This window comes from Lepidothrix coronata, unplaced genomic scaffold (genome assembly GCF_001604755.1).
Source record: "Lepidothrix coronata isolate B3197 unplaced genomic scaffold, Lepidothrix_coronata-1.0 Scaffold176, whole genome shotgun sequence".
NCBI lineage: Eukaryota > Metazoa > Chordata > Aves > Passeriformes > Pipridae > Lepidothrix > Lepidothrix coronata.
In genome coordinates, this window is record NW_016690356.1 from 1,953,932 (window position 1) to 2,023,286 (window position 69,355).

General features: G+C 46.2%; 4 protein-coding genes across 5 annotated transcripts in view; all 4 read left to right on the forward strand.

Moving 5' to 3' along the window:
* Positions 1-1,184, forward strand: part of PCSK6 (proprotein convertase subtilisin/kexin type 6) — a 52,420-nt gene extending 51,236 nt beyond the window's left edge. For both annotated transcript variants that reach the window (XM_017830260.1, XM_017830261.1), the window contains one exon: positions 1-1,184. This exon is cut by the window's left edge and continues 455 nt beyond it. The gene's annotated coding sequence lies outside the window, so the exon portion shown is untranslated.
* Positions 1,185-4,910: 3,726 nt separating this feature from the next.
* Positions 4,911-10,751, forward strand: SNRPA1 (small nuclear ribonucleoprotein polypeptide A'). The gene is made up of 9 exons (XM_017830339.1): positions 4,911-5,075; positions 5,707-5,854; positions 6,355-6,433; positions 6,765-6,811; positions 7,519-7,621; positions 8,136-8,215; positions 9,480-9,555; positions 9,921-10,014; positions 10,592-10,751. The coding sequence occupies exons 1-9, from the start codon at positions 4,994-4,996 to the stop codon at positions 10,648-10,650; spliced, it is 768 nt and encodes a 255-aa protein (XP_017685828.1). The 5' UTR covers positions 4,911-4,993; the 3' UTR covers positions 10,651-10,751.
* A 437-nt stretch (positions 10,752-11,188) lies between these two features.
* On the forward strand, positions 11,189-17,269 carry VIMP (VCP interacting membrane selenoprotein). Its single transcript, XM_017830227.1, has 6 exons — positions 11,189-11,294; positions 11,406-11,537; positions 13,057-13,163; positions 14,288-14,377; positions 14,468-14,543; positions 16,460-17,269. The coding sequence occupies exons 1-6, from the start codon at positions 11,189-11,191 to the stop codon at positions 16,537-16,539; spliced, it is 591 nt and encodes a 196-aa protein (XP_017685716.1). The 3' UTR covers positions 16,540-17,269.
* Positions 17,270-25,504: 8,235 nt separating this feature from the next.
* LOC108504846 (chondroitin sulfate synthase 1-like) lies at positions 25,505-59,727 on the forward strand. The gene is made up of 3 exons (XM_017830332.1): positions 25,505-25,598; positions 34,561-35,056; positions 59,704-59,727. Exons 1-3 carry the CDS (start codon positions 25,552-25,554, stop codon positions 59,710-59,712), a joined length of 552 nt encoding a protein of 183 aa, XP_017685821.1. The 5' UTR covers positions 25,505-25,551; the 3' UTR covers positions 59,713-59,727.
* The last annotated feature ends 9,628 nt before the right edge of the window (positions 59,728-69,355 follow it).

Consider the following 69,355-nt stretch of genomic DNA (forward strand, 5'->3'; position numbering starts at 1 on the left):
CTCGCCGCGAGGGATGCAGGACTCCACGCCTGCGAGGAAAGAGCCGTTTGTGGCTCACTTTTCGGTACCCTTCTCTGCTAGGTGAGAGCTGATACAGACCTGAATTGCCAACGGCTCTGTACATAGGTAAAACGATGAACCAGGCGGTTCCGGAGTGGTGCCCTACAGCCCACTCCGGAATTCCTGTTCGGATTCGGTCAGTCGCTGTTTCCCTCTGGCCGGGGCAAGAACTGGAGGTTTGAGGACCAAAGCGTGAGCTGACCCACGTGGCTCTGCAGGTGTGTCAGCCCAGCAGGGAACTGCAGGCAGGCAAAACCCCTGTGTCTACAGGGGGTCTTAGGGATTTGGTGGGGTTTGTCCGCATGGACTGGCCTTACCATGAAGTGTATTTCCCTACTGGAACTGCGAGTAAGTTGCTGATTAATTCAGTTCTGGAACGAGCTAGATCCTTCCTCTAAACGAGATGCTGTCCCAGTTAGTCTCTTCTGGCATTTTGTGTCATCATCCTTCCCCTGTTTTGCTGGGTATGCCCCTCTCTCTCACAAAATCCTCCTATCACGGCAGTGATTTTTCTTGGGCATCTATTTCCCAAATGAGACATTCCGGGGATCCAGACAGGAAACTTAATTTTACAAAACCCTCCCCCAAAACAAACTTTTTCATGCTCTCTCTTAATAGTAAGTCATGTGGTGTTTATATAATTGTGTTTAAAATATCCTTGGCTATGTTGTTTTACAGATTTTTAAAAAATAACTTATACAATCCTTGTTTTTTCTCTGTGGATTATTTTTTATATGGGAGTGGGGTACCTTTTTGTGTCTTATTCCTTCTCCTTTTCTCCTCTCTGACCCTGCAAAGCCAGTCTTTGCACCAGACGTATGTAAACACTCTTTCCTACGCTGCATGTTCTGATTTTCATTGTTAATAGTTTTTATGAGTTAAACCTTTTGCCAATGAAATCCTCAGTGTGAAATGTCACTAGTCCCTCACAGAGCTGGGATAATCCCTGCTTGGTTTCAGCTGCAGTGACACATGCCCTGCCTGGGCTTGCCCACTAGAGCTCACCTCAGCCAGGTGGAAGAGGGGAAAGCCACACTGCCACTGGTCCTCACCTGCCTGGGCCAAACCCAAGGAAAGATGGAGCTTTGGTGAACTGACCTTTTAAGTTAATAAACTATTGATCTCCCCTGACAAGTGAATCTGTGCTTTTTCCAAGTTCATGCAGCTGCCATCCCAGCCAGCAGCAGGGCAGGGATGCACTGTGAGTCTTTATCTTGCTGGACAAAGCAGCTCCTGATCAGCCCAGAGCACCTGTGGGAGAAACACTCAGGAACAGATGAGCTGCATCTGCTGAAACATCATTGTTGTTCTCATAAAGGTCTTTCACCTTTACCTGCCCCATGCCAGGCTGGGTTGGCATCCCTGGTGAGGTTTGGGGCTGTGCTTGGGCACGGCTGGGTGTGTTCTCTGGTGTGGGGGATCCTGTGTGAGCTGGCAGGAGGGCTTGCTCCCCTTTCCCACTCATACAAGGAACATCCTGAGCCCCCTAGTTCCCCACTGCAGTTCCCAGCAGCAGGGGAATTGTTCCCTGTTGGCTGTCTGGGGAAGGAGAGGAGCCGCTGGTGTGTTGGGGAACGGAGGGAGCTCTGGAGCCTTTTGTTTTTCATGTTGGTTTTGCAATGTTTAACCATGGGCCAAGTGCCCAGGGTAGTGTCTGGATATCTGAAACTGAGCTTTTTAAGTGTGAAAAAAAGAAAAGAATGGAGCCCTCCACAAGGGAAGATCCTTTCTCAGAGATGTGCTGCTATGGGCTCCTGCATCTTGTAGGTCTTCACATTTATCAGATGATAAATGTGAATTAATCACATGCAGGGATTCCTTCTCTTGCCTGAGGATTCCCCTTTCGGTCTTGGGCCAAACCAGAGGTCAGAACTGGGGTGAAATGCTCCTGTCTTCTGCCCCTGTGGTTGTAAAATACCAAACTTCATTTTTGTTGCTGTGTTAGTCAGAAAAAAGGAGCTGTGGCTCAGGATTACTGTGTCAGCCTTTCAGTTCTCTGGCTCACAGCAGCCTGCCTCTAAATACTGCTTCTTGGTATATTTAGATGTACTGAAATGCTAAAAAAAAAAACAAAAAAGGAAAATGTTTACTCTTATATCCCTGACATAACTTAAAATACACACTGGGGGAAGCAATGAAATTTAAGATGACCAGTCTACGGCAGCCTCAGTTTTATCCTACTTTCTGCTGCTTTCAAGCCTGCCAGGGAAAGAGAAACAAATTCTATGCATCAAGTTTATGCAACAACATCAGCTTCCAGCCTTTCCCTCAGAAATCATTCTTGTAAAGTAATAAAATTCAGATTATTTCTCCAAGCTGTTGCAATACTTGCTTGGAGCTATTTAAGTCTGGCTCTGGTGTGCTCAGAGGATCAAAGTGGCTGTGTCTTCAAGATAAATGCATATTTAGGCAATTTATTAAAGCTCATTTCTCTATTGTCTCCTGGCACCAAAGCTAAATCTATAATAGCTGTTTTCTGGAAAATCTTAGTGCAGCCTGACTCCTCGTTTGCTGCTTGGCTGTGAGGCTGCATCCACGGCCATCTGCCATTGTGCAGTTGGCAGGTGGGGAACACACATCTTAAAAAACATTGCTTTGACTTTCCATTGCAAAGGAAGGGCTGTCGAGAGCTCTTGTGAAGCATCTGAGCCCCAGAATCCGTCTGCTCTCAATTCCAATTCCACCAAGGCTGTAGGGCTGAGGCAAACAGCTGCATTGTGCCGAGGGAGAAAGGCCCGTGTTTTCTTTGGCCTTGTCAGAGGCAGGACCTGCTTTCCAGAAGGCTGAAAAGAGTCTCCTTTTAACAACTGCCTGAAATGACTAAAGACTGTTGTCTTTCCCACTGCATGATGCCTGAGTCACGTACAACAGTGCTGCTAATTCCTAGTTTTTTCTTGTGACAGCTCCCTCTTGTTCTTGTTCTCTAACTGCTTTTAAACAAATGCAGATGTTACCAAAGCCTGGCTCTACGTGCTTTCGCTTGGTGAGGGGGTTTTACAGGAGGGAGCACAGGAGCTGCCTGGCCCCAGCTGACCCCTCCGACACTGCAGTCCTGGGGAAGGAGCCAGGCTCATGCTCAGGGTGATGCTCCAAATGCTCCCAAAGGAAAAGTATGAGCCATCACTCTGCAGTGCCAAGTGTGGCTGCAGTGTTTAACCTATTATCACATCCTCTGGGTTCACAGAAATGTCATGGCTTGTGAAAAATGTCCTTCCCTCGATAGCAGTGGGTACAGGAATCCTTCTTCCTCATCTCGCTCAGGGAAACCTTGAGGGCTGGGGAAGGATTTCTCCAGAAGCAGTGGCTTGGTGACATTCAGCAGGTTTTGGGACTGGGGGATGGCTGGCTGCTTCTTTTCACATGTCACCTTCAGTCCAGTCATCCCTGTGGTTCACCCAACTCCAGAGCCCTCCTGCCACCAGCTGAACCTTCCCCATGGAACCAAGTCCCTCCGCCACAGGCAGAGCCATCTCAGCTCCCCTAGCACTACTCCCAGCTCTTTCTTGCTGTTCTACGCATTCCTAAAGCAGGTAAAGGGGATGCAGTGACATCTGAAAGCACATTTCATCTCACAGATAAAGGATGAGTGTCATGCCATAGCCTGTGTCATGTTCCCAGCCCATCACAGCATCTCTGAGACCAGGAATTCCTGTGGAAGTGACAGAGCAACTGCTCCAAACACTGCAGGAGGAAGGTGCTTATGGGCAACACGATGTCCAAGAGCAAAGGCTGAGCTGCTGCTTGGAGGGAGAGCACCCAGAGCTGTGGCTGTTGTGGACACCATCCTGGCTGTGTGGCAGGAGGGGAGCAGCAAGTGTTGGAACACAGAATTCCACTGGCTGAGCACACAGTAGCCAGCTGTGTCTGAAGGGAAGCAGCCCACCTGCTGCCAGTCATTGTGTGAAGCAGATTCCCAGCCCACTCCACCTGATTTCTGTGGATAAATCCATGCCTGGCAACACCAGAAGTTGGGAGGGAACTTCTGGTGGCACCCTTGTGCTGCTTTAGGCACTGTTGATGGCAAAGGCATGTCCTGACTGGGTTTGGTGATCCATGGCTCAGCTACCAGGGTGGGGGCTGGCCCTGGGAAGGAGAGGGATGCCCAAGATAGTATTTTGGGGGTTACTGGGGGGTCTGTGTCACCCCAGGGATGGTGCTTTGGGGAGTAGTGGTGGGGCCTGTGTCACCCCGTAGATGAAGGGGATGCCTGGGATGGGGCACTGTGCCAGCCCAGGGAAGGAGGAAGATACCTGGAATGGGGTTTTGAGGGGTTTGGAGGGGGTATGTGTCACCTCAGGAAGGAGGGGTATGCCTGGAATGGGGTACTGGGAGGGGGGTCTGTGTCAGCCAGGGAAGGAAGGGGAAACCCAGGATGGGGTTTTGGGGGGTACTAGAGGGCCTGTTCCAGGCCAGGTATGAGGGGGATGCCTGGGATGGGATTTTGAGGGGTTTTGGGGGGTCTGTGTCACCCCGGGGAGGAAGGGGATGCCCAGGATGGGGTTTTGAGGGGTACTGGGGGGGTCTGTGTCACCCCGGAGATGAGGAGGATGCCCGAGAGGGAGTTTTGGGGCGTTCTGTGTCAGTCCGGGTAGGAGAGGAATGCCGGGCATGAGGCACTGGGGGTCTGTGCCAGCCCGGGGATGAGGGGGATGCCCGGGATGGGGTTTGGGGGGTTTTCGGTGGGTTTGTTTCAGCCCGGCGATGAGGGGGATGCGTGGGATGTGGGGTTTTGGGGGGTTTTTTGGGGGGGTCTGTCTCATCCCGGGGCGGGGCCGGGGGCGGGGCCGGGGGCGGGGCGGTTCCCGCCGCTCGCTGTCTCGGCGCTCGGCCGCGCGGCCTGGGCGCGCTCGGCGCTCGGCGCGGTGTCCTGAGGCGGCGCGCGCGGCCTGTGGCGGCGTGAGGGGCCTGTCGGGGCTGTCGCGGGGCTGTCGCGATGGTGAAGCTCACGGCGGAGCTCATCGAGCAGGCGGCGCAGTACACCAACGCCGTCCGCGACAGGGAGCTCGACCTGCGCGGTGCGCGGGCCCCGGCGGGGGCTGTGCCGGGAAGGGGCCTGCGGGGGCGGGGGGCTGAGGGCTGGGGGGGTCCCTGGGGGGGGCCTGGGAGGGTCTGTGGTGGATCCTGTGGTGGGATCTGGGGCTTTCCGTGGGAGGAGGCGCCGCAGCAGGTTGGGGAGGGGCTGCAGTTGGGGACTGGGGGGGTTAAAGAGGCTCCTCTGTCGGGGAAACGTGGGGAGAGGTGAGGGGGGAATTCAGAATTATAGGGTCGTTTGGGTTGGGAGGGAATTTAATTATCTCGTTCCATCCCCCAGGGAGGGGATATTGGGGGAAATGTGGGAGGAGGGTGCGTTGGAGGGGGTGGGATTTGCCCCCAGCACGGGGGATGTGCTGCAAAGGTGAGGGGTCACATACAGGGAGGGGCTTGGGGTGTCTGCTGAGGGAGAGGGATTGAAAAAGCCACGGGGGCTGTTGTTTGAGAGGAAAAGTTTGGTCTGTGAGTGATGTGGAGTAGTCAATCCCGAGGTGTTTTGACTGAGACTTATCAGCATCCTCGGTCCATCCAGACGTGCCCCCCACACGCTCTGCTTTGCTCTGTTCTGCTCTGCTGTGGGCACCACCTGATCCCTGCCTTGGCCTCTCTCCCCAGGCTATAAAATCCCAGTGATCGAGAACTTGGGAGCCACTTTGGACCAGTTTGATGCCATTGATTTCTCTGACAACGAGATCCGAAAGCTGGATGGGTTCCCCCTGCTGAGGAGGCTGAAAACTCTGCTCATGAACAACAACAGGATTTGGTAAGGGGCTGTGTTTGGGCCAGGTGGGACCCGGGGGCAGATGAAGATGCTCTTGGGAGAGAAATGTATGTCACTGTCAGTGCTGGGTAGGTGCAGAAGTGTTTGTTTTATGGAAATAAAATAGAGGTGCTGTATAGGCTCTCTGATTTTCCTTCCTCTTCCGGTGCAAAAGTCAGTCTTTGTTTTTCATCCAGGAAAACGAGGTGCAGAGTTTGAAATTTGGCCAGAACTTTAGATTTCTTTAATCATCTCCATAAAGAGAAGAAAACAGGGACACCTGCAAGTGCACGAATTTAAATCCGATATTGCACCCAGTGCTCTGGTATTTATTGCCAGCTTTGTTATGAAAAGTGTTGTAGTGAGTGCTCACCCAAACTTCTGCCAGTGCCAGACTGGGTTGTTTCACAGGGCAGTCCTCTGTGTTGTCATGTTTCTGTGTGTATTTTCACCACTGCTAATCCCTGGCCTAAATTAAACCTTTGGTTTTTGTTGTTCTTTAGTCGGATCGGGGAGAACCTGGAGCAGGCTCTGCCCAGCCTCACAGAGCTCATTCTCACCAACAACAACATTGCTGAACTGGTAAGCTGTGGTGCAGGATAAAGCTAAACAACCTTAAATTTGTGAGTTTTATCTTTCTAATTAACCATTTTGCTGAGAGTAGTGCCATGTGCTTTAGGTAGTAGTTGGTTCTTTTTCTTTAGAGTAATATCACGTGGGTTTGGTAGTAATGGTGAACATACTTTAATGAACATGATTTGCAGCTTGCACAAAGCTTAGTAAGTTTCCTGTTAAAATTCTTGCAATACTTCTAATTAATCTCTAAAATAGATAAGAGTTCAGGAACTTTGTTTTCAAATATTTGCTTTTTCACTAAATGGACTTAAGATCTTGCTGTGCTCTCGTTACCCAGGGTGAACTGGATCCATTAGCAACTATTAAATCACTGACTTACCTGAGGTATGTAATCCTAAAAAGAAAAGCTGCTCTTCCTCTGGTGTTTGAACTCTGCTGCTGGCCTGGCTCTTTGCTTTGGTCTGGAATGTTCTGCTTTTTATGAGCTGTGACAGATCCTTTATGTCTAAAAATTGAATTAATAAACAACGTTTCCACTGCGCTTCATAAACATCTGGTATTTAATGTCTGAGGCTTTATGTCACTGAGAAGTTGCTGGACCAGTGAGATGTAACATCTCTATAAACCAGCAAGGGCTGAGGTAAACTTGACCTTTAAAAACCTAAAACCAAAAGGTTTAAACTTTTGGTTGTTCCAAAATACTTTAAAATATGTGTAAGCAATATTTTTTTGTAACCTTACATTTGATGTGAGGGACAAGAAGAAAAGTAGTTTGTCCTGTGATTTTTTCAGTTGATAAGTGTCCAGGTGGGAAATGCAGTGATTCAATTATTTATTTGGGTTTTTTATTCTTATTTTGAGGTTGTTCTTTATGTCCTTCTTCAGTAAAATCTACTTATTGATGAAGTGCAAGTTTATACTATCGTTTCCATTATACTGAAGAACTGTCACTAGGCTTTTTTAGTGGTGTTATTTGTTGTCTGTTACAGCAAAAGCTACATGAATGCATTTCAAGTAAATGAATGTATTTCAGTACAAATGTATTTTAAAATATATCAAGGACTTCTTTATAACCCTTATTTACTTTATAGCGTTTTAAGGAATCCTGTAACAAATAAGAAGCATTACAGATTGTACCTAATCCATAAAGTTCCCCAGGTCAGAGTGCTGGATTTTCAAAAAGTGAAACTCAAAGTAAGTCTGCCTTCTTTTGATTTACCACTTTTTTTTTTTGCATTCTTGAAAATTCCTCACTAACAGAAAGCTTTTTGGCATAGCTGTAAATTTTATTGAAACTCTTTAAGTGGCTCTAAAACACGCTCCTTGTTTTCTTTCATGGTTTCATTCTGTTAAGGATATAGTCTGTTTAATTATGTGTAATTAATTTTTAGTGCCTTTGTTCAGTGTTATTCTTTTCTGTCCCTCTGGTATTGGTAGAAGACAGACCTCTAGAGAAAGAAATGAGCAATCACACAGAGCCCTCAGCTCTCGGTGAAGTTGAATGTGGGAAAGAGTTTAATTTTAAGAGCATGAGGTTGATACATCTTTGAGCTTTTTGGGCAAGGTTTATCTGCTTGTTCTTACATCTGGTCCCCACGTACCAGTTTCAATGATGAAGATGAGCCAAAGTGTCTTTTCTTGGCAAAGGCAGGAGCTTTGCAAACTGTGATGTTCTCAAATTAACTCTGTGTGTGTGGTATCGCTGTAGGAGCGACAGGAGGCAGAGAAAATGTTCAAGGGCAAACGGGGTGCACAGCTTGCAAAGGATATTGCCAGGAGAGCAAAAACGTAAGATAAAATACACAAATTTACACTGGCATCCTCCTTCAGAAACACCACTTCCTTTGTGTGCAGTATCAGGCAGAAAACTGCTTGGCAGGATGCCTTAAAAGCTTTGGGAGCCAGAAGTGCCTTGTCCAAGCACCCCGAGTTTTGGATGGTGGTGAATACATCTCAGGAAAATCTTTGAAAGAGATCTTTGGTCAGGGTGGATTCATTAAAGTCAACAAGCAGGAAACATGCATTTTATTTTTTCTTTTTGTTATTTAAGTGTAGAGAGGTGGCCACTGTCTATTTTATGTTTTTTTTCCCCTAGATGATTAGTTACTAAAATTGTTTCTTTTACCTAGGAATATAAACTGTAAAATCTGCTGGAGTTATGAGGATAAATGCAGATGAAAATCTTCAGTTAAGCTATTACAAGTATACGTTTATTTAGTTTAATTCTTAAGTTGTACATCATATGTTTTGTTTAATCTTTGATCAGCCTATTTGGAAATAAGAATTCAGATCACGTATGTCAACAGCATTTCCAAATTCAGAGTTAAATAAAAAAAATGTCTTGAACTTATGTAGCATTTAAAGCTATAATAGATGGACTCCAGCTTTAGTTTGTGAGTGGAAAGGAATTCATATCTGTGATGGTTTTAGAACAAGCAGCTGATTGAACTAAGTAGCTCAATAAACATGAGGAAAACCTTTCTATAGCTGCAAGAGAGGTTGCAGCACTCTGGTGCTGGGTCAGCAGTTCAGGAATTTCTTTCCAGCTCTTTCTATTTTGACATAGTACAGATTTTTCTCTTTTTTTCCCTTAAAGCAGTAGCAAATAACCTTTTCCTTTGGAGTGTTAATATGACACCCAGTCTAGCATAGGCTTTAATATATTCTGTTGCAGTATGTCATTAGACACACAAGAATAGGAAACTCAGTTTGAGTTACTCTTTGTTTATCCACCCTGCTTTTGTAATGGCAGCAGACCCTCCTGAGTGTTCAACAACATCCAAATCGAAGAGCTTTTGTCAACTGCCTAATTAATAGCTAAGTTCTGCCTCTCTTTTTGAGCAGGTGAAAAGATGGGGGGGGGAATGGGACAGCAGGACAAGGTGCTGGTGTTTCTGAAGGAGGCAATTCTTCACTGTATCAGTTTGTTAACAAAGATAAGATACTACACCTGATTGAATGAAATGCTTCCAAACCCAGTTTGGAAACATTTCAAGTTAGAGAAGCACCCGCTCTTCAAAAAGTCTAAGTGGTCTTTATTTTTCCTTTGAAGCTTCAATCCAGGGGCTGGTCTGCCAACTGACAAAAAGAAAGCTGGGCCCTCCCCAGGGGACGTGGAGGCAATTAAGGTAAATGTGTCAGGAGAAAAGTGGAGGAGAAAAACTGTCTTGGATCCAAACTGAACAAATGTTTCCTTTGTTCAGATAGATAGATCAGTGTGTCCTGACTTTGGTTTAGGTGCTTTTTCTGTAATTTTTCTTCTGACTTACCTGTTTTTTGAGAACTTAAAATGAAAGTTAGTCTGAGCTTAGAGTTCTCCCAGGGGAGAGCAGTTTGTTTAATAAGGAGAGAAGCAAAATTGTACTTAGAATTTTCTAGAACTAGGATTTAGTAGAACTTTCATAGGAGCTTGGAAGAAAATCCTGTTTCTTATGTTAATTCTGAGCAGAGCGAGGTGCTGAGTGTGAAGATTCACTGTGTTCTGTGTTTTCAGGCTGCCATAGCAAATGCCACGACTCTGGCTGAGGTGGAGCGACTGAAAGGTTTGCTGCAGGCCGGGCAGATCCCTGGCAGAGAGCGAAAATCAGGTCACTTCACTTCTGTTACTCTTGTTTCCCAAACAGAATCCACCTTTCTGATGCTTTATGCAATCTCAGTAGGGACTTACTAGAAAAGGACACTTTGGGAGTTGAAAAGCTCGTTTTAGATGAGTGTAACTATCATCAGAAGGACTGTGAAGCACATCCTTTACTCTTAATTGGTGTAGGATCTGCCTGGCCTCGAGTGCAGCTCAGGGCTGTTACTGTACTCCCTCCAGAGCAGGTGCCAAACAAGGCACTTTGCTGTATTGGATAGCTCCAAAAATATTTTTTAAATACTTTAAAAATATTTTAAAAAATGAGATTAATTACAAAGTCCATCTGGACTCATGCTGAGTGTCGGTGCCTGGGGTGTGGGTGCAGCAGTGAGTCCCTGGAGCTCTCCAAGCACACACAGCCCATGGCAGGGTCCACATGTCACCTGTTTGCTGTGTGTCAGTGCTGCTTGGATTTTCCTTCCTAATGTTTTTAAGAACTCCCATTATTACTCCTCTTGTGCAGAGGGGCGGGCAAAGAACATCAACACCTGTGGCAGCTGCCCTGAAACTCTGTCATATCCTTTCAGGCCCCTCGGAGGATGGCGAGGAAGAAATGGAAGAGGACACGGTGCCCAACGGGTCGTAGCCGGCTCTGGTGCTGCCCCGGAGCCCTTTCCTGCCCCACTCGGGGCCCATCGCCCCCGTCCCTGCACATTTCGGTGTCCAATAAACCAACGGTCCCTTTTTTTCCCCGTGGTGCCGCGAACCCTTCCCGGGGCGGGCGCGGGGCGGGCGGGACCCTCTGCGCGCCCTCATTGGCCGCCGTGCGCTGCCCCTTTGCTCTCATTGGCCGGTGCAGCCGTCATGTTACCTCACCGCGCTGCCGCGGTGGCGCGTCGCTTCCTGGAGTTGGCTGCGGACGAGGCGGTGATTGGCGGAGCGGGGCGGCGCCCGGACGTGAGGCAGTGACGGACAGGGCGGTGATTGGCGCTGGGGCGGTGCATGGGGACGTGGTTGGCGCAGGCGGTGACAGACGGGGCGGTGATTGGGTCAGCCGGCGGCGGACGGGGCGATGATTGGTGCAGCGGGAAGCTCCTGAACGTGAAGCCTTGACGGACGGGGCGGTGATTGGCGCGGGGGGCGGGGCCCGGCTCAGGGGCGGTGCCGGACGTGAGGCGGCGGCGATGGCGGCAGTGCTGGAGCTCGGGGGCGACGGGGCCGCGGCGGGGCCCGGGCCGGGCCCGGGGCCATCGTTGGGCCGCGGGGGCCTGGAGGTGCTGCAGCACACGGGTGAGGCGAGGAGGGGCCGGGGGTGCGGGCGGGGTGCGGCGGGGCCGAGGGCGGGGCCGGGGGGCCGGTTACCGCGCGGGCCGCGCTCACTCCCGGCCTGTCCTCTCGCAGTGGCGTCGCTGCTGTCCAGCTATGGCTGGTACATCCTCCTGGCCGCCGTCGCCGTCTATCTGCTCGTGCAGAAGGTGTCCCGGAGCCTGGCGGCGCGGTCGAGCGGCCCCGGAGCGGCTGAGGCGGCGGAGGGTGAGTAAATACAGTAAAATAAGGCCCCGCGCCCTCCCCGGGGCGGTGTTTGTGCCCCTCCGGGTCCTGCCGGCGCTGCTCGGTCCGGGCGGGGTGTCTGACCCTGCTCGGACCCACACGCGGGTCTGGAGTCAGTAACTGCCCAGAAGAGGTTCGGTCCTGAGGGATGTCCATGGGGAGCGATGCTCGGGATAACAGCGTCAGCCCACTGTGAGGGAAGAGATCGCTGGGAAAAGCTGGACCAGGAGAAGTGTTTTTAGAAGGTTCTGAAGAAAGGGCTGTGTCCCCAAGGGACGTGTTTGGGAGTGAAGGAGCAGGGCGCTGCAGGGCCGGGGAACAGCTGCCCCTTGGTGGTGCAGGAGCTGAGGGAATGGTGGCTAAAAGCTGTTGTGGTCACTTACCAGATAACTTTCAAACTTACCAAACAAAACCAAAACGTCCAAATCTAAACCCAGGGGAAAATATTAACATTCATTTTTTATTAGTATTCATTATTTTTCTTCAAATTAGCCCTTCCCAGTTCCTGCTCTGGCAGCGCTGTGTACATTTGGGGTGTAGCAGCCTCCTGCCTGTGTTATCTCAGTGAGTGTGGCACAGGTTGCAGGGCTCACACAGTCAGGAGCCTGCTGTAAAGCACAGCCTGTGCCTGTGGATCTGCCAAGTTCACGAGTGCTTGGCACTCATCCCTTTGGAACCTTGAACGCGGGGCCCCAGAAAACCTCCCTTGCGTGCCCTTATCCCACTGCTGTTCTTTTGTGGTGCTAATTAAGTCGTGGTTTAACTGCCAAAACTGCCTGTAAAGTGAAATTACTGAAAGTGCTGACATTTGTTTTACATAGTCATCACTGGATGGTGCAAACATATAAGGAGGCCAACAAATGGGGAGATACTTCAGCTGCTGGGGAAAAAGGAGAGCAATATTTGCCTTTTTTGGGGTGTAATTTCAATTTTGATTTCTCATAAAGGCCAGTCATGAAGAGAAGTGGTGACTCAGTGTAGATTTTCCGAGACCTCCAGGTGTCTCTGGAGAGATGTGTCGTGTTTGGAAGTGATTTCTGTGCTGGTGGGGTGTGTTAAATCCACTGCAGCACTGACACAAGCAGGACCTTTTGTGAGAAGGAGTAGGAGTGAATGTGGGCTGGTTTGCCTCATCCTTCTGCGTAAAAGAAGTTCTCTGGGTAAAAATGGGATCCCTGTCAAGCCTGGGTGATATTTCTGAATTTATCTGTATCAAACAAATGCTTCAGAAATAGAAGCAAGTACCCCAGAAGTGTGAAGTTAATTTTTTATGGGTTAGTTACATCATTGTCCTTATTAATTAAAATCCTGCTTTAGAATGTGAAAGCATGATGAAATTTAAATCAGCATATAATTTACTGTAAAAGATTAGCTGGAAACTGGACTTAAGCTGTGATTTTCTGCAAAACAGATGCAGGGAGAGATGTGAGCCTTTCCTTGTTATAATTCTTTAAGGAGATCATCTAGAATTTACTTTGCAAACTCTTTCCCCATTTCCTAGAGCCTGATGTGGTGGTAAGAAGGCAGGAAGCTTTGGCAGCAGCTCGCCTCAGGATGCAGGAGGAGTTGAATGCACAAGCAGAAAGATACAAAGAAAAACAAAAACAGGTAACCAGAGAGTGCTTCTTTCTTTAACTCATAAATTTGTCATCAGGTACTTTGCTGCTGTTAAAGAAATTATTATTTCATGTTAGATGCAGACAAACAGGAGACTCGTTTTCTCTGGAATGTTGATGTAATTCATCTCTGTGAACTTGCTTCTCCACAAGTGATTGTGTGCCAGGGTCACTGTGGGCCTGATGTTGATTTTTCCCCGGGTAAATCTGTACCTGCAGGGACTTAGTTGTGTGTGCAGTGAATGGCTGCAGGGGATTTACTGGCATTTAGATTAATTGTACCACTGCATACGTGTGTTGTTTGTTCTTAATGGTAAATGTGGGTGTTTGTACCTCAGCATTGCTGCAATTTAAGGGTTTGAATTACAGCTTGAGGTAACAAAGAATACCAGATTGCTGTGTGGGGCAGGGCAGAGGAGTGGGTGTGATCAGCAAGTTAATCCCACCTCTTCTGTTTAGATTAGATGTTAGGAAGAAATTTCTCCCCGTAAGGGTGGGGAGGCCCTGGCACAGGTTGCCCAGAGAAGCTGTGGCTGCCCCTGGATCCCTGGAAGTGTCCAAGGCCAGGTTGGATGGGATTTGGAGCAACCTGGTCTAGTGGAAGGTGTCCTTGTGTGGAACAAGATGAGCTTTAAGTCCCTTCCAATCCAAACCATTCTGTGATTCTTAACCATTAATTTATTTGGTTTTGTGGATAAATTTCTCTAGAAGAGAGCTGGGAGAGTTGTTGGTAATGAATATTGGGATGTAAATATGTAGCTGACTCTCTTCTGAGGAGCCCCACGTTGAGCATTGAATTCCTGTCATAGGCAATATTCTTTACTTAGTACTTTTTATAGGCTCAGGATTTAAGCTTGCCACTTGGTTCTGTTTTACTTTCAAAATGTTTTAAAGCATCAAGTGGCCAAAAGAAGCTGCAGACACAGTCTGAGGAGGGGAACATCCAGACACATACTGAGGAGGGGAAGATGTGGGTGTGTATAAAAGTAAATGCTTCCATAAGCTCAGAGTTACTGCATCACGTAAAGGTGGATCCCTTGGGGTTTGATGAGTCTGTTGTAGATGTTTCTGAGGATTCTGTTTTGAAATCTTGTATGTCCTGGATTTTTTCTGTAGCTTGAAGAAGAGAAGCGGAGGCAGAAGATAGCGATGTGGGAAAGCATGCAAGAGGGGAAGAGCTACAAAGGAAACCTGAAACTGAATCAGGTAACAACCCTGTTAATCAGGTCACACTTGTATTTATGTGTTTAAATTAACTGAAATTCACACTCAGTAACTTTCTGCTTCTCTGAACAGCAAGAAGCAGAGTCTGGTGCCTCCACCTCAGCAGTCCCGAAATCTAAACCAAACAAAAAGCCTTTGCGAGGAGGTGGTAAGTGTGGGATCCTTGAGACACCCTGAGCTTGAAACAGAGCATTTATGCAGCTGTGTCCGTAGTCATTGCACAGACTTTTTGCCTTCTTCAGTGAGGAAACAAAACGTGCCTTACAAATGAGCTCTGTATCTCTGGTCAGTTGGTCTGCTCTGCACTTTGTGCAAAAACCTGTCAGGAAGTTTTTGTGGTGCTTTTCCCCGGGAAAACAGTGCTCCAGGTTTTTTGTTAATGCTTTTTCCATAATTTACTGAGATTTTTGTTACTCAAATTGCAGGTTTTTACAATATTTCTGGGATGCCTCCCCCATTATTGTAAAAGCCCAATAATTTAATACCTGCTCTGTCTTTCAAGCACCCATAGCATGAGCGAAATGCTGGAAATAAATCTGTAGATGTGTTACGTAGATTCAGGAAGATGAAAGACTTAATTATGCAAAATCTGACCTTATTTATCAGCTACCACAGTAATGACCTATTGAATGTGTAAATCCTGCAGAGTTTATCTTATCAACTGTCACAAAGCACCAGAAGGTCTCACCATTAAACTCACTGTCACCTGCTGAAATCGCCTTGATGGATGAAATGCTTTCTATGGCCTCACGTTGCCCTTGTCGGGCTCTTTGCCGTACACTGGCCATGCAGGCAGTCTCCTGTCTCTCCTCTCAGCCCAACAGCCTGTGCCTTACCTGCAAATGCTGCTTTGGGTATATTTTAATTACAGTTTTCCATAGTGGAGTGGATCATGTAGACAGCCTTAATCATAGCAGGCTGAAAAGGAAAACCCACTTAGCACTGTCACTTGATTAAATGTATAAAAGCTGCAGGTTCTTGGTGAAACATATTAAACCTCAATAATACTGGAGTGATGAAATTTCTGCTTTGAATATTTTTTCTGACATTTGAAGGAATCAAGAAGTGTGATGTCTGATTCTGTCAGATACCTTTGATAGCTCTCACATGGGATATTTACCTCCCTGGGGGTAAGCAAAGTGTGGGTAATAGCTGTGCTGAGAACCAGGATCAGGGCAGCTGGGCTGAGGCACTTTTCCAGCTTTTATCTGTCCTAGTTTAATCCTAAGCAAAATCTTTGCTTAAGTAACCAATTATAGAGTTAAAGGTCTTGGATCTTCTCATGAGGTGAAAGAACCATCTGCACTGTTCAGCTGCTGAATTAAGCTAGAAAGTGAAACTTGGCTACTCTGAGAAAACAAATTTCGAAGATGAAGGTGATGCTGGGAGTTTCAGTGGAACATGGAAACCTGCCTGGTTAACAGTGCTACTACAATGTGAGTTCTTTGCTTTGTGCAAAACAAACTGAGGACATTTGCCAGGTTGTATCTTTCTGAGTGTGTCCTGAAATGAGGTTACCCATGGTTGCAGCATTGGGATGTTCAACTAAAGTGTATTTGCCTTACTGCCTATGCTTGCCTTTTCAAATTCTCTAAAAAAATACCTTGCACTAGTAATGAGTGGATTTACCTTTTGACCTTCAGAGTATTCCATGCAGGTCTTATTTAAGTCCCTGACCATTAGGGCTCTTAGAAAACAGTTACACTCCCACAGTTTACTGTAAAAGCTGCTGTTACTTCTCTGTTTATCCTGCAGAGCAGCACTACAGCTTTAGTACAGACTTAGAGAAATCAAATGGTAATTAATTTCAATTTAATTTAATCCAAATTGATCAAATTAAAACACAAGTGTTTTGCAATGGCTTTTACTGTTAGCACTACAAAAATAAGCCCTCTCAAGTGTGGATATTTTCTCTGCTTTCATTTTCCATAAAATGCTGCCTATGTAGTAATTATGAACGAGGCGTAAATAATGGTGACATTTATTTTTGGTGTTCCTTGTGTGCTGGTGAAGGGCTGTGGAGGATGACTGTTAACACGATGGATTTCTCTTCTGTATTCCCAGGCTACAACCCACTGTCTGGAGAAGGAGGTGGAACGTGTTCCTGGAGACCAGGCCGGAGAGGCCCGTCAGCAGGTGGATGAGGTTAACCTCCCTAGTGCCCCATAGCACTAGCAGGCTTGATCTTACCCACTGTCTAACTGCGTAGAGGTTGCCTGTCACAGGAACTCCTTTGGGGCTGGTTTAGTGCTGGTGGTCACTTAAAACAACCTTTTCCAAACTGCATTGGATGGTCCTACACAAGAAAGATACCTGGTCCTCTTACAGAGGACAGAGAAACAATTCCAGCATAATCAGTTAATTTTCACTCTTCTATAGAGAGGGAGCTTAGTCTCCAGCCAAGGTGAATCACCTGGAATTGGTAGATCTGGGCTCTCTGGCTATTCAAAACACTGGCCTCAGGCAAATTTAATTATCTACACTCTGTTTACCTCTGTAAAATGAGGATATTAACATATGTTACCAGATCTACTGTGTTTGTCTGGAAGGTCCTTTAGAGATGAAGGATATTATCATTGGCAGACACTTTGAATTTAGGCAGAGGGACTTTCAGGAAAAACACAGGTGATCTGACAAGCACCACGGATTTGCACTGAAGGCCAGTTATTGCAGAAGAGTCTCTGTGACAAGTCAGCTTGAATGATGTTTTCCTCATAAATGGTAAACAAACCAGTGAGGATAACTGATTCTAGACATGCTAGACAGCAGATGGGGGGGGTTCTTGCTATTCCTTTTTTTTTTTTTTATTTCAACTGCTTTGTAAAAACAAGACACTGTTAATATTAAATATAATTGCAAACAATGATAAATCTAGTATTTACAATCTCGTGGTTTTTCTACAGTATCTTTTCACAGAAGGCAGGTGTTCTAGTGCAATAAATGTGTATAAAGCAGGATGGGAGATGAGATGACCCTGCTGCCAGGTTGTGCAGCACCCAGGCTGAGGGTGGTGAGTGCTGAGCTGAGCTCTGGCCAGTGAATGTGTCACACTGGCAAGTGAGGGGCTGCAAGGAATAAGTGTGTGGTCTTCATCCTTCTGGTGTATATCCAGATAGAACTGCTCATCATAACTGAGCTTTGCAAACATCCCATCCCCTTGATTCACTCTCTAGCTCAAAATGCAACAGACAGATAAAATCCAGGCTGTCTTTGGAAAAGAGTGAAACAGTCCCTGTCAGCAAAGGACAAGTGTCCCTGTGTCCTGTTACTGAGCTTGTTTGTAGGCATTGGAGTGTGTACCAGTGTTCCTTGTGGCTTAGGGCTGCCTGAGCATGTTTCCAAAGACTTGCTCTTGGAATCCTTGTGTTCATCAATAGGTACAAATGCCAACTTTGAATATACTGTTCATGTGCATTAGATATTCACTTGACTATAAATGTAACAGGAGCATGTTACCAGTGAGTTTTAAAGTTGCCAGATATTGAAATGGAAAGGCGAAGAGCCTTTTGCTTTAGACCTCAAAGTGTGTGTTCAAGTGTGTGGAGAAGGTGAAGTGGGAATGCTGTTGATGTTCCTATGGAAACTAATTTTCATTTCCTGGCTGTTGTCCATTTTGGTATGTAAACTTAAATTTCTATCATTGTAACACAGGTTGGTGTATGTAAGCTCAGATTTTAATCTTTAACAAGGCAAAAGAAAACTAGAGGTGGGGAAAGATATTTTCAAGGTCTGAAGATTCCTCCTCAGGAAAGAGGACTAAGTTGTAATCTCACTCCTGCCTTGGGGAACATCTTCCCCTTGTGCTGGGGAAACAGGCAACAGACTGATGTGTTGTCTTCAGAAAAACAGCTGGGGGAGGTTTGTCTTAATGAAGCAGAAATCCTTGTGCTGATAAAATGGTTAGGATGGGTTGATTTAATTCAGTAAAAACATTTTAAGAAATAAGCAGGTCTGGACTGAGCATGTGCTAATCTTTCTCTGTGACTCAAGACTTGCTTCTGGCTAGGACTAGGGATATGGCTTTTTGCCCAATTTTGAGATTTATTAGGACATACCCAGTAAGAATGAAGTGATTTACGTGTTTCTGGAAACTTCAACCTTCTCTCTCCCTTTTTTTTTTTTTAATTTTAATCCTCAAGTTCCTAAATTTTTCTTGATCAGACACTTCTAAGCTATTAAACAGTGTGGGAGGAAGAACCTCAGTTTGTAAAACTTCTTTCTTGGCTCATAACCTGCACAAGATGGAAGGGTTTTTCCTCTGACTTCAAATGGAAAGCTCTCCCGTGATCACAAACATTATGGAAAGGTGGTTGCTTGCTGCTTTATAGCTTAAGAGTGAAGCATGCAGAAAGCATTAGGTGAAAGTGAACTATTTAATGAATCCATTGTTCCTGCTTTGGTATGAATTCCCAAGAACTTGAATTATGAAAGATCATATTAAAAAGCCTTCAGGAGATTTCTTTTTCCCCCCACTAGAGCAGTTATGCAAGAAGCCTCTTGCTCTACTAATGCAGATGCTCTGGAAATACCTTTATCTGGAAGAAGCTGGGTAACAAACTTAAGAGTTAATTCGAGGCTATTAAACAGCTGTATAATGGTATTTAACCACTGAAGAGTAATGTATTTTGGGTATTGAAAAATCCTAGATCAAGCAAGTGTTCAGAGGCACAAAATTCCTGAAAATGTGCAGCTAAGTATTTTTTATTGCTTTTGGATGATTTATATGCTGGAGGAGCAGAGTTTTTTGTTTTCTTTAAGTTGCAGATGAGATCTGGTTTGTGCATAGTTCTCTTAACTATTCATCAAGAGATACAGCACTGGAGTTAAAATGAACAAAAAAACCCTGTGTTGTCACACTCATAAAATTTATTTGGCTTTATTTATGCCTTTCAAAAACATTGTGAAATGAGGGAAAGATTTTAAGAGAGATATTGTGTACTTGGGCTTTTAAAAAAATATGTTGCTTATGCTGGAAATTTTTAATAGACAGCAGAAGATGGACTTGGGGGAGTGAGGGCAATCAGGGAATCTGTCAGCAGAGCTGTTCCCAGGCATTCCAGAGTTATCTGTGTGTTAATCAAAGATCAGTGTGAATGAAAATGATAATTACACCTGTATCTGCAAGGAACAGCTGCCCTTGCAGAGTCTGAATGCAGGTGTGGGATGCCAGTACTAACAAATTTCATCTGCTGAGTTTTATGCAGGTCTGTACTATTTTGACTCAAAAAGGAGTTGGGCCGTGCTCAGACTCTGCTGATACTCAGCTCAGGTGTTTAAATTAGGGTGTTTTTTCTTGGGTTTTGTCTTATTCCACTCTCTAGAAGATGACCTCACATTCCAGAGCTCTGTGAAGGAGGATGGCATCCAGCCTGACAGTCTCCTGTACATTTTACCAGCAGCCCTGTGGTTACTGGCTGCATCTAAAACCCCTGACGCTGTTCTTTCTGCCTCCTGATCAACCAGGTTGCTCCCTTCTATGGGTGATTGTGGTTTTGCAAGCCTTGCTGCACATCAGCACACATCTCTGCATCAGATGGATGAATTTTGCCCTTGTACAGGCTCAAAAGTGGCAGCTTTTAAGGGATCAGTTTAGCCAGGAGTGGGGCTCAGTGTGTTTCTCTCCACGCTGTTGCTGAACACTGAAACTATATAATTTCCAGCTGTAAAAAAAAGCTGGTCTAGACTTGGATGGGCTGAAGCCTTGGGTTTTTCTTCCCCCCCCTCCTTCCTTTGTGGAATGAAAGCTTGGCTTTTGAAACAGTTCTGCAACCACAAAGGAAAAGCACACGGCTGCTGGCTGGGTGGTGTCCTGGCCCGGCTGCACCGTTGTAGCTGATTTTGTGGGAGCTTCCAAGCCAGCTGTTCCACGCCTGACACACACCCTGCCCATATTCCCAGCTCCAGAGCCAGCAGCTTCAAAAACTTCCGTTATTTTTTTTATGAAAACCCGATGTCTGCAATGGGATAGGTCCCCTCAGCTCAACTTTGGGGGGGAAATGCACATTTTCGTTGCAGGTTTCTGTTGCGAGGCACTGGCAGGTGGGCAGCTGCTGTTCTCATGTATTTATTCCTGTCATCATTTGTGTTTTGAAAAGCACTTTCAGCACAGAGCAGGATCTCCACTGATACATTTTCATTCCTCTGTCTGTGTCTAGTTTACTGATAGTTTGCTGATCAAGGTTCTCTCTGTGTGCTGGCTGCCAAGCTGAGCTTCCGAGCTGGTTCTGTGAGTAACGGTCATGCAGGAATGGCAGGGAAAAGAACTTAGAAAATTATATTTAAAGAGAATGGAAGGAAAATCAATATCCTGAAATACCTGGCCTTTCAGTCTAGTTCTAGTGCTCTGCATTAAAATGGGGAGTTACTGTTAGCTTGGCCTAGAAGATGCACTTTGAAAAAGCCAAACCTGGGTCCTAAAGCTTCATCTCACACTAGAGGGGGTAACACTGCCTGTAAATTCCATTTCATGGGTAATGTAATTGCCACTTCTTCAGCTGTTCTGCATTTTAGGTTATCACATCTTGATGTTTGCTTTTTAAATACACGTTCTAGACTTTTCCAGTGGTTTGTTGACTCGGATCTGGCGGCAGCACGTTAAAAACAGATCACCTTCCCCTCCGTGCTGCAGAGCTCGAGTGCCTCTCCTGCCACCCAGGCGATGAGACCTGGAGGCTTGAGCAGACGCCTGAGGGGCTATGTGGGGAGCAGGAGGGGTTTCCATCACCTCCCAGAACTCCCGAGTCCTAACTCGGCCCCGGGAAGGCGGAGGCCGGTGCGCTGCACTGCGGGGCCGGGCCGGGCGATGGCAATGTCGGGCCGGCTTTGAGCAGGAGCGAGTGGTGACAGTTCTCCCTCAGCCCCTTGAGCGGGCACCTTCTGAGTCATTCGGCTGAGAGGAAAGCCTGGGTCTGGTCTGTGGCAGGACCAGAAGAGGATGGGGAGGGAGAAAAAGAAGTGGGTTCTGGAGCTGGGGAAGGAGTTTCTGCATCATTTGGGAAAATGCAACGGTACTGGAAATACTGTGACAGAGACAAATGCTGCTGGTTGCCCAGTGAGATTTTTTCCACCATGAGTCTGCTACCTTGAGTATATGAAATATGCTCATTTTCCAATGCCTGGGCAGTTTTTACAGTATAAGTTTAAGTACTGGAACATTCATAATTAAAGTTTCTGGAGCATTCGGGAAGTAGTTCACTTCTTTAAGTATTATTTTAAAATGTGGTAAAGAGTGTATATTGTAGAAGGTACATCCTGCAAGTATTGGAGTGGGCCCATCGGAAATCAAAACCAATGGGAAAGAAGTGGTATAATATAAGATAGTCCCTTTTTCCTCTACAGGGCAGAGTTTCCTCTGTGGAAGAAACTTTTTTCATTTGGTATTAAGGTTCTTTATTCCAAAAGGATGAGATCTATTCTGTATGCACACACACACACCCACACCAACTCCCCGCCTCAAGGACTTGGCTTTTTCATTGTTTAAAAATAGGATTACTGTTTTGTTAATCTGATTATGAATCTAAACCATGTGGGCCTGTCAAGTGGGCTCTTGCTGGCTGGTCCGGGTGCTAATCTCGCTGGAGTGAGTGGGATGGGAACATGGAGAATGAGCACACACAATGTGCATCCTCTGCAGATTTTGGAGAGGTCTCAGAATATTTCCTTAAGCCATCCCACATGGAATAGAAAACACGCTGCATAAAAATGTGCTTATGCTTGTATACAGTGTTAGATGAGAAAAATACCATGCCTTTAATATATAGGAGCCATAATATATAGTGTCAACTGTTTATTGAGACTAAGAGCTGTATTAATAGGGAAGGCCCTTAAAGTTGATTATGCAGTATGACCCTTCTCTGCCATCCAGATTAAAAACATACTTAGGCAGGTAACAGCAGGGTTATATTTCCACTGGAAGAACTAAGCTATTCTCTTCAAGTTTTCCCTTAATCTGCTTTTTTTCCAATAGTGGAAACAGCAACTGCTGTATGCAAGAACAGGGGAGGGGGCAGGAGCAGTAGAAGGGGCATTTGCCTGCCAGCACTTTGGAACGTGAGTTTGGCACAATAAGTGACATAAAGGGAGGCACTTGGATGTGCTGTGGGAGCACCACGGTGTTCCCAGGTGCCATCCCCTCCTTATAGCTGGACATCTCGGCCCTACAGCCAGGGGTGTGATCTCGTGTGGTGACAGCATGAAGTCTGACAGTGCCTCCTCTCCAGGTGGCACCAGGAAATTGCCCCTTCCTTCTCCTGCCCCTTCCCCAAGTGTTCTCACCCCCTGCATTGAATAGCTCCAGGACTGTGATTGCTGTGGAGGTTCAGGGGGGTGGGAACATGCCGAAGGGGAGCTCGGGGCTGAGGAGATCTAACAGGGCAGTGTGCTGCTCTGCTTCATCATTTCCATGTGTGCTGAACTTGCACGGAGTTTTCAGTTCTGATGACTAACTTCTTTTCTCTGTGGGAAGAAGCCAACTGACAGCTCCCCAGCCCCAGCCCCAACCTTTCTCTTTTTTTATTGCCTTTTAGCCACGCTAGCTCTGCCTTTTCCTGTAATTCATAGGCCACAGTGGCTTTCCCTTGAATCAGGAGTTTTTTACAGCTGATTTGGAGCACGCAGAGCGTAATCCTGTTCCTGCTTATGGACTTGCCACATGTGCCTCTCTTGGAAAGGAGTGGCCTTACTTTTTATTTCAGCTTGAACGACTATTGGTGTCCTGTATTTTAGGCTTGTGGGGAGAGGGGAGCAGCAGAGTTTGGTGAAGAAGCTTTTCAAAGGGGACTAAAAGATCCATATGTGCAGAGCGGCACAGGCTGAGGATAACCCCAGACTTCATGGAAAGGGATCAGGGTACCCGTAGTTAGAAATAATAGTGAAGCATTGCAAACCCTGGGAAATAGAAAGGAATTACAGTAGTGGTTGGGAAGGGGGTGGTAAGGACAGTCCAGCTGGCCTTTGCCAAGCAGTGGTGCTCCTGCCCTTCCCTCTCTTGACCCACCTCGTGTATTCCAGTTTGTTCTTCCTTTCCCTCTTTCACCATTTATTTCTTCTCTTTGCCTTCCCACAAACACACATCTCAATACCTCTGTGTTCTGCTCATGGGCAACCGAAAGGAAAACTGCTCTTTTTTTCCTATTCATTGCTTGATTTCTTATCTAGTTTCTATTTATCTTTAGTTTTATGGTTGTTTATTACCATAAATTGTGGTGGCACTTTCTTTCTGTTCTTTGTTGCTCCTGACATCAAGAGTTCACCGGTGCTGACCTTGGTATGAGGATTGCACCATCAGAAGAGCAATAAACCCCCACAAAAGCATTGTTTTCAAGACATGTCATCGAGTTCTTTAGAAAAGCAGATTGTCTTACTACTTGCTCAATCCCAGAAGTGATACAATTACTTGTGATACATGGATCATAAAAATATTTTAGGTATGGCTTTCTTTGGCTTATTAATGTAGAGTATTAATTTGTTAACGGCTTCCTGTCTTGCAACTGTTCTTGCTCAAAAGAGCAGGCTGCCATTACACCGAGACTTTTCTTCTTCTCAGCTTGTTGTGGATGACATCATGATATAAATAAAATGCAAAATGGCAGTTGGAAATGCCGAAGTGGGCAGGAAATGGAAAAAACCCACAATGATAGCCAGGAGGTCAGTGGGTTGTACTTGATAAGTTTCTTCTGTTAAGACTGGAGGGTTTTTTTCCTGTGAAATGTGAAGGTTTTGGGGCTGCAGTGTTTGAAGCTGAAGCGCTCTGTAGATGAAAAGCACGTGGAGAGTCAGTTTGGACAAAAGAAAAAGAAATCTTCGCTCAATAAAGTCTTCACTCTTGAGCAGTCGCTGTAGCCTGCGGATGGAAACAGACTGACCTATTTCTGGTCGAGTTAATTAGCAAGGTGGGAAAAAACGGAGGGCTGCCTGTGCCTTCATTCCCTGGCACCAGGGCATGTGCTGCAGGAATGCATCAGTGCCAGGCAAACGGGGCTGGAAGGCTGCTCCTCCCCACCTGCCTCCCCTCTGGCTCTGCGTGTGCCGTGGGGCAGGGCTGGGGCTTGGGCAGTAGGAACCCCGACCTGGTGCCTATCCTGAGTCAGGGTCCCAGTGTCCCAGTGCCTTCCCATCCTGGACTGAAGGGCTGGTGTGCCAGTCCTGGCCCCTGAGCCAGGGTTCTGCCCTGGGGTCTTGGCGGAGGGTGCTGGGATGCCTGTCCTGGGGTTATGTCCAGGGCATCAGTCCCCGTCCCCAGATTTCGGCACCCGTGTTCTTTTAGCCTCCTGTCCCAGCCTCTTGATCTGGGCAGCTGGGCTGATGTTCTGGTGTGCCAGTCCCAGGGTCCCAGTGTGGGGTACTGGATCAGGGTCCCTATCCCCTGTGTGGGATGCTGGGTCAGGGTCCCTGTCCCCTGTGTGGGATGCTGGGGCAAGGTGCTGGCCCCTGTCATAGAACAACAGACTGGTTTGGGTCGGAAGGGACCTTAAAGTTCATGTCACACCAACACCCCTGCCGCGGACAGGGACACCTTCCACTGGACCACGTTGCTCCAAGCCCCGTCCAACCTGGCCTGGCACGCTTCCAGGGACGGGGCGGGACGTCCCGCTCCAGGGTGGGGCTTTGCGAGCCGGTTGCCGGTCCCACCGCGGCTCCCGCTCCCGCTCCCCTCCTCCTCCTCCATCCCATCCCCTCACCGGGACCCCCGCGCGGGGTCCGGGGGCGGCCTCGGGGGCTGCACCCGCGGCGGCCCCGCCACCTCGACGGCGTCCGGGCGGGGCCAGGGGCCGCACACGGCGCCTGTGCCGAGGGGCAGGGCCGGGGAGGCGGGCGGCCCCCCGCTCCCCTCCCTCCGCTTCCCGTCCCTGCCCCTTCCCCCATGGCGGCGCTGGGCGCCTCGGCGCGGCTGGCGGCGGCGGCGGCGCTGTGAGCAGCGGGGCCGGGCGGGCATGGCGGGCCGCGGCCGCCGCGCCTGGCTCAGCGTCCTGCTGGGGCTGGTGCTGGGCTTCGTGCTCGCATCGCGCCTCGTCCTGCCCCGCGCCTCCGAGCTGGCGGCGGCGGCGCGGCCCCACCGAGCCCGCCCGCAGGGCTGCCGCCCGCCGCCCGCCGCCGCCGCCGCCGCCCCGCCGCGCCGCCCCGGCCCGCCGGCTCAGAGCTTCCTCTTCGTGGGGGTCATGACGGCGCAGAAGTACCTGCGGAGCCGCGCCGTGGCCGCGCACCGGTGAGAGGGCGGGGAGGGGGCCGAGGGGCTGCGGTCGGGAGGGCTCGGCGGGGCTCGGGTCCGGCGGGCTGCCTTGGGCTGGGGTCTGTTCGGATGGGCTTGGGGTCGGGTCGGGTCGGGTTGGCTTGACTCGGCTCGGTTTGGCCACGTTGAGCTGAGCTGGGCTTGGCTCGGTTCGGTTCCATTCATCTGGGCTCGGCTCGATTCGGTTTGGCCACGTTGAGCTGAGCTGAGTTTGGCTCGGTTCGGTCCCATTCATCTGTGCTCGGCTCGGTTCGGCCGGGCTGGGCTCTGGGCACGGCCGGTCCCCCCGAGGGACGACCCCCCGGCCCGGGATGCCCTTGCAGCCGGGGTGTCCCCGCCGGCCGCGGGGACCGCTCGCCCTTGCCCAAGGCAGGTGTTCGCGATCCTCGGGGCACGCTCAGCCCCGGCTCTCCTCGCACCGTCCCGGGCGCAGGGAGGGAGCCCCGGGGCGCTGTCCGGGCGGGTGCGGGGTGCAGGAGAATCAGTGCCCCGAGCGCTCCTCCGCTGCCCGGGCAGGTCGGCGGAGATGCGAGGGGTCGAGGGAGTCGCATTGCCGCTCTCACAGGGTCTGGTTCAGCCAAGTGCTGCCTGGCAGGTGGCCCCAGCGGCTTTGCCTGAGGGTCAGGATGCCCCACAACAGCGAGGGGGCACCGACCGCTGGTCACCCAAGGGGGCACGGGCGTCAAAGTGCCTCGTCCCTCAGTGCTTCTGCCTTGGCACGGCTGCGCCTCGCTGGTGCAGTCCTTGGCTGCTGCTTCTGGGGAGAGCTGACAGCCTGATGGGAACAGTAATAAAGTTTGGAGACCGTTGTGACCATCTGGATAGGGAAGAAAAGACCACTGCACCAAGCCAAAAGCATGTGCTTGGGAATGAGACCCAGGAAAGGCATCTGGGAACAAAGAGTAAAACCCACCTTTGCTCGCCACAGCTGCTGCTGAGGCTGGACCAGGTAGTGAAAGAGCTTGGATGAGGGAAGTCAGCTTGGGTGAAGCACTCCAAGCGTTGGGCTGGTGGAGCTAGTGCAGGAACTGGGGGCTCAGAGCCGAGTGCTTGTTACCTGAGCACACCTATTTTTGGAGCAGGGACGATCTTTGTGCTGCTTGCTGTAGCCCGCGGCGTGGTCTCCAGCTGTAGCTGGGTATGGCCGTGAGTGCTAACAGGAATTCTGTCCAAAGCCTCGGCAGCATCAGGATAATCATCTCCTCTGTGAGAGACGTGTCTGTGGCTTTGGTGAAACACTCTGCTCTGCTGAAATATGCTGGAATATGCTTATTGCTCCGGCGTCCGCGCCAGCAGGCAGTGCTGGGAGGCTGCGCGGGAAGCCTGGCTTGGGAAATCTGAAAGAGTTAAGAGCTAAAATGTGAGCTCGGGTATAACCCCAGCTCTGGCTGAGCACTGCACAGCCAGCACCATCGGAGGAGCAGCCAGGAGCTCTGGAGAGGATCTTTAATAAAACATCCCCTTTAGTCTTGTGCTGGAACAAACCCTTCTCCGTCTCCTGCCTGCCCTGGCTGAAAAGTACTTGGCCCTGTTGGCCAATAAGTACAGGATGGCAAAACCGTGTATGATGGACCATCTCCATCTCCTCCTCTGCCCAGCTCTGGTTCCAGGAAATCTCTCTTTATATCAGCACCAAATGCAGTAAAATTGCTTAATTTGGGCAATCTGAGGTATATTGTCCACCAACTATGATTTTAATGGAAACTTAATTCCTTCTTTTAGTACTAGACTATAATTAAGTTACAGGGAGAACATGATTGGTGCTTTGAAATGGGTGAAAGAATCTGTTTCTTCAGGGTTATGTTCTTTTCATCACCATGTGGGATGGAGCATTTTGGATTGCAAATCTCATGCGCTGTGTAATTTACATTTACATACAGAGAGGCTGGAGTTGTGCTGGAACATCACGTAACAGGTTTTCTGGCAGAAGAGCTTGTCTAGCATCCATCAGATTTTGCGTCAAGAATTCAAGAAAGGGAAATTTATCACAATATTGTCCAGAGATTGATGTTATTTGGGGAGGAATTCGCTTTGCTGGTGTGGGAAGGATTCTCATCCCTGGTTTTGCCCGTGCTCGCTGAGCAGTCGCGTGCTGTGGCAGAGCTGGGTTTACAGAACCAGATCTGCAACATCTGCTCACACAAAACAATGGCTGAAGATGCAACTTAACAAATCCAGCTAATGGAACCGGGCTCCTTCAGCCCTTAGAAGGAGATCTGAGTATTGCTTTTTGCCACACAGCTATTTTGGTTTAACCTCTAGAGATGATGTCTGCTCTTGGAAAGGAGGATAAAGAGACACTTAGCAGTGTGGTAGGGCTAAATTCGTTTTTGTCACCTCTGTCGGTGAAAGAAATGAGCTAATGTCCTGGTGACAGGAAGACATCTTCGGGGGAAGGTAGGGAGGGGGGAAGAGGAAGACAAACCTGAAATCTTAAATGGCTTTTGATTGCCATGAAGTACTCAAGCAGACAATTGCTGGGATTACTACATTGACAAAGCATCCTGGTGAGCTGAATCGCTGGCACAGCCAGTGAAATGGGAAGCTGCTAGCAAGGCATTCCCGGGGTGGCAGCGTGTGCAGAGCCTTGATACCACGCTGAAAGGAATTAGGGATTCAGAGGCTGAATACCTCCAAATTGCTGTGGCTCAAAGGCCATTTACAGACACAGCTAAAAGGGACCGGAGCAGAAAGCATTTGCTGATCCTTGCTGCTGTGAATCCAGATAGGGTCTAAAAGAGGGGAAGCAATCCACTTCCTGAACATCAATCATGAGCAAAATGACCACTGCAAGGCAAATCAGGCCTGCTGGATTTTCGGGAGCAGCTGGCTCTTTGAAACAGTCGTGCTTTTGTAGTGTACGAGGCAGAGAATAAGCTTTAGATCTACAGGTTTTCGCAGAGCAGGTTTGCAGCCTCAGCGGTTATTGCATCTGACAGCCAGGTTAGCAGAGCTGCCCTTCCAGGAGGCCGGTGAAGCGCAGCAGCAGGAACTGCGGTGTCACATCACAGGACAAGGAATAGTCAGGAAAAGAGCCGGGCAGGAAGGAGTTAAAGTATGGCTGGGGTTCAGGGAAAGTGCAATAATATGTGCTAATGGCTTTGCAGTTGAGGGGAGTTGTCCTAAAAGAGCTGCGGGAAGGAGAGGATGGGAATAAGCAGGCTCCCAGAAGATTTAAGTCTGCTGTCTCAGGAACAGAAATATCAGGCAGTTAACCCATTTTCTTTTTTTTTTTTTTTTTTTTTTTTTGCGTAGCAACTAGATTTCCCGGGAAACGTGGCAGGAGAGTAGTGTGAATGCAGTTAATGGCGAGATGTCAGCGGCTGGCCTTTGGCAGTATCTCTGCAGGAGCACAGCCGCAGTACTGGGTTTGGGACAGTCCCCACGGCACCCTCCAGTGCCACGAAGACCATGAGTGATGCCCAGGGCTTGTGCTGAGCCATCCCTCTCCTGTGGCAGAAGGATGCCCTTTGGAGGCTCCATTTGCTGCCACACTGGTAGTGGTGGCTTATAGAAAACAGTGTGCACTGAAATCTAAATACCTGAGTGCTTGGAAAGGCTTAAGTGAAAGGCAGCCAGAAGGATTTGGGGTCTAAAGGAGTTCATATTATCTGTCTAAGCCTGCACTAGCTGCTGCAGAAGTGTAATACAAAACACATTGTTGTGCTGCTTTTGAATTCAGAGCCTGGGTGGAGGCTGTTGGGTGGCACTGGGGGTCATGTGAAGTGACTTTGAACATCGTGACATCGCAGTACGTGTTTTACTTCACGTGTGAATTGTACCACAGTCTTGCAATAGTGAGGGCTCGGTTCTGTCCTGCCCTTGTACCTTCCAGCAGAAACATGATGTACTTGGGCTTTCCGAGCAGTAACCTAAAATTTGCGAGAATGTTTAAGGAACAGTATGAAACAAATACAGTGAGAGCAGCTGGCATTGGTACGTGGGAGATAAGGAGCAACAAAGTCACCTACACACCCCACAATAACCACACGGCCCAAACCTCTGGGACACTTGGGCTTTGATCTTCGCCTGACCCGTTGACTGTTGGTGTGCCTATGGGTGATAGATCCATTTCTGTCCCTGCTTCCACAAGGAAGGTGGCTGGATATCCACGGGCAGAAAACTGGCATCACTTTAAATTGGAAGAGTTTAGTTCAAAGGACTCTTAAGAGCTGTAGAAGCTGCTTGGGTTCTCTGGTAAAGTTGCCCTGCAAAAACTTGGCAGGAGCTTTTCCTCAAAATCTGAATTCTGTAATGCAGATCTTAACGACAAGGTCTTTTAAATCTATCTGGAGATTTTAGCAAACAGCTTTTTTTGGTGACCTCTCATGATGGTCATGTGCAGTACCATGTACAGGAGCAGTGTGCTGGTTTCCATGCTCAGTTCTCCTGGCTGAGCTGTGGTTCATTGCTTCCCCTGCAGCGAGTGTTGCTGGAAAGATGGGACCTTGAAGTTATGCAAAACTAGCCCTAATACAACATGAAATTTAGCTGCATTCAAGACATAAGTCTTTTATGTCTGTTATCTTGCTGAGTTCTTCACAAATTATGATTTTCTTCAGCGTAATTATACAAGATGACTGTTTCTCAAAACTTTAAATGATTTCTCTGATCTCCTCTAAGGGATGTTCCTGAGCTGCAGACAAAAACTATTTTTTGTCACAGTGTTTAGCTTGGGTCTCTACAAAGGGAGCACTGTCTGCATAACACCACTGACTGTGCTTCTGCCGAGTCTGCAGAGCTGATAACAAAGCTAGGTAATACAAATAAATAATAAATACTGGAAACTCAAGAATAAAACATTCAAGATCTCTGCTCCTCCTGCTTCAAACTATGCTTTCTGAGTTTCTTTTTGAATGAAGAAATAAACTTACAACAACATTTGATGACTATGGTTGTGGTCACTTTTTAGAAGATATTGGGGTTTTTAGCACACTCAGTGTGCACAAAGTTTTCTGTATTTTGTGAATACCTGTACCAGCTGGGATAAAATCTTTTCACCCAGTTTGCTTGTGACTTGCTCAGATTAGGGTATATGTAGGGTATCCAGTGTGCAAAACCAGTTGAGGGGTGATAAAATTGATTTGATAGCCACCAATACTGGAGACTGATGTCCTCTGCTAAGAGCTTTCTCCTCAGGAAGCGTTACTGATTTTGTTTGTGTTTGTTTAATTTTCACTTTGATTTTCTTGCCAAAAGACAAGCTTCTGCTTTGTTAGAGTTCTGTACCTCTTGCATTGAGAGAAACCAGGTCACACACTGTTGTGCAGGTGTTTTACCTCCTGGGGAAGGTAATAGAGAACCTTGCTGTCCTGATTCATGCACATCCTCCTGTTTAGGCAGCAGATTCAGATTACACGGAGGAGATAAGGTTGGGATCTGTCAGAGCAGTTCAGTTGCTGGGTTTTTAAATGACCAGTTCAGGACATGTATCAGTTGTATTCAGAACCTGATATTTCTCCTTGGACGGAGTCAAAATGGCTTTGAGCTGACTGAGACCACCAGCAAGTGATCACTGCAGCCAAGGTGTTCTCTGCAGATGTAGATGCAGGAGTCTGGTGGCAGAAATGCTGTGTCCACATGTCCTTTAAACAGCTGAGGGTGACAGGGCAGTGCAGGGGAAAGAGAGCATCAAGTTTCAATAGAAACATTTTCCCTTGTTTTTTTTAATTATCAAACATACAGTTCTTTTTCAGATACAACCTACAAGTCTTATATTGGAGAACCCTTGACCAGGAAAGCAATGTCAATGGGTGCTGGTGGGGCCGCAGAGGTGGGGAGATGTTGAGACAAGAGCTCTGTGCTAAGGAGCTGAAGGGGTCAGGTTGCTGCCCATAACCTGAGAGCAGACAAGGTAAACGAGACTGGAGGTGGGAGGACAGGCAAGAAACGTAGGTGTTAACTCATTAATCTGTGGAGTTGCTGGTGATCAAGCCAGGTCTGATTCTTTGCAACGTCGGATAAAAAAGTTAAAAGCTGCTTTGATCAGAATTCGTCCTTGCATTTACCAGCCCTCGGTTCTGCTGTTATCAACTGGGGTCAGAAAAATGTGCTCGCAGTTCATCTTGCTGTCTGTGGTTTGGCTTCTTTGGCTGAGTGCAACAACATGTTTCCTGAGCAAACTGTTCTCTGTGTATTCTCTCCCCAGAAAAGGGCCGCAGCGAGCTGCGGCTCCGACGTGAGGAGCAGCCCGTGGTGACTCCATTGTTTCAGCCTCTGCCGAGCTGTGCTTGCGTTGACACAGACACTCGGGCCATTTTTCCATGTGGGAATGTGTTTTGCCCGCTTGGGTTCGAACAAATGCTCAAAGCCACAGTCACAAATAACACGTCGAGTTGTCTCATCCCAGAAATTGTGTTGTTGCAGGAAGTGAACAAAGGCTCAGTCAAGCTGTGCTGGGGCTTGGTCGATGTGGTTGATGTGGTTGACGTGAGATCCCAAGGCTGAAGTAACGTTTTGGTGCCGACCCAGGTCGCACACTGGTCCTTGGGGTGTGGTTATTGTTAGGACCTGGTCTTTCTGTCTGTGTTGTGCTCCTCACATATGAGGAATATATGGTTTACTCTCTGTTTTACTCCTGCTTTAATGTGAAACTTAAGTATGGCACAGACACACGGAAAGATGGGCTCAAACTGGCTTTAATTTGAGGGTTTTAGGGCAATGAGAAGGCTGGGAATCAAACATGCCAGGGTTTATGGATGTACATGCATTTTGTTCCCTCTGCATTGACTGGGAATTCTTCTCTTGACAATACTTTGTGGGTCCTGAGGTGAGGGTACCTAGGTGGAGAGCAGGGAGTAAATTTAAGCTGGGAACCAACAAAATGGGTGGTGGTTTAAAAAAAAATTAAAAAAATAGTTGAAGACAAATCCTCATGAATCCAGAAAGGAGCTACAGCCTGGAGTGATAGAAAACACCCTATGTTGTCCATAGATTGTATTCATTACAAAGGCAGATCTTTCCGGATATGGAGAGCAAGTCTGAAAATTCATTGTTTGCTTTTGAATAAAAAAATCAATAAACAGAAATTTCCATAAGGCTTTAGCTAATAACTAGTCCTGAGTCCATCCAAAGCTCCCTTGGGAACTGCTTGCAGTGAATGAAATTTTTCAGTAGCTTCTTCTGCCTTTTCTTTCTGTGAGATTAAAATTGAAATGCATCAGGTACCTTTAACAAAGAGAAGTCTTTTAAACTTAGATTGGGGGTTGGTATGGGAAGAGCCGTAGATGATTTGTATGTTGAGTGTGGGTGTCAGAAAATAAACAGCAGAACTTCCTTAATGATTAGTGAAAGGTCAGGATATGATCATGTCACGTTTAAAAGGGGCAGCTTTCCGTGCTTTAACAGGATATGACTTATAACCAGTAGTACTGTGCATTAATTGCATGACTGATGATTAAAAACCTCATCACCTCTACTGTGAAGTCAATGGGAATGTTCCTGTTTGCTTCACTCTGTGCTCTTTGGGAAGCTGGGATCTAAACTTTTCCTACGAAACACTACCCATGGCAGTAAGAAATCCAGAAGACAAAGCTTTTAAAGTAATTGGGTGATATTAATTACACACAGCTCAATTAGTGTGAAACTGTTAAGGTGTCAAAGTTGATGTTTACGTAGGTCTAATTAAATACCTTTGTGTTTTCTGGTGGAGCTTAAGGAACAATTCTTCTGAAATATATTTGTGTTTCAGACTTTCTGCTCAGATTTTGGCAAGAAACCTGTGCTGACAGGCATCTGGTCAGAGTGACAGTGATGCATTGAGGGAATACTGTGTCCTTTACCTTGAGAGTGTTTTCAAATTCACCTTTAGGTTATATTCTGAGCATAGTCACCAAATATAATTATAAAATATTCTCCCCCTATACAAAAAGGGGCAAAACTTGTTGGTTTACCAATGAAAATAGTTTTCTATGAGGGATATGTGGTCTCTGGTTTTTTCCCCCAGATAGAATCTCAGAAAATAGTACTGAAAGCTTAAAATTAATAATTTTTAGGGCAAGGCTGTAACAGTTACATGACTGAAAATCCTCCCTGGAGGAGACAGTGTTCTGCAGTCTGCCTTGAGGAATCATCCTGCAGCTCTTCCTGCCATATAAGTGACCCAGTTTGCCCACACAGATGGGTTGGATTTGTCAGAGGAGCACGGAAGGTGTGGAGCAGATGTTGTCTCTGTGCTGCTTTGTGCAGAAAAAGCTCCTCTTCTGTGATGTTCCTCTCCACTAAAATCTGGAATGAATTGTCTGGCAAGCTGCTGGAGGTGTGAGTGTTGGCAGCACCATGTTATTGTGGGAGTTACATGTTTTACAGGCATCTTTTAGGACTTGACTGGTATGGGCAAACCCACCTGAGGTTACTGTTCCTCCATGTTCCCTGCTTTGCTTCTTCAGGCAGCATCTGGAGAAGCTGCTGTTTGGTTGCTTTTGCATGGGATACCGATTCCTTGCAAGTTCATGTGAATTTACTCTCTGGAAGTCAGTGCTTCTGAGTGCACATTTGAGCTTTTGGAGAGGCTTAGACGGAATGGAAGGTGGAAATGATGCTGAATAACTTGCAGGGAAGCTTTGAAAGTGTTAAATCCAGTTGTATGTGAACTGTTTGTCCATACTGGCTCGGCCCTGTATTTTGTGGCCAATATTAGTTAGTCCAAAACTGAATGTGCATAAGAAATCCTACCTTCCACTGGTGAACTGCTACTATCAACTACTTTTCTAACATGTGGAGGTGCAAAAATGATATTCAGATGCTTGTCATAGCAGAACTTTTTGTGTGTTGTACCAGTTGCTCTGGGTGCCATGTCCTCATTTGTGTGGTAAAAAATAACCTTTCAAGGCGTTTATAAAGACAATTTTTAAAGCAGATGAGGTGCAGTCTCTGATAGCACTCTCTGCCTGCCCTGGTTTGCATACTTAATTAGTCCTTCTTGTCTTTTTCAATCTAGAACATGGTCCAAAACCATTCCTGGCAAGGTTGAGTTCTTCTCCAGCGAGGGTTCGGACACCTCTATTCCCATCCCCATCGTGCCGCTTCCAGGTGTAGACGACTCTTACCCACCCCAGAAGAAATCTTTCATGATGCTCAAATACATGCATGACCACTACTTGGACAAATACGAATGGTTTATGAGGGCTGACGATGACGTTTACATCAAAGGGGACAAACTGGAGAACTTCCTCAGGAGCCTGAACAGCAGCGAGCCGCTCTTCCTGGGACAGACCGGGCTCGGCACCACGGAGGAGATGGGGAAGCTGGCGCTGGAACCAGGCGAGAACTTCTGCATGGGGGGGCCAGGAGTGATCATGAGCCGGGAGGTGCTGCGGAGGATGGTGCCCCACATCGGCGAGTGCCTGCGGGAGATGTACACGACCCACGAGGACGTGGAAGTGGGGAGATGCGTGCGGAGGTTTGCGGGAGTGCAGTGCGTGTGGTCCTACGAGGTAAGGATGAGGAACGTGCTTTGGGGGAGGTAGAGGGGAGGGTGGGAGAGGCTGCAGCAGGGGAGTGCTGTTGTACATAGCAGTTCCTCCAGCCCTCGCCTCCCTTTGCAGCTTGACCACCCAGCTGTACAGTTTCTACACTCTTTGTTTCCTAGAAGTGTCAGGAAAGACCTACGGAAATATGGAAGTGCAGCGCTAAGGGAAACAGAGTTGGACACGAGGCACATGAGGGATAGGGGAGGAACATTCATCATTCGTAACAGATATGTTTATTTAGACAGAAAGGGAATAAACTTAAATCAAAATGGCCACGACTGCCTGCAGTCCTGACTGCCCAAACCTCTTTTATCTTCTTTAGCTTGTCATGGTGCGAGCGTGGAAAATGGATGATACAATTACCGTGTTTCTTACCGCAGTGGAAATGTGTGAGGCTGACAGATGTTTGCCCTGACACTGACAGTTTTTTCCCAAACTAGAGATGTCTCCTGGTGGCTGGCACTGTCACCCTGCACAGCCCATATCTGCTGCTGCCCTGGGGACTTGCTGGCAGCCCCACATGCTTGGCAGGTCTTTGATGTCAGCAGAGACAAGCCACCACTCTTGGTGATGGCTTTGGACGAGCCAAAACTTATGGTCTGCCCACACTGATATGGCTGCAACTTTGGCATTTGGGGGAAAAAAACCCTGAGAGTCCCAGCCTGCTTGTGGCAGAGTCTCCTGCTGCTGTTTGCTGGGGGCTGGCAGCTCCTCTCAGGGGTGAGAGGGTCTTCTCCTGCCTGGGTGTGCTGGGCTTTTTGAATCGAGTCCTGGGTGTTTGCAGACTGTCTGATTGAAAACACTTACAGGGCTTGAGCTGCAGTTTCACCAGAGCGAATGCCAGTAGGTCTGTCATAGAACTAAGGGAGAAGCTGAAAGCAGAAGAGAGGGTGAACAGGTTTTGTACACAAACATTTATGACTTGACGCAACTACCGCTTTGTCCTTTTATGAGATGTGGTGAAGGGGGGGATTCTTCTGCCCGTGTGACAGGAGCTGTGGTCACAAACGATGACAGATATTGCTGCTGAGCTGCTCTCTCACTGGCGAAGACTTGTGTTCAACTTCTGACACTGAGTTTTTGCCCCTGAAAGCTGTTGCCTCGTTTCAGTTCACAGTTCAGTGACAGGAAAGCCTCTGAGGAGGGGGAAGGAGGTTTCCAGCTGCAGTAATTCATTCATATCTTTTGTGCCTAGAGATTTTCTGGACTTACAGTGTCTCTCCACGTTCCTTGCTTTCAGACCTGGAACTAGTTTATGTATTGCCAGCATTGTGGTTAGAAGTTTGTAAGGAGTCAGTAACTTTTTCCACAGTTTTTAGCCGCATAAAATTTTTTCTCTAGACATTCAGAGTTGAAATAACTTCTGCTGTGAGTGCCTGTACCATGTGGCATTTGATTAAGTTACTGAAGGTTAACATTTTGGTTCTACTTAAACTGGCAGAGCTCTCCTAAATTCAGTATGATCAAATGTTGGATTGAAATAGCTAATGACAGCACACAACTGCACTAGGAATGCTGTCTGACAGAAATAGATGGGGCTTTTCTCAAAATCAGTTTTGTTTGATCAGCTTCTGTTAAATTATCCCTAGTGCTGGATTCTCCTGAGTGCCATGAATTACTTAAAATTGGTTTGTGTGAAGTGTATAAAGTGTAGGATGTTCAGAAGTAACCCAAGAGTGTGAGATGTTAAGGCTCAGCTGTTTGGGGAGGAGGGAAGAGTTTCAGTGATGAAAGCACTCTGCTTCTGCAAGGAGTAGGTCCACTCTCATTTACTTGTGGCTTTTCACTTTAAAAACCTGTCATCTTTTCCTTTTTTTTTTTTTCTTTTTGATGTGGTCCTCTCATTGCCCAGACAACTAGATGAAATGTGCCTGGCATTTTATTTCAGATAAAGCAATAGCTGTGTGAAGTAACACAGCTGTCGTAACAGCTGTGTTGGGAAAGCCTGGTGTAAAAGCGACATTTTCCGTGTCTTGTACGTTCACGAACATCAAGTAACAGGCCACTGGAAGTGAATTGCAGAGCGTTGTATTTCAGTGAGCTCCTGATGGAGGAAAAGGTTTATCTGTGCCTGCTCTGCTGGGGCAGAGCCACCAGATCCCTCACAATTCCCATGGAAAGGGAAGCCGCGACGGCACGAGGCTCAGCAAACAAAGCGGCGTTGGCCTCAGAAAACCCAAACCTCAAACTTCTCCTTTGCAGCCTGCGCTTCCTATTCTGGAGAGGCTCAAGTGGCAGCACAAACGAGGAGCTCAGGGCTTTTCAGTCACCCCCCAGCTCGCTGGTTTTAGTCCGCAGCATCTCAAACGTGGAATGCGCTGCTGGACCTCTCTGCGGGTGGCTTTTCCCCTGCACTGTTCTTGTGGTGGGCTCCCTGCCCAGAACCGTTTTACTCATCTACATGACTGTCACTGCCCCCTTTCTCCGATTTTTAGGATCCCACAATGTCTTTACTGTGCTGCTCATCTTCCCTGGCCCTGGTGTTGTGCCCAAATGCATCACCAGGCCCGGCTCTGTGTGTTTTTTCTGCTCGCAGCAGTCTGTCTCAAAACCCCTTTTTTCCCCCCCTTCCTGTGTTTCTGTCACTGCTCTGCTCTCCGCGGTGCCTCTTAGACCACTTCATTAGTGGCACCGGTTATTGCCCGTTTCAAGACTTGTAAGGATTTGTTCACACTCTTCCTGCCGTCAGGAGCTTTTCAGCAAATACAGTAGAGGAATTGACACCAGGATTCTTTGGACTTCCTGTGTCATCTCACCCCAGAAAAGAGGCAGCAACAGCCTGTGCAAGCTTGAGAACCGAAGCTCCCTGGGCTCTGGGGAGCTTCATTTAACCCCCCAGGCTGCTGCTCCAGGAGCAGTTTACTGCCCATGGTGGATTTTAGGCTCCTGTGACCAGGCTCGTAGCGGTTGCCCTATTTGACACAGGTCGAGTGAGTCACTGATGAGACATGCCCGTTAAATGTGAGTTCTTTAGGGCAAGGATTATCATCATTGTAAAAACAAAGCCGAGGCTTTCGTTGCTGTTTGACAAATAGCTGTAAAACTCAGTGCTCTATAGGGTGGAGCAGCCAAGACCAGAGGTTTCATGCAGCAAACTGGAAGAAAAAAGTAATGAAAAGAATGGAGCTGTGAAATCTCAGAAGTTTACAGAAGGGAGCTCGAGGCTCTGTGAAGCAATGTAGAGTGTGATCATTCCTCCTAAGGAGGACCAAAGGCTTGTACTGAACTTGCTCTGGAAGTGAAGTGATTCTGCATTTCTAGTGAATGTTGGTATTTTGGACCTCTGGCACACTTGCTGTGTGCTTTTCTCAGAAAAAATTTACATACTTAAGTCTCCTTCCTTCTCCTCTTGACTTTCACCAGTAGTTCTCCCAGTTCATCTTGCATGGATCACGGGGACATAGAAGTTTTGTTTTCTCCTGCACTGCCATGTGGTGCCATGTGTGGTCTTGGCAATTCAACCTGAGAACAAGTTTCAGTTTTGAAGATAAGCTCTCTCATTTGTGATTTGAACCATCCCAACATATTGCTGACCTCAGTTTTCATTTTGAGTCTGATATTTCCTCTAAATGCACCTGAATTACGAAGCCATCGCTGTGTAGCTTGGTTTTGTTTCAGTCTTATTTCGTAGCTTCTGCTGAATATTGTTCTAATTTATGTTAAATATCTTCACAACTTTAATACAAGCTCTTCGTAGCTGCTAAAAATCATGGTAGTGCTGATATATCCCATTAATTTATTCACTAATAAAGCTCTTCTGACACACACTGCTTTTAGGTGATGCTGCTTTGTGTCTTGCAGTGCAGCAGAAAGAGCTGGATCTCACAGAGTGGCTTATTCTACCTCTAATTGCTGGTGTAAATGCCCAGTTGTTTTCTCTGGTTTTCCTTCTGTTCTCATTGAGGCTGTGGGAGAAATTAGGTAAGAAGCAGCCAAATGTGTCTGTGTGGAGGTGACACAAGTACTCTTAAATACCCTGAAATGAGACAGGATTTTTTATGATATATATGGAAAAGAAGGTATGACAAAGGCAGCAATCACATCAGGAAACGTGAGCATCAAGGTCCAACCTTCTGGGCGTTGGTGAAGGAAAAAGTGGGGCAGTGGTGACTGGGGATAGCAGGGGTCTTCTGGGAGAAGGGGGGTTTGAATTAACATTTTGTGTGGTCTTTCATTTGGAGTAATTGAAGATAATTGCTACTGTGAAATTCACTGAAGTTAGGAAAGCCCTTAAAGTGCACATTATATCTGCCAAGTACATTGGCAGTGCCAGAATGTACCGTTTCTGGAATGGACTCTCCCACGGGCAAAACTGAAGTTTATGGCTTTCAGTAAGACAGCCAGAAGTCAAAAAAAGATGAAAGTCCTGCTGTGATTGATCAGATCTGAAACACTGGGAAGAGGTGCAGCTGCTAACAGCTAATGTGCAGTTCCTTTGCTTTATCCTCTGAGAAAACCTTTCTTCATTATCAAAAAAAGGAGATTAATCCTGTCGTAGGTGGCTCGTGTGGCACACTGTATGCAGTGGCTGCTGCAGCATCTCAGAGCAGGGTGTGAAGAGGTGCTGGGCAGGGTGCTCTGAAGCACCTTGGTTCTCTGCAGACACTGAGGGCAGTGGGGTTGGACTGTGATGTTTGGTCACTCTGGCTCTGTAAACCCTCGCCTTAGAGTCCAGACTTGTCTTGGTGGTGGGAGCATCCAGCAGCACTTCTGAAATCAGATGCTCTAATATATGTGTATTGTCCTGGCTTCAAAGCTTGTGCTTTTTGTCCAAGAGAACATAGGAACTTGGCAAACCCTGACAGCACAGATATCTTATCTCCCTGCGTGTGCAGCCCACTGCACCTCTTCGTTCAAGAAACCTATGATACAAATCATGTGTGAGAGAGGGAGGATACAAATGTGCCCAGAGTTTTGGAGTGGATGTTTATAAATCATCTTTCTTCCAGCACTAAATTTTATCTTCAAAATGCTTCTGAGATGTCTTTTTGGCTTCAGATTAAGTTGTAAGTGGGTGGCCATGCGTTCTGGGGCTGGATGGAGATTGAGCTCCCTGAATTGAAGGTAATGAGGAATGGCATTTTGTCAGAGGACAGACAGGTAAGACTAGAGAAGAGCATTATCTGGGCAGAGCAGGTGATGTGTGGGGGTCAGTGTGAGACTGGAAATACGTGACTGATGTGACAGGGAGTCACTGTGAGGACAGTGGGAGAGGCAGCGTGGTTTGACCACTGTGGTCTAATTCTGGTGTTTGCTGAGGAGAAGGGCAGAGAGGCCAAAGGAGAGAGTAAAGGCTGCAGGCTGGGCTTGTGAAACCAGGTGTGGGTTAGGAGGGTTTGGAGTAAGGAGACTTATCTTGGGTCTGCACCCAGGTCCTGACCTGACTCTTTCAGTTCAGAAAATAGTTGAGTGTTTGAGAACCAGATATTTCGAAGAGGGAGAACTTGGCATCACTAGGTTATTTCTTAGTGACTTCTGAACTCAGGTTGGTAAAGGTTTCTTCTGTGTTGCAGAACTCAAGAGCAAGTGTAACAAAACTTGAGTCTGGATCACACTCCCTTCTGCAGACCATCCTTTTCAAAGTGGAAGGCTGTGTGGTTCATGCTTACACAGAGATGCCTTTCCAGGCTACAGAGACTGTTTGGGACTGACCTAGTTTTTGTGAGCACACGGTTAATCTGTCCTTAGTTAGCTGGGTGACTTGACCTAATGCCTAAGCTGAGGGTTGCTGAAATGAGGACTTTGATGGTGTCGTGCAGACTCTTAGGAAGCTTCAGTCATGAATCCAGCAAACAGAAGTATTGCTTTTTTCCTCATTATTGTTGTTGTGAAGTGCAGTGGTTCGGTTATAAATTAGGATCTGTGCGGCCTGTTGAGTTGAGAGAGCCATCAGGATTAGTTGTTATCTTGAGGACAAGTCAGGAAAGGCTAATCCTTCATTGCATGGCAGGACAAAGAACTCTAGTAAAATAGCTCATCATCCCAGTTTCTTAATTAAGGCACTCAGAAGATACTTGAGGATTTGAGTTTGTTCTGTTGAGCAGCGGTGGGGATAGGCAGAGGGAGATAAGTCAGACTAGAAGCTTTCTATTGTACTTTTTTCTTTTAAACTGATGGGAAAGCCATCCCACAGGGTAGATTATTACTTTACAGTTTGCTGGAGTTGTGAGACTTGGAAGAAACAACATTGTGCTGTGATCAGAGCTGCACTGTTTCTTGCAGGAGAATCCCACCTGACTGGACACCTCGGAAGGACACTGTTAAATTCCAAATCTAATCAATACCAAACCCAATAATACATTTGTAGTCAGTTATCTCCCATGGGTCAGTTAAATCTGACCAAATTTTTAGTTGGCAAGTTTCTTTTTCCATTTTATTTAGTGCTTATTTCTGTGTATAAAATACAAGGGTGGGGGAATAAACCACTTCATGGTTTCTGTATAAACAGAATCTCCGTAAATGTCATACGTGACTTGACAGCAAAAAAGTAAATTAAAAAAATTTGTCTTTCTCACTAAAGGGGACATGAAGTGTTTTCATCTGGGGCTCTCAGTATGGAAGTTATTAACTGGTCTATATGTAGAGGGTAACTGTGACCTGGATGTTTGGGGGAGGGGGAGTTAGTTGTATTAATTTGGAGAGAGTATTTGCATTTCTCCCTTCAGTCTATTATAGCTGAGTCCTGTGAGCAGCTTAAAGCACCAGCAGCATGGAGATGTCAGAGCCTGTAAGCAGGGGAGAGAAAAGCCAGACTTGTTTGGTGATGGGAAATAGAAATGAAGTGCTGATGTGGGGAAGGGGCTTAATATAAACTTAGCTGAGGTCACCAACAGGATGGTAGGAACACACAGCTCCAGTGCCTTCAGTGTAGTATACTTGGAGTATGGTGTTTTGAGAAATACTGGGATTTTTTCAGTAAAACCAATTGGATTATTACAGAGAAGGAACAAAAGTTGGATTTTGTAAATGTATGGATATGGTGGGGTATCTGTTTGTTACTTTAAAAATTCAGATTTAATGTAAAACGTTGTTTGCTTTTGAACTTTCAACGAATCAACACAAATAATTATCCAGAGTTGGTTTAGGCTGGTTGTAGGCACACTGGTATGTAGCATTAACCTGTTTTGAAGGGCTTTCTTAATGCTTTTGGAGCAAGTAGTTCCTATCAGGCTCACCCTCCTGAGAGAGCACTGAGCAGCTGCTCTGTGAGTGCTTCCCTGGGCTGGCAGTGTACCAGGGCAGTGTCTGGGGATGCATTTCTGATCCCTGCAATCACATTTTGCTGGTTCACACTGTTGGCAGTCACTGGTCTGCTGCTGGTGCTGGGAGAGAGATTGAAAAGAGCTGTTAACTCCAGGTGACTCCTCACCCCGGCCAGGGAGTTGCCAGTTCACCTTTCGGTTCTCCTGAAGTCACTGTCCTTGATGGATTTGTGGTCCCCTGGTGCTGACAAGGCAAAAGGCAAAAAGCATTTGGAGTGCTGGCACGTTCCTTTTTCTGTAGCTTGCACCTGCAATTACAAATGAAAACTGCATATGTTGTCTTCCCATGCATTGTACCCAAGTGCACCTGGTGTGTCAGGAAGGAGCTTGGCTTTTTAGGCCCTGGTGGGAGAACCATTGGTTCATGGAGGGACAGGGGAGATGGAAGATGACAACCTGCAGCAGGCAAGTAGCAGTTTAGCCCAGTGCTCTGGACTGTGTGTGATGGCCCTGTGGACCGTGTGAGTCCCTAATCTGACTGCACAGAGGATTAATTACCCTGCATTTGTCTAACCTTATTTCCTGTAGACACCTCCCAGCTGAAGAGCTGCTGTTTTGTATTCTAAAACCATCTGATTTGAAGCAGAGAACTCGATTCTACTTTGCTGGACTGTTACACCATCTTAATTGATCTTTAAAATGCTTAAAACATTTTCACACTAATTTCCTGTGTTAAAAGCTTATCTGGACTCCTGGTGGTGTGAACTTTCATGGTTATCAGCTGGAGACCTCTTAAAATCTTGCCAGAAATCCCAATTGCCTGAAGGGTGGGGATTATCTTCCTGCATGCCCAGACCAAAATGACCTTTATGTGTCACAAAGAAGTTGGGAACTTAATTGGAAGAGTTTGGGGAACTAACTGGTTTTGTTTTCTTCAATGCTGAAGTTTTAGTTGAAACTGGAAGTCCTTGCAAAACTGCAAGTTGAGTCCTGATTATTTCTGGTTAGTTTCTTACATAAAAGTACCTTTCTACTGTGAAAACAAGTTAGTGTCAATGTTTTTTTTTAGTTGTGTCTTGAGCAAGTTAAAAGTGCTGCTATAATGAAGAAGCCAAAATAAAAGTTATGGCAGATTTTTCTCAGATGAATTCTCAAGAACCGACTGAACTTCATGTCTGTTACTTGCAGCTTGTGTGGTAATGGTGATTTCAGGAAAAGAATCAGAGCCTGCATATCGTTTATATTGCTATTAAGGGCCCAAGCTATTAAGGACCATTTTTTAAGACTCTTGGAGTAGGAACTGTACGATTATCATTAATCCTTTGTCCACACTGCAGTGTTGTGCCCTGATGTGAAGTGTTGCTCATAAGAGGACAGCCACTACAGCGAGCTCCCTTTTCCAGGTGAGCAGCCCAGCAGTTTTTCCACTTTCAGTGCAGCTGAAACTTCAGTGATCATCTTCTGTGCTTGGTGATCTGATGTCCTGGGATAGGGCAAACAGCTTCCTTTAGCGTCCTGGTTTATAGCTGAGAGCACGTCAGTGCAGGATGGGAGCCCTGAATGTTTGTGCAGAGCTGTGGGATGAGGCTCCTGGAGCCAGTGCTTTAGAGTCATTAGCTTAGAAAGAGGTTTAGGGAAAGGCAAAGACTTGCTCTTGTGTAATGAAGAGAGCACAGGTAGGGTCATGCCCACTGGATCTAAAGTTCCACCCAAGTCTCTGGGTTTAATCCTTCCTACTGAATGGCTTTAGGGAGCTCCAGCTGAGTGCTGTATTTTTGTTCTTGGAAGCAGCCTTCAGAAGCATCCGATACTCTTTGTGGATTAAGCACAGGTTCTTAGACAGAGGCCAGGATTAGCAATGAAATAAATGGGAACCTGTAGTTTGGACTCAGCCAGCAGTTCATTAGAAAGCAGGAAGGGGTAGTAAAAAGTTGCTTGTAGCTCCAGAAGTGCCACTGTCACCTTCTTCCAGCTGCGAAGAAAAGCATGTTAACAGAAGAATAAAGAAGGACGTTGTCAGAAAGCTGCTCTGCCTCAGGGTTGCCCCGGCCTTGCTGAGCAGGCAGCCAGCATTTGGATGCTGTGTCCTTGCCCACTGTCCCCGTGGCCCTGCTCAGACAGTGTGCCTCCTGAAAGGCAGGCACAAGTTTGCTCATGAAAACTTGTTGCCTGCTCTTGTCCATGGTTGCCACTTCAGATTGGTGCAACTGGTTAGAAAAGTGCTCTGAGAGCAGCAGCAGGGTATTAATGAAGGTTCCTCTGCTCATGGGCCTTGAATGGGTGTAATTACTTGGCAGTAACTTCTTTAAACCTTATTTGAATTAAGGCTACATGTTTTGGCTGGTTATGTCACCACTGTATTAGCGAGGAATGCAGGAGAGAGTGCTAGTTTGTATTAACTGAGCTGCCTTAATCCTTTATAACCGTAGGTTTTGTTATGTGTTACTGTCTTACAGAGAGAGAAAACACTTGCCCAGGGGACAGCAGAGTTCACTCCTCAGCATCTCTGCATGAGGGCAATGTTCTTTGTCCTCGATAAGGACTGAGAAAGTTCTTAACAGGTGGGGGTTGAAAACTAATATAATGTGTAATTCTGCACAGATATTCAGTGGGTAACTGTATCTTAGGTCTGAGTTTTTTATAAGGCTTTTTTCCTCCAGTCCCCCTTAATGTATGGGTGCAGGGTGGGTTAAATGCCTGACCCAATTTTTTTAATGGTTTCCTACAGTCTTCAGACCAGATGCTTCACTAAAAACAGTCCTGTCCAACATGAGTGACTCCAGAACATTCACCTCCTGCATTCATTGTCCAGGTCAGCAAAAATATCCTGCCCTTGCATGTGAGTCTTCCCTGTCCTGACAAAGGGGACATTTGCTTAACCTTATCACAGATGATTTATCAAGAAGCCTTACCCTCACCTTATCTTACCTTGTTTGTTTAACCTCATCACAGATAATAAACTGGCATACTTGTTTTTATAGCCTTCTCCTATTGAAGACACTTCCTAACATCTTTGGCCAAGGGCAACTTTATTTAAAAAAAAAAAAAAGCAAACATTCAACAACTGTGAGACAATAGCAGATTTAATCTTCATAAAGCAGCAGGGCTTTTGCTTCCCTGGGAAAGTTTGCTAACTGTGGCTTTTCCAGGTTTTGGACAGAGCAATTTTTCTTTGGCTTTTTCAAGTAATCTTTTTTCCCCCCTTCTCTGACTCCGTGGAGTTGAAATGTGCACTGTAGTCACTGCAAGAGCCTTTTGCAGTTGCACTTTGTCTTGCTCGTGTTTTACTGGGCCCAAGTGGAAGCCTCCTCTGATCCTGTGGAATAATGTTTGGCTGAATCCTGAAGTTTGCCAGTAGTAGTATTGCTGCTGTGTGTGCTTGTACTGAGGAGAAACTGTCCACGTGGTTTCTTATCTTTTCTAGGCCAAAAATAACACCGTGGCTCCTGCAGCCTTAAATAATTAGCCTAATTTCAGAGCTGGAAACTAGGGTGAAGATGAAAAGTGTATTTTAAAATATACAAAATAGCAGCTGGGTGCTGAAGCACTGGGATGAAAAGCCTTTGTCTGGAGCTCTGGATGGTGGATCAGAGGTGTTTTGTGGTGATCTCTTGCACGGAGAAGTCTCTGCTGAATTGCAGGTTGGCTCAGGTTTAAATCAAGCCGTGCAGTTCTGATACAGGGACTGCGAGCGGGGGAGATGGAAGCCGAGGGCGAAGCCACCTTCCTTGTGGTCGTAGGGTGGCTCCTCCAGATCCCTGAGGTGGCCCTGCAGAGCCAGCAGGTCGTTTCTCCAGCCCGCGGCGTCTGCCTTGTGCCATCTGCCCTCGCGGTTCCCGGTGCAGGGGAAGTGTGAAATGTGTAACCCCGTTTATTCTGCGAGGTGGTCAGGGCCGTCTCCCGTACAGAAAATGCCTTGTTTCTGTTCAGCCAGCACAAAGGCTCTTTTATAGCTGCTTGGCTATACATCTGTCGAGGTGCCTCAGACTGTTAGCACTGGTTGCTGTTTGAGGTATGCAGCTCTGAGGCTGTGATGTACAGTGATATGTTGTTTATATGTTGCCTCCCTTTCCTTTTGAGGATAGGGAGCTGCGCTGGGTCCTGCCCTGAACAAAGCTGGTGTTAGTTATGGGATGGAGTGGTAGCCTGGAGATTTTCTCTTTAAAAACAGACTGGAATCCTTCTGTTTCACACTTCCAATTAAACATCTGAATTTGGCGATGTGACTGCAGGACAATAGAACTTTCTCTGGGGAAAAGTGTGTTGAGTTTCTGCTCCAGCAACAGACCTGGCTTGAAAGACATTGTATGCACCATCACAGAGGGACCCCTGTCCTTCACAGGGCACTTAACTGGAAAAAACCCTGACTTCCTAAAGTTTTTGAACTTTATTGCAGCCTTTGGATTAATTTTCCCATTTTCTCCCTGCCTCCCCTGATATTTTTTTCTTTCTCCTGCACGTGTCCTCATGCTCATTTCACAAAGACTTTGCTGAAACCAGTCCAACCCAGAAATGCACACTCATCTTTTGAAATGTAGGGGAGGGAGTGAGAGGAGGCTCTGTAAGCCAACAAAGTCCTGGTGAGTTTGGAATCTCCGAGTTTGTCTCCTGTGGCCTTCAGACATCTTAAGGTTTGCCATCTCCTGGCCGCTGTGTTTGGTTTTCTAAGTTGGTTTTCTTTAACCCCACAAAGCTATCTGACAGCTCTTCAGTTCCATTCCCAAATAGCTTTCTCATGCTGTCACTGCTGGCTTCCTGACTTAAAGTAGAGCTTGGGTGGAAAAATAACTTTTCATCAAATTACCATGAGATGGGTCTCACGGGACAGAGGAAGAGCACGAGAGGGATGTGCTCTGTTTTATGTTAAGCTCTTTTGCTTCAGTGTTGATCTTCTCTTCTGCTCCATCAGGGTGGATAAATTGTGAAATCTGGTATCTGAGTGTGGCAAAAGGTGACTTGGGGTGGGTCCATGGCATGTTCCACCACGGAGTCCCTGTCCCCGGAGAGCAGCAGCTGTGCCCTGCCCAGGCCCTGGTGTCATGCCCAGCTCTGCCTTGGAACATATGCCTGTGCTTGCTCCCCTCTCTGGGGTGTATTTTTTGTTGAAGGTCTGCTTTGGCTTTGAAGATGCATTTAGGCTTTTTGTGGCCTCTTTCACAAGAGGGTGAGAAGTTACTTTTCAACTTAATTTTAGACTGGCTGTCGTTCTCGAGCGAACTTGAAGTGTGGTTTTGACCTTGCTCTCAGGGAAACTTGGAGGAACCTGATTTCCCAGCACACCCAGGGAACTGTTACCTCGGGTCTAGAATTTTGTGCTTCGGCATCAAAGAGCTTTGCAAACCTTTCCCATGCTCCTTCCACCCTGTGGAACAACAGCTCTCCCTGCGTGGCACGGGGTTATCCCCAGGGCACATGAGGAGGTACCGTCAGGGCAAGGTGTAGAGAGTGTAAGAGGTCCTGACTCTGTGTCCTGCAGCCAAACCACACCTTCCCTCCCGTCTTTCACCAGTCACTTCAATTAAAATTCCACCGTCAGGGCTGAAGGGAGGTGAGGCAGGAGCAGACTTGTTTTCAGGAGGGAGAGGGAGAACCGAATTTTCTGCTGGAGTGGGCCTTTTCCCGGAGTGAGCTCAGGAAATGTCCCCTCCCTGCCAGTTTAGGTGCAGGACAGTCACAGGCAGAAATTGCAGAAATAATCAGCATGCTGTGCTTCAGCTCCCCGAGGGCATCAAAGAGGGAACGAATTGAGCCGGAAGCAAAGAGCCCTGCAGACAAACCTGCAGTTCTCCATCAGCCTTTCTGAACCATGGCCCAGAGCAATCACTGAAGATTATATCTTATTAAAACTGGGGGAGCCAGGCTTGCAGGGGTGCAGATGAGGCTCTTTGCTGGGATTGGAGGGGGAGCAAAGTGGAGGAATGGGAAAGAACCTCTTGAAGGTGAAAGGTGGCGAAAGCAAGAGAGTCAGAGTGAAACCCAGGGGGGTCTTATTCATGTGGTGGAGTCCAAGTAATTTCAAATATTCTAAACAGAGGTCCCGCGAGCAGAGAGATACGAGGGAACCAGATTCCTTTGGCATTTGCAATATCAGGCTGGCTAAAGTCAGTGCTCTTGTGCAACGCTCTGCCGAGCGGTTACTGAGCAGATGTTGCTCCTTTTGTAACTGCTGTTCAAAATGCACCAGTTTCTTGCCGTGAGGGAGAGTTTGGCTGCCTGTGTAAATCAGGGAGCTGTTTTACAGGTGCTCACCTCTGCAGAGGACCGAGAGTGACAAAACTGAGGTGGGGAGTGCTGAGAGTGGAGGAGAAGCAAACACTTGCAGTTGCTGGAGAAACTGTCTCCTTAAGGAGTGAGGACAATGTGAACCTTAAATGTGCTTAACCTTTGTTGCGGTTTCTCTAACAAGAGTATGGGAGCTGGGTATGTGGTGGGGGTGGGCAGAGAAGGACTGAGATATGCCTTCAGCAAGGAAATTATATAAATTTCTAAAATAAATGCAACTAAGCAGTAAAATGTTACAAGGTGCAAGCTAAGGAACAACCAGCTGTTTTCCCTGGCTCTCGCTATGACACAGCTCTAATCCTCAAAGCCGGAAATCATATCTGATGGGCTACAATAATCTTATTTTTCCTAGACATAGAACTCCCTATGCCTGTCTCCCCTAGGCAAGGTAGAACACCTGCCAAGAAGGCAACGTGCTCTGAGCCTCAGCTGCTTTCACATGCCAGCAAAACCATCCTGCATGGAAGTGACAAGTGTGGTGCTGATGGGACGTGTTCTGGCGTGGCATCCAAGTTAAATCCAAGTGGGAGCACTTGTGCACCTGACTGATGGCCAGCACAGGAAAAACACTGAGCAGCCTGCATTGTGGCTGGTGTAATTTCATGCCTGGTTACCATGCAAAAACAGTCAACCCTTTACCCAAAAATGGGGTCTGAAAGTGACTCCTCAGAGTCCAAGCAGAGAGCGTGCGGTGAAGAACACTGGCTTGGATTTTGTTTTCTTTGGTAGCCAATATAACGTCACTGGTTGTCTTTGTGTCTGCCTCTCTTTGTGTGGTGGGACAAAAAAGCCGTGTCCAGTTTGGGATGGGTGCCAGTTTTATCAATATGATGATTATATTCAGAAGAAAGGAGCTGCAGTGGCTCTTGTGGTGCCTCGATGGTAAATAATAGTAAAATATGGCTGGCTCTTAATATTCTGGTTAGACTCCCCCGATTGCCACACACTGGAAAGCACCCCTTTTCATATTGCTGCATGCTCATGCACTCTGTGGTTAGCTAAAGTAAATGTTCACATCCTTGTATGTGCTGGAATGTGACAGAATCACTGTAAAATATTCCAGACCCTGTTCCTGAGCATTGTCACTTGGACGATGCTATTGCAGGGTTGGTGCTCTTTCTATTTATTTTTTAAATCTTCAAGTATTTTGTAGATTTGCTGCAGTCCTTTCTACATGAGGCTTTGGGGATAAAGCCATAGCTATAACTTTGAAACTTGGAAATATCTGTACAGACTCAGTCCTGCACCTCACACCAGACAATAATGAGCACTGGAAGCTAAACTGAGCCCATTGATATGGTGATGATCAGTACTTTTTTCTTTCTGATTAATATTCAACCTGTGTCTTCTATAATGTTCCAAACAAACCGTGGGATTGTCCATTCTTCTTAGATCCAGTTGCCCGGTGGATTTGAGCCCGTCCTGCCAGAGAAGCTGCTGGCACTGTGTCCTGTTAGGGCAGTATGCATGTTGGCCTGTGTGCTGTGGTTATATATATGATCCAGTCTGGGTTGTTTTTCATTCCCTGAGCGTGATCCTGGGCTGAAGGTGACAGGCTGCAGTGTGGAGAGAGTTCCTCCTGTGTTTGATCCGCTGCGATGTGGAGTCTGTAATCCCGTAAGGGTTGCTGTATCCCTGCTGGGTGTCTGGGAGCTGTGCAGGAAGTGCAGAGCACTGTGTGCTCCAGCCTTTGCCCTGGAACGCTCACATGCCAGGAGATTTGAGAGAGGAGCAGTGAATGGCAGGGCACCACACAGTGCCATGGGCAGCATTAAGTGAGCAGAAACAGATGCAGATATTTTGAATGATGTTTTAAGTTGAAGCGAATTCAGTTTAGACAAACAACTTGGCAAAGAGAGAACTTCTTGTCTGGGCTTTAGGAGAGCTTCCCGGCTGCCCTCTTGGTCAAGCTGGCTGCTTTGTATCCCCTTTAGTTCTCGTCTGCCAATTTTTCCTCATCACTTCCAGTGTGGAGTGGCCACATTGGTTCTCCCATGGGATCAAGAGCTCCTGTAGGATCTCTGCTGGGTGTGAGCCTAGGATCACAGCCACCAAAGGAGGGTCAGCAGACTCTCAGAGGCTGGGGATAAGCCATCCTGTGGCTCTTGGACATCAGGAGAGGTTTGACCAAGGCATGTAGCATTGGGAAGGCCGGCGCTTTCCATCCCATGCCAGCTTTTGGCAAGTGTCCTTTTGGCTTTGAGAGCGGGAACTCAAATGTACAGGTTAACTAGGCTGAGATGGCAAATCTCCTGGCTGTAAACTACAGCAAATGTCACACCAGCCTCCCAAAAGGGCAGGAGGATCTGTCAGGTGGCCAAACACACCCTCCCTCCTGCCCCCCGGAACTTCAGCTGAAGGTCAAGACTGAGGTCTGCTTTTCATATCAGGGTAGCCTGGAAAGCTCACTGATGTGTAGTGTCAGTGGAAGTAGGAAATTCTGAAGATCTGAAGGGGAATTAAAACCTAAGGACATGCAGAGAGCGCTGGGCCATGCTCATCTCTGGATTGTGCACTTCAAACCGGAGCTGCTGCTGGGTACATCCCTGCTTGCCCAAACCACAGCAAATTTAGCAGGATAATACTTCACAGAGATGATAGACCACTCCGTTTGTTTCTCTCTCTTCTATTTGTGGGGAAATGCTGGAACAAATGGAGATTTGCACATGTGCATGTGAGATATATCTTTGTATATATCTCTATATGTTCTTGTATGTGCAGCCCTGCTCCTTGAAGAGAGAAGGTGCTCCGCAGTCAGTGGTGGGGAGATGCTCTTCCAGCATTTCTACATCACCTCTCCCTGAGCTTTCAAGAGCTGGAGCTGTTGGGATGAGCAGGGAAGTGAGAAGGGCGAGGAGTGAAGTAACACGTGCAGCTCATCCAGGCTTCATTTCTCGCTCTGCAATAAAGACGACCTTGCTGGCTTGATTGCTTTAGGTTTGCTGCAAATCTCATCCACTCAGCAAACTGGTGGAGGGAACTGCTGGCAGTGTCTCAAGGTACCAGTAATAAAAACCCAAGTGATTATAACATTATTTCATTTATAACTGAATGAAATACATAGGGGATGTCTGCAACAGAGCGGTTATTTGACAGGGCAGGCAGCTCTGCTTTGTGGGGGAAGAGGGAGGCTGGGGAGCAGCTCAGGCTTCCCACCACTCTCCATAGGCACAGCTCAGGATGTGAGCTTTTTTTCTTCCAGAAAAAAAGATTTCTAGGAAATGCAGGATGAAGTGGTCTTTGTTTGGACTGGCCACACAATCCCCTCACGAGCAAACACTTTATCATGCCAGTTAGGCTGTGATGAGTGATGTATTACAGTAGCAGGCTTGTTCCTCAGTGTAACTGCTGCTGCCTTTATGGCCAGAGAAAACCAGGCAGTGAACTTGCTTGAAGCAGTTTAGTGCTAAAATTGCTGTTAGAGTCCTTTCAGGGGAAATCCTTGTGGCGGAAGGCTTTCACATTTATTAATTAGCCTAATTTCTCTACCTTGTGAAAGACAAATCATTCCAAAAGTAAAGAATCAGATCCAGGTAAATTTATATTTAATGAGATAACGTTATAACAAAAGAGAACATTGTAGTTGATCCTTGCGGGTCCCTCCCAACTTGGAATATTCTGTGATTCTCTTATACAGAAATGTATTAGAAATACCTTTTGTAGTCATAAAATGCAGTGAAGGTTTTTTTTTTTTTTAGTTTGCATTTCCCCTCCTCTCCAGCAAAACCTCACTGAATACATCTGGACAATGAATGTTCTTTTGTAGGGATGAACACACAATCTCAGAGGTTAAATTTGCCCTGTAAGGTGTTTGCACTCACATAAAGCTCTTTTATGTGTGACATTTCCTGCATTATAGCAACTAGCTGTAAAAAATGAGTGTTTAAGGAAGACTTAATGTCACATAAGCAAGGCTGTACTTAGCTTGAGTTTCCTTTTTAAAATGTCAGTGTCACTCAACAAAGCCCTTAACACCTTCCTCAGGTTGCTGCCAGTCCCAACCCTGACCTGGTGCGTGGGGTATCCATGACCTCAGTGGGTCCAACTGGGTAATTCTTGCTGTTGTGAGCCTGGGAACTGCCTGTCATGCCTCTGATAAAGGTGCATCTTTATTTATTCCCCAAACTGTGTGTCCAACACCTTGGCTACCACAGAGGCCTCCAGTTAGTAACTCACTGAAGCAACCTCTCAGTCCAGGAGAACTTCACCTGAGTAGAAACTCAACCCAAGGCTCTTCTCAGCACATCTCTCCCAGGAGAAGCTTATCCATATTGTAATTTTTAAAAAATTCCTTTTATCCATTCAAGACTGTCACCCTCAGGACTTTACTTGCAGGGCATGAAGCAGACCCTTTGCTTAACATGAGCAGCTGTGTGTCCATTTACTGGCTCAGGTCACTCCTCTCCATGCATTTAGTTGCCTTTTTCCTTTTTTTATTTTCCCACTTTTTCTGTTACCGATAGGTTTTGGCCACTGCTTTTAAAATGATGCAAATTTCTGTCTTGACTAGAAGAGGCTGACCACTGAAGCTGCCTTGCTTTTAGTGCTATTCCGGACGTGTCTTTTTTTTAATCTCCTTTTTTTTGTTTTCCTTCTTCAGTCAAGTCTACAAAGAATACTCTGTTTTACGTGCCTTATATGTATGATTTCTTCTTAAAGGACGACTCATTTCCTCTACTTTAGAGGTATTTTCTGAAATCTGTCACTTCCTGTCTCTTTCTTGGCTGTCTGATTTGCCAGTTTTTACATTTTTTTGTGACTGTTCCGCTCATTAACTTCTCAGATCCTTTGGGAATTGTGTTTTGCCCAGGCGAGTGAAACTTCTTTTTTATTCTCTGGCAAGAAATATTTGCCGATTAATTTAATTGCTAAATTGGCTTCTAAGCAGAAGCAGGCTTGGAAAACTGAAGGGGAATTAATCATGCCCGCTTAACAGAAGGGACTTGAGAACGTGGAGGCTGCACTAAAGACGTCAGTGAAAACCAGCTAACAAGCTTTTAGTATTTTGTCATACTTTTTTTGATTTCTTGCTGGCTTTCACTGCTTTTTGCCTGCTTGTAGAACAGACTGTTCCCTCCCAGGGAGAGAGGAGTCTTCTCGTCTCAGGAGAACACTGACTGGCTCCAAGGGTGAAGCCGCTGTGCACCTGAAAATTCACATTACCAGCACAAAATACACACGTGGGAACCCCCACGGAGGGAGATGTGGAGGTCCTTGTGCTGCTTTCCAGTACAAAAAGCCAAAAATCCTAAACATCCCGAGGCATCAAGCAAACAAAAATGTGGTCCACAACCTCTGTGTAGGTTTGGAGAGTCAAGACTCATTCCATGGTACGTGAATGAGCTGGAGGAACAGCTCAGATTCACAGGTTCATGGGCTGTATCAAGGCCTTCACCCTTCACCTGTCCTGCAGCAAAAGGAAGGGGGATCCCCGTGCAAAAACAGCTTCACACTGACAAATGTTTCTCTTGAACTTCCTACAGACACATCTCAAGTCGATTTGGATTGATCTGTCTTTGATGTATACACAATAGGAAATTAATTCTGCTCTAATAAAATGCCCAGTTCAAAACAGCCAGTGCTGTATCAGATGACATTTAAGATAATTTTGTAATTAATATATTTATACTGAAAGTGAAACACAGGTGAGTTACAGGAGCTACTTCTAAATAAGACCTGGCATAAGGTTGAATTTTCCTCTGATGTAAATGGGTGTAACTTAATCAGATACCAGGGTTATGCTGATGTACATCAGCTAAAGATTAGAGATCTTGTGTGTGACTACATACAAGTACTACAATAAAATACTATGGTCTAAAGGTTGTTTTTGTTCAGCTTTTCATTAAAACAAATTGAATCTCGTTTGAAAAAGCTTCTGCCTGCAAGACTACATGTCTTGAGTGAGCTCAACTTCATGGGACTCCAAAGGCATTATTACAACTTCTGTAATTACCCAAAATAGCTGTTCTGTGCATAAGATTGGCATGACATTAAAGCTCAGTGTCTTGGGCTCTTGCAGGACTAGGCTCCAGTAATGACTCTTCTATTATTGAGCTGGGAATCTCCCTTTGAAATGCATAAAGTCCTTTATAAATACTGGAGGTGTATGATGTAAAATGTGTGATTTTTATTAACCATGTCAGATCTGCTCTTGGTAGGAAATGTCAGTAAGGTCTTGCAGGTACTGTGTCTTGGGGAAAAAAATGGGAATTTAGGGAGCAAATTTTGTGTTTGGAGAGGTAGGAGAAGCAATTTTATTATGAGTTGTTATCTGTTTTGCCTGCTGTCTCCATTGGCAGAGGGAGGGATTAGCACTGTCATGGCAATATTAGGATATTAGGTTTGATATTTGCAGGTTAAATTAAGTGGAAGAAAGAAATGAGAAGTTATGAGCATGAAAAATGTTCTTAGGTAGGTAAAATCACTGAAGTTATTCCATACATTAATAAGTGACATTTCTTATAAAATGCACATGTAATACTAAATTCTCCAAGGTGCTTGTAATTTGAAGAAATACTTTCTTGCAACCCCTGGATAAAGACATTGAGTTTTTCTGCATCACTTGCCATGTGTTAATTCAGACATGCAAATAATGACTGAAGAACCTGATTTCCATAGTGCAGGAAGTGTTTTCTGAAGAACAACCAACCCAGAACAGTATCAGCATTATACTGAACACGGACCTATGCTTTGAAAATAATTTTTTTTTTTGCTGATTAAACTGGCTCCTGTTGAAAATCTTCCAGTTCTACTCAATTTTTATTATTTTTGCATTTGTTTTTCAGTAGATGTTAATAATCTGAGAACTGCAGTCCATTGATCATTTTTAAATTATTCATATAGCAGTTGAGCAGAGCAAATATAAATCTAATCAGTTTTAAGCATTTCTGTTTTGTTAAGTGTATCAGAGGATATAAGGCAGGTGTAAATGAAAACACACCTGTGGTTCAGGCAGTATTTTGTCCAGCTGAATGGTTTGGTACTCACACAGTTGAAGAAATGAACAGTTATCTTGTGCACATTGGTGCATAAATGGAGATGTAAATGTGCAGTAACTGGGTGCACAGATTTCTGAGATACCTTCTTGCTGAGGGGTTGGTGAAGCGTTGGGTGCCTGCTAAGGGCTTTGACCTGCACCTGGGAAAAGTAACAGGAAAATATGCAGTAAACCTGAAATCTCCTAAATGGAGGGGGGCAGGGTGTTTTTGAAGTAGATGAGGTTAGTGGGACTTGAGATGATGTCTATAAACTTTACTTTTCCTCTCCCTTGAAATCTCAAGGGAGAACCCAAGACTTTTTTCTTGATCTGTTTTTTGGCTTTGTTATCACCAAGTATTGTCGTGCCTTAGGATCAGAGAAGACTACCTTAACTACACTAACTGGTCCCCTCACATTTTCATTAGTGCTTTACAAATCTTTGTATCATTTTAGCAGATCATGCCTTGGCTCCTTTCAAACCCATGACATTACTCTTCCTTGTACGCAGTCTGACATATACTTGGGTAGTTTGTTGCTGTGCTGGGTTTTTCCCTAACTCTCCTACTTTTGCAGCCAAGTTTCTGCCAGGAACATCCTCAGAAGGTGCAGTATTGGAGTACATGAGTGATTTTTGGCTCCCCGGCCCTGAATGTGGGGATACCATTAATATATCCCAAAGCAATAGCCTTTTTGCTGCATTGGTGATTAAATGGCTTCCTAGCTCACACTGGAGGATGTTTCTCCTTTTGTGAGAAGGTCTGTCAGGGGCTGTTAAACATAATGGTCCAAATGCAATCTCCAGCTCAGGAAGCTCTTTGACTGCTGTAGCTGGAAAACAGTATGAGGGTAGGGGCCATCCTGTATCTGCCCTGCTGCTTGGACACATCCCAGAGGAATTCACAACTGCCCACTATCAGGCCAGACATGATCAGGTGGGCCTTTATTCTGGCTCTGCATTTATATTCTTAAATTCCTTCTGGTGCCGCCTCTGTCTTACTGAGTTGCCCAAATGGTTCTCCAGCTGGCTCACGAACTCTGGCTGCGTGTCATCTGGTTTCACTGCACCAGTGGGATGCAACGAGATTAAATACATTAACTGTTCCTCTGACCCTTCTTTTCCAGCTCTGTGAGCTTCTCTCTTCCACGAGGAATGTGAGTGAAGGCTTTTACCGGTGCGGTGTCACCTTTTGGTTTCTTCCTCCATAATTAAGTGATGGGCCCCTCTCCAGAGCTTTCCCTCCCCTGGATGGAGCCGTGTCACTGCTGCTGTTTAAGCTGTTTGTGATGTTGGTCTCTTAAAAAGCATTACTCTTGAAAAATTGTACTGCTGATGCTGGGGTCATCTTCTCCCACGTACCCATTTCTCCACAGACTTTAATTTCTGGTGCTTTTCAGTCTTTCCCTGCAACCAGATGTCTTGTGGACCATTTTTTTTTTGTTGTGGTGGATTTGCTCTGCTTCACTGCTGTGCTCTGCACTGAGAAGTAGCATTTAGTTTGCTTCAACCCGTTTCCCCCCCTCTTATTACCACCCAGAGGATCTTGTGAGCTCATTTAACAGCCTTCAGCCTCCACTCTCTACCTGTTAATATTTTTCTTTGGATTCCTACCATCCTCTGGAGCATTGCCTCTTACTAATTGAGAGCTAATGCTAAGTAGGGCAAACATTGTAAAGAGCAGCTTTTCCATGAAGAGGCTCTTTAATTGCTGGCAGGAGAAGGTAATATCTGTAGTGTTTCCTCTCCCTTTGCTAATGCAAGTTCAAGTATTGCCCTTCCTGCTGGTACGCGAAAGTACTTGATTAAAGGTTAGTGCTTTGCATTTGTTGGTTGTGGTTAATGAAGCTTCATGGTATAGGATTATTTTTGGTATCAGGAAAAGAAACAGACACCTGACTGGGTGTATTCCAGTAATATCAACCTTTAGCTTATGCAAGTGCTTCTGAGATGTTTGCTCAGATAGGGAAGATTGCTAGGAGATAACAGACCAAAGGGACCCTCCTGTACAGGGAAATCCTAAGAAATGCCAGGGCAGTGGCTTCAGTTCTTGCTTGCTCACTGGACCTTGGCAGGTTGCACAAGCAGTGTTTGTTTGGCATGAGTGCCCAAACCTGGTACCAAGGTGGGTGAGCACGTGCTGTCTCCTGGTTCTCACCAACAGATCTTGTGCTTTCCTCCTCCGTGTCCTGGGAACACGAGCTGCTCAGTAGAAAATGTCCTTGACCAAAGTGCAGTGCTAAATCTAGTTGTCAGTTGAACTTAGAATTTATAGATGGGGTTGGGTTGCTTTTAATGAGAATGCCTTGTCTTGTTTCTCTCCTCCTCCCTGTCTTTAAATCTGCCTTGTCCTTTACAGCTCTCCAAAGGGCACTGCAGCAGAAAGGGAACACATGAACAATGCAACATGAAGCCAAGAGCTTTTTATATTTGACTTAATAGCCTTTCTTAAAGAAATTTGGCCTAGGGCTAGACGTTTGCAGGTGGGAAAGGTGGAAAGACACACCTGCTTTCTCTACTGATGTCTTATGGTTTAAGAACAGTGCCTAGGTTGTTCCTTCTTTGGGTGATCAGTAGTAGTGATTTCTGGCTCTTGGAGTTTTTATCAGGTTTCTGTTTCTTCTCCCTCCTGAAGGAAAACTTTCCATGTTTTGAATAGAGTCACATGGCAGGTTAATTTGTGCCTAACCTACAGTGCTGGGTTTTGACCCGTGTGTTTGGTTGGAAAACCCCAGCTGGCCTCAGCACAGAGACCTGGGCTGCTCCTGAACCTGAGTGGCCTTTCCACTTACCCCAAAGCAGTGATGGACCTGACCTGCTGAACCAATCCAACCTGAAATGGTGGCTCATTAAAATCCAGATACCCCTTAAGCACTGGCATGGACAGGAGAGCAGGGCACTTTCACTCAGGCTCCCTGAACTTTTGATTTGTTCAGAAAGTGATTTCCTGGGTATGAGTCTGTATCGGTACTTTGTTTTAAACCAACTCCTTTAATTAGGCTTTTGACAGAGACAATGGCTTTTGATTTGAGCACTCCTGTAGTAGCTAATTAACTTCCCAAGAATTTTGTGGACACTTGGATGTCACTTATTTCAGAAGGTGAGGAGTATGTCTTTGTGGAGTCTTTTTTACCTCTGATATTCCAATGACCTTATCTTGCCTTTGAAGCTGTAGGTATTTCCAAGGAAGTTAAGCTGGTGCTCATTCCAACCCTGCACTGCTCATTCTGTTTGTGTTGTGGGGTTTTTTTCTGTTTCTTGTGTAGAACAAGGGGAGGATTTGGTAGTTCATTAGTTGAATTGAGGTCATGGAAATGAATATTTAAATGGAAGGCTTGAGGTGAAAAACAGTATTGAAAAGTCTCTTAAAAACTTTTTGTTAATAATGATTTTTGTAGTTGGAATGTGGTATATTTACAGTATATAACTTGATAATGTCCTTTTTCCTTTGCCTGCAACCTTTAGAATAAATAGTATTACATTAATTACGGAAAGTTAAATAGCAAAAAAACTCACCTAAATTTTACTAATATTTGCAATCCCATACACATTTCAAAATGCTGGAGTCTTAAGGACAGAGTGAAGTTAGTCCTTGTTCTTAATCCTTTTTTCTACTCTAGGATTATGGCTCCCACAACAGAATCAGACATGAAAAAGGGATTTTTGCAGCAGGGCTTTGCCTTTGCTGTATCTTAAGCACAAAGATAAGCATGTTTATGCTTGAACATGACGACACTGTGGAAAATAATTGTTGATCTGATTAACTCCATTGAGAGGGAACTTGCCTTCCTGTGCTTTATGGGTGTTCATCTGCCCGGGGCAGCAGAGGCTGAGCCAGGAGAGCTGCGGCTTCATTTCCATTCTGCAGCCACTCAGAGGATCGAACAAGTTTGGACAGCAGACAAAAGGCAGGCCTGCGAGAGTCCCTTCTGCATGTCAGACTTTGACAAGTTTGTGTGCTTAAAGAAGCTGGAAGCAATAAAGGCTGAGCAAAAGAGACTTCTCAATACCTTTAGGAAGAACCAAATATATGGGGGGGGTTTAATGTTGTTTGATTCTTTTGTTGGTTTTGCTGTTGTTGTTGTCTTGGCTGAATTTTTTTTTTTCATGAAAAAAGTGGATTTTTATTTTCACCTCTTTTTCTTTCAATCCAGGAAACCTGAAATTGAAATTGGCTTGTATTGATGGCTAGATAGAGCTGAGAAGCAGACAACTGGAATTTCTCTCTCAGAAAGCAAGTATTCAGTTAAATCAGTAAATCCCCCTATGACAGTTTAATCCTAAACTGGAGCACAAGTCTCATGCAATGAAACAAATGTCCACAATATTAGGGAGGACTCTCAGAAGCCTCATTTAACTGCTGGAAATAAAGACACTCTAACATGCTGCTCATTCCATAAATATTTCCCAGTTGTAAGCCATAATGGGAAAACACATTACCTTTCACCACAGCTGTGATTAAACATGGCAGGATTGCTAAACCAGCAGCATACAAAACTCTCTTAGAGTGTGCAGCCACGTGAGGTGGTGTCTTTCCTCTGTCCTTAATTTTTGCCACAGCTGAAATGCAAAGCTTGGGGCAACAAAGTGTGATATTGTGTCACTGTAGGGTCAAGCTTAGGGAAATCACTTGTTCCTTACCTGAATTCCATATTTTGAACAGCAGTGTCTTGGACAGGGTCTGGACTTAACACATTCAGTCTGCAAGACCACCACAGTAAAGGATGAAGTGTGATGGAAGGATCTGTCTTTCCTTGATTAGATTTCATCTGGTTTTTGTCAGTCTGTAGCCCCATTTCCTCTGTGTGTCCTTTCCAGGTGTGTATGTTTGTACCTCACCTTTTGCTTTGTGCTCTCTGCTCTGCCTGTACTTGCCTGTTGTGTGTCACCCTACTTTTGACTTGTTAAGTTTGGAGGTCAGAGAGAGGTTGGGGTTTTTGCTGCGTATTTTTGTTGTTGTTGTTGTCTGTGTTTTCTTGGCTGCTTTTTTTTTCTTTTCATATTGTTTCCAAGCCTCATGGGTTCTCCTCTAGGGTAAGAGAGAGCCTTTGGCCATCCCAAGACTGTAAATTATAAACAGAATTGCCTTTAACTTGCAGATTTTGAGCAAATCTTTCCTGGAGTAGCACTGGAGGTGGTGATTAGAGCCGAGGTTGGTTGTCTGTTGAGTGTGAAGTTCTCACAGCTGTCTGGCAGAGCTGTCTGCTTGCTGCAAAGCCTTGTTGTACAGTTGGCTCGGGATCCATGGCAATAAAGTATCTTCTGACAAGTTATTTTTCTTTTTTTTCTGTTAAATTTTTTTTATTTTCATTTCACCCTTTTCTGACTCTAGCACATGATTTGAGGTCCTGCCTACGTGACAGTAAAACAGGGCTTTTCTTCCTGACAGTGGGCATTTCTGGCTGCTCCCCAGATCTCCTGCTCTCCCATGGGCAGGGACATCGTGTCTGGTTGGAGACAGCTCTGCCCAGTCTGTAATACCACTTAAACAGTCTGTCATCTGGCTTATTAGATGCATGGGAAAGCAGTTTCTTATACCTGTCCAGTTTCCATTTCCAGTTTCCATTCTATGGAATGGACATTTCCCATAAGTCATACAGGAATTTTATGACAAAACCTTACCTAGAGCCTATTTTGGACAATGAACCTTGTGTTTTAGTTTTCCTCTTTGTAAGGGATTGTTCATAAAATGCTGAAGACGCTCATTTAAATTCATCCCAGAAGTTTTGCATGCTGAAGAGATTTCAGTTTATTCCAGACACTTATCAGGAGAAAACTTTGGAAGCAGAACTGTGCGTAATTGGATATGTGCACAGAGATCCCTGCAGGGTGTGTGTTTCAAAGTCTGTTGTCTCTGCTGTTAATAACAGCCCAAAAGACCTCAGGCATCTATTTAAGGCTTTTTTACTAAGGGGTACAGTGAAAAATATATATAATTTAATACAGTATTAAAATGCTAGTCACGTGGAAAACTGACCTTATTTGAGGTACTAGATTAGCCTGTAAGTCCTCATATTTGGCCTTGGTTTTGGTTCATTTTTAAGGGAGGGATGGAGGCAGCTGGTGTTTAAAATACCTGAGTTTCTTTTCTTCATGCTTGTCTTCCAAGCATTTAACAGTGGCGAGTCTGACTGCAGATTGTCTTTACCTGGCACAGACTCCCAGCGCCGCCGGCTCTCGCTCTCCAGCTCCTTCTGAAGGGTGCATGTGAGTGCATTGGTGAGGGCCCTCAGAGGTGGTTCTCAGAGCTGGATGCGCTGCAGCTTTGGCTTTTTGTGGCCCAGCTTTCCAGGGGCTGGGCTGGAGCGCTGTGGTCCGAGCTGGCTCTGTGTGGCACGCGGGCGCGGTGCCCGGCCGGCCGCGTAACGCTGGGCAGCCTCTCCGCGTCCGGGCTTGGAATCACAAACGGCTGCTTGGCAGGGAGATCAAACCCTTCTGAGAACTGCAAGGGTGTGAGACCAGACACAAGGATGGGCACAGCCCTGGGTTTCCTTCCCAGTCCCTCAGCTGTAGCTCTCTGTGGTCGCTGCTCCTTCATCTAAGGAATCACAGAAGCCACTTGTCACAGTGCTGATGTTTTCTTGCTGCTTGAGCTGTCCAGCCGTGCCTCACTGTTGGAGAGGATCCCCTGGCAGGACCATAATTTGCTTTTTTTGGGTAGGGTGACCAAATTCTAAGAGTAATAGGCCAGGAAGGTGTATCTGTATTCCTGCCAGTCAAGCACGTCGTCAGTGGTGGTGGCTGTAATGTGAAACCCTCCCAGAATATATCAAACCATAGAAGAGACAGACTGGGGGAAACCTTTTAGAAGCCTTCCAATACCGAAAGGGGGCTACAGGAAGGCTGCAGAGGGACTTTCCACAAGGGTATGCAGTGATAGGACATGGAAGAAGGGCTTTCAGCTGAAAGAGGGCAAGGTTTGATTAGTTATTTGGAAGAAATCCTCCCTGTGAGGGTGCTGAGGCCCTGGTACAGGTTGCCCAGAGAGGCTGTGGCTGCCCCCTCCCTGGAAGTGTCCAAGGCCAGGTTGGACAGGGCTTGGAGCAACCTGGGATAGTGGAAGGTGTCCCTGCTCATGGCAGGGGGTTGGAACTAGATGATCTTTAAGATCCCTTCCAACCAAAACCATTCTAGGATCCTGTGATTCTCTTAAGAGTTACCTTTGGGGGATATCCCTGTGAGCTTCTCATATCTAGCAACATCCTTAAAACAGCCATTAGCTGTCCTCGGTGGTGATTAGATTACGGCATTTCAAATGTCCACAGTGATCAACCATCTCCTTTAAAAGACTGTGCAATACACATAGAATGACTCAGAATGGTTCAGAAAGCCAGGGGCAGCCGAGATGTTCGGGGGCTTGAGCACCCTCATGGCCCTGCAGCCATGAGAAGGAGACAGTGACTGCTCCTGCAGGCTGCAGTCCCCAGGTGCAGCAAGGAAATTCCAGAGGCACATTACACTGAGGTCATGTTTCTCCCAACATAACTCTGAAATGACTTTTTGTGCATTCCCTCTTTCATCCTCGCTGGGGATGGCGGCGTGTTCCAGTGCGTCGTGCGTGTGGTGACAAGCTTTGTAAGAGCTGCTTCCCACAACCCAACCTCGCTGCAAGGCAGCAGAAAAAGGGCTTTTTCTGTGAAGCTTTCAGAATCTGGAGGGATACACATCTTCTCGTGTTCCCTGGCTACTGAACTGAGAGTGGTTGGCAGTCCAGCACGTTCACAGCTTGAGGCTTGGGACGCAGCTAGTCTAACGTGCTGGTGATACTGCTGACATTGCATTGTGGGACAGGGAAGCAAAGGTTGGCAAGAGATGGCATTGTTCACTTTCCATACATGGATTTAAGTCTTCTCATTGTTTAAAGAAGGGATTTGCAAACCTTTTGGTGTGTTCAAAAACACCTTCCAAAGGTATATTCATCATTTAAAGAATTAATGTTGAAGCCTTGACAGTTCAAGTGTACAAATGAAGGGAAGTTTAGAGGAGGAGCCAAGTTTTCTGATTTTTTTTTAATATTATTTAGTCTGAGCAGAAAGGCTTTCAGGCCAACAGCCCATCTTCAGACTGGAAAAGAAGACTTAGATCTTGAAAGCTTGTCAGCCTCTTTGCCCTCCCACCCCCTCGGGCTCCTTGTTTGTATCTGTTGGTCTAATAAAAGGTATTACATCTCCTGAAAAATGTTTCCTCGCTAAACATTTAAACACACTGGTTTGGATTTGTCAAAACTGTCTGGACGAATTAGGCGGGTTTCCATAACACTCCTGAGCAGCCTTTAAATCATGAAGATGGATTTGGAAATGCTATCCGATTTTTTTTTAAGTGGGTGGTAAAGTAGTATGGACAATACAGAGGCCTTTAATGTTTCAGTTATTGAAAACTTCTCAGTTTGAAGTCTAGGTAGTGTCTATTTAAACACTAGTCCTGCAGCAGATGTTTGCTTTGCTTTCCTCCCTTTTAATGCAGCTGGGCTTTTTGGTTTCTGCAGCCTCTGCTGCATCATCATCTCATGTTACCTGCAGCTCAGTTACGTGTTTCTGCAGGAATCTTTGCTTTATTTACTGCTGTTGTCCACTGAACTCACCAAACTCATTATTTTCCACGAGATATCTGCACGTTCCTGTCTTTGGGAATCACTGAAATGCGTTCTTTGCCAGCAGCTCCTAATGTAACATAGCAGCAGTTACTCGCCTGCTTTACGAGGTGATGTGCCTTGATGAGCATTTGCTGCCAGCAGACTTGATAATCCCTCCAGAACACATCAATAAAACAGCTCCCAAAATACCATGGACATGTTGCAAGGGATGGGAGTCCAGCCTGCACCTGGCTGCTCCAGCTTTGTTGTCCTTGGGGAGAAGGGCTGTGCCAAGGTGGTATGCTGGGGAGAGCATCCCCTCCTTCAAAACACATGGATACAGTGCAATGTTCAGGTTCTTGGCTGAGTTCTTGGCTTTTAGTGTTAGCTGAGAAAAATTGTTTTTAACCACTGTTGCAGATGAACCTAGAATTGCTACTTTAAGGATCATGAGACCGTTAACATTCTTGTTTCAAATTCTGACCTTTAAAACAAAAAGCATTTGGTCATATTCACAACATGCAGGGAAGGGAGAACATGGAAAGGTTAGTGCAGCCCTGGGTTTGTTCCCTTCCATAACTGCACTGCAGGAGAATCAAAGACACTGTGAGGAGCTGATTCTTGTTCTTGCTGCACTGCTTTTTGTGTTAACAAGCAATCTTTGTCAAAGTGACAGTGTACCAGAATCCATGGTACATGAGACAGCCCAGCTGATCTTTTTATAAATTACATTTTTTTAACCAGCTGAATGGAGACATGTATTAACTGGGTCTGGCTACCTGGCATTCGTGAAGATCTGGCTTTTGAGCACCCAGTGCTCTGCTCTTCAGTGGCCTCGGTGACATTGCTGCCTTTTAAAATTATTTTGAGTCTTTGGCAGCCCATTGACAGACCTCACTTTTCCCCTTGAAGTGGGTAGTTACAGGCACACAGATAATGGTTCCTGTAGGTGTCTGCAGGGCGGTGTGAAAGCAGGGCCTGAGTAGGAAGGTGTAAGAAACACTTGCTGTAGCTTTCTTCCCAGAGTAAAACTGCACCTGGTACCTGAGCTGAGGCATTTCAAGTCAATCTGGGTGTTGCTGTCCCACCATCAGGGAAAAACACCCCATGACTGCAGCAATTTGCAGTATTTGAAGAAGCTGGAGGCATCTGATTTTTCTCCTGCTGCTCATACAGACCTCTTTGAGGTGCTGCTGTTTTCCAGCAGTAGGTTCGTCCTCCAAAAGGCATTTGCTAGAATTAGGTTTAGTTATAATTCTCCAGCACTTAGTTGATCTGTTAAGTCCCCAGACCTTAAAGGAGCACTCTTTAAACTGTCACAGCCACTTCTGTTGCTCATATTCTGTTCTCTGTCCCGTTGACTTCCAATTTCACACAAGCTTATGAGTTAAATATAAAGGGTTTATAAACTTATCCAGCATCTCTGAGGAAAATAGAAAGTCAGTGGACTGAATTCAGTGGTGCTGAATACCTGTTTGAAGGTAGAAAATAACAGATCTCCAGAAATGTGCTCCTTTCTCTTAGACATCTAAGAGAGGAGGGGGGTTTTTCATGGGAGCTTGAGAGCAGAGTCCTTTGGACAGTGAGGTCTTTCCTCTGAAATCATCCTGTATTTTTTTTAAGAAAAAGAGGACCTAGTCTTCAGTTTCTGAACCTCTTGACCCCCAAAGGATTTTGGCCTCTTCCATTGCCCGTAGTGGCCAGTCCTGATGCCAGCAGACTGGGAAGGCTCCCCAGGAGATGGGTAGGACTGTCACGCTCGCTCTCCAGTGCAGAGGCAGTTTCTCTTTCTGCCAGGATGACCTTTTTATTTTGTGAGTCCCTGAACTTTGCAGGAAGAAGTGACTGTAGGAGTTCAGTGGAAATGGCAAATTTAATGGTTTCTAAAACTAGCAAGCATCTCATTTCTTCACATCCTACCCTCTGTGGAGGTTTCCTGCTGGTGCTGTTGATGACATTTATAGCTGTTGCTAACAGGGAAAGGGCAAAAAAAAAAAAAAGACTTGTTATTTTTGCTGTCATAGCAGTACTCAGGACATCAGCTTTAGGAAATTGGAACTGGAGAGCTCTCTTATTAGCTATTACTCTTCCTGTCCTTTCCATGCTTGCTCCCCCAAACTTCTTTGCAGTATTCTGCAACATGAGGTTTTGAAGAATTTGATAATTCACTTTAACCACATTATCTGATTTACATGCACTTAACCTCTGTAAGAGCTAAAAATCTTATTTCTTCTCTTGAGTGAGCTGTTTTCATCTCTCAAGGCCACCATACAACTCCAGAACTCAAACATGCCAGGGAAAAGGAAATATTCACCTTCTGTTACAAGTTGAAGGGAATAAGGTCTTCTGTGCACTGGCCTGTTCTTTAATATCCAAACGGCTGCTAAAAGGATTTTTCCACTTCTGAGCTGTCTGTGCAGGGACTAGGAGCTCTGTGCTCTTCCCCCACATGGGAGGTATTCCAAATGTTTAAAATGGTTTGAGAATGAATCTAGAAGAAACCTTGTAACAAACTGGTAGAGCAGGGAATAAATGTGTAATGTTTAGAAATGCAGCATTTGATGTGCAGTTTTCTTTAAAAAAAAAAAAAAAACGCAACGCAAAAGACTGAGGAAAATTGGCAGGGGAAAGGAGACTGAAGATCAGAGTTCCTGCATGGAGTGGTGTTGAAATCTGCAAGCTCTCTTGGAGTAATGGGATTTTAAGGGAGACTTAGTCTAAACCCCCAGCTTTCTGGTGGTTGTGCATCTTGCATGACCTGTATTTTTAGTACATTTGCCATGTCACAGCACTTACATAGGATTTTGTTCTTTTAAAAGCAGTCGTGGAATCATAGACTGGGTTGGGCTGGAAGGGGCTTTAAATATTATTTCATTCCAACCCCCCTGCCATGGGCAGGGACACCTTCCACTGTCCCAGGTTGTTCCAAGCCCTGTCCAACCTGGCCTTGAACACTTCCAGGGATGGGGCAGCCACAGCCTCTCTGGGCAACCTGTGCCAGTGCATCAGCACCTTCATAAGGAGGAATTCCTTCTTAATATTCCATCTAGCCCTGCCCTCTGTCATTTTGAAGCCATTCCCTCTTGTCCTGTCTGTCACTCCAGACCCTTGTCAAAAGCCCCTTTAGGGGGGCTCTCATGTCTCCTCAGAGATTTCTTCAGGCTGAACACCCCCAGCTCTCCCAGCCTGTCTCCAGAGCAGAGGTGTCAGGTAGGTTCACATAACACCACTACAAGTAAAACCTCTTCCCTGCTTTCACCAGCCTCTTGGTTGAAAAGAGGGATAAGTGAACTGGAGAACTGACTAAGGCCACGTGCACTCAGCCCTGAGCAGCAGAGCTGCAGCTCCTCCTGCACACACACCCGGCTGGGTTTCATCAGCCTTGCTGCATCCTCTGAGTTCTGGCTTCTGTGGCTGTTTGAGGTTTGCCCAACTTCACTTTAGAAGGTGCTGTTCGGGCTTGCTGTGAAGCAATGATCTGGAGGAGATGTCCGATATTTCTCATCTTTTTAAGCTACAGTTTTACATTTGGTCTGACACCTTCCTCCTTTTTAGGTCTTGATGCGGTGCCAAACTTTGTCTTTACTCAGAACAACCCTGCAGAATTTGGAAAGAACTCTTTTTTTCACGTCTCATTGCCTTGTAGTTTATATGGTTTGCTCAAGAGTGCTCTGTGTTGCTGGCGTGTATTTCCAAAAAGCTGTATAGGAAGGAGTTCAGTTCTGGAGACTTGTAAAAAATCTAGGTAGGCTTGGCTACTCACTCGAGGAGATGGCAAGGGAAGAAGGCAGTTCTGGTTTTGAGCTCACCCTGTTGTCCAGACAGCACAATTTCCTTAGGGGTCCCAAGGTGTCTTTTTTTTCCCCTTAAGTTACAATTAGTGCATTGCAGTGAACTGCTACCACTTTCCCCCATCATGTCTTCCAGAGTCCTTGCTTTGTTCATGCTTTAAATATTAATATAAGGATTAATTCCTATGGTAACACCATGAAAGTCTTGGTAATTATTAAAGGTAACTCTTCCAGTTTTCTCACTGTGCTGCTCCTGAACCTCTCCCTAATCCCCTTTGACTCACACTGAAGGTTGCTACCAAGACCCTACCAGGATGAAAAGGTGGGAGGAAGAAGTGACCCAGCTTTAAAATTTGTTTCTTGCCAGTTTTCAGCCCAAATCCTTCCAGCACAACAAAGGAAGAATGATCTCTTTGGCTGTGGGGTCGCAGAAGAATAAAATTCTCTGTTTGAGCTTTAAATGGATTTGCTGGCGTGCACTGACAAGATGTTAAGGCTTTGACAGAGGGAGCTTTTATTGAAAGGAAAAGAAGAGATGTGGTAGTTTGTTTGGTTTACCTTCCCAATTAGGTTTTGGTAAAATTAACTTGATTTCCCCCCTCCCCTTTTAATTTTAATTTTGTTACACGTGCTGCTAGAAATCAAATAACGTGTGTGTGCAATTCGATTTCACCTCTGGGAGAGCTGCCTTTGGCCTTCCTGCATTGGTCAGATGGTGCTCTGCACTCTGGGTGAAGGAGCTGAGCATCCCTTAAATCATGGCAGTTTATGATTTTAACTCTTTTGTGTCCAGAAACTGAGATACCTCAGGAAGGAAATGCTGCTGTGCACCTTTGTCACGGGGGCCAGCACAGTGATGTACTCTCTGGGTGTCCTACTTACTGGTGCAGCAGAAGGACCTGAATTTTTAATCATGATAATATAATTTGTCTTGCTTGCAGAGATCAAAAGGTTGTAATCATCTTCTCTGGGAGAGAGAATGCAAATTTGAAGCAAGACAATTTTAAGGTTGTTTGAGGGGTGTTTTTAATGTGCTGTCTCAAGCTTTGATTTGACCGGTTCACTCTTTGTTACCTTCCTGTTGCCTTTTAAACCTGGAAACAGTAATTGCTGTGCTAACACTGTCATTACATGTTGTTTTGCAGTGTTATTTCCTCACGTGCTGTTCCTTCAATGCATCAAAGTGCTTTTAATTACACTGACTACGTTAATTACACCCATTACAAGATTAGGCTGATTTTTCTGATCCATATCTGATCTGAACTTTGTATTTGCCTCCCACCAAGAAAAGGACCTTTCAGGTGTCTGCACTGGTGGCCTTTTCTGACAGCTCAGTGCAGTGGGTGAGGCTCTGGGCAGACTTGGGGGTTTGCCGTGTGTTTGGTGAGTCAGCTGTTTGCGTTTGGATTTTCTGGCTACGTGAGGGCAAATACAGACCAAAGT

Excerpts from the sequence above, each read along its gene's own strand:
- SNRPA1 (XM_017830339.1), top strand. The coding sequence starts at position 4,994 with ATGGTGAAGCTCACGGCGGAGCTCATCGAGCAGGCGGCGCAGTACACC. Across the intron at positions 5,855-6,354 it reads ATGAACAACAACAGGATTTG|TCGGATCGGGGAGAACCTGG; the intron begins GTAAGGGGCTGT and ends GTTGTTCTTTAG. Across the intron at positions 6,812-7,518 it reads AAATCACTGACTTACCTGAG|CGTTTTAAGGAATCCTGTAA; the intron begins GTATGTAATCCT and ends TTTACTTTATAG.
- VIMP (XM_017830227.1), top strand. The coding sequence starts at position 11,189 with ATGGCGGCAGTGCTGGAGCTCGGGGGCGACGGGGCCGCGGCGGGGCCC. Across the intron at positions 14,378-14,467 it reads GAAACCTGAAACTGAATCAG|CAAGAAGCAGAGTCTGGTGC; the intron begins GTAACAACCCTG and ends TTCTCTGAACAG. Across the intron at positions 14,544-16,459 it reads AAAGCCTTTGCGAGGAGGTG|GCTACAACCCACTGTCTGGA; the intron begins GTAAGTGTGGGA and ends CTGTATTCCCAG.
- LOC108504846 (XM_017830332.1), top strand. The coding sequence starts at position 25,552 with ATGACGGCGCAGAAGTACCTGCGGAGCCGCGCCGTGGCCGCGCACCG. Across the intron at positions 25,599-34,560 it reads CGCGCCGTGGCCGCGCACCG|AACATGGTCCAAAACCATTC; the intron begins GTGAGAGGGCGG and ends TTTTCAATCTAG.